This window comes from Scyliorhinus canicula, chromosome 6, assembly GCF_902713615.1.
Source record: "Scyliorhinus canicula chromosome 6, sScyCan1.1, whole genome shotgun sequence".
NCBI classification, from domain to species: Eukaryota; Metazoa; Chordata; class Chondrichthyes; order Carcharhiniformes; family Scyliorhinidae; genus Scyliorhinus; species Scyliorhinus canicula.
In genome coordinates, this window is record NC_052151.1 from 49,550,467 (window position 1) to 49,622,555 (window position 72,089).

General features: G+C 49.0%; 1 long non-coding RNA gene across 1 annotated transcript; it reads left to right on the forward strand.

The window, feature by feature from the left end:
• Positions 1-11,157: 11,157 nt before the first annotated feature.
• Positions 11,158-51,958, forward strand: LOC119966800. Its single transcript, XR_005460835.1, has 4 exons — positions 11,158-11,282; positions 14,385-14,475; positions 19,872-20,037; positions 51,448-51,958. It is a non-coding gene; the product is annotated as an uncharacterized LOC119966800 (long non-coding RNA).
• Positions 51,959-72,089: the final 20,131 nt, after the last annotated feature.

Below are 72,089 nucleotides of genomic sequence, written 5' to 3' on the forward strand. Positions count from 1 at the left end.
TTCATCAGTACGTTTATGGCCGGCATTTCTTCACAATTGTGGATAAGAATACGCTGCTTGGACTCTGTCGTGCAGATAAGGCGGTACCGCCGATTGCCTCAGCCTGGATCCAGAGGTGGGCTTGACTTTTGGCTGTGTACCAACTCATTTGAACATCACCCAGGCATGTTGATAGCGAATGCTGATGGGCTGAGTTATCTCCCTTTGCCTGTGGTTTCGGTGAATCCACTCACAACCGCCAAAATCTTTCCAGTCCTACATTTCATGGACACTCTGCCCATGGCAGCTGCTTGCATCCAAGAATGAACACGGTTGATCCAGTGCTCACTAAAATGCGACATTTGGTTTTGTCCAGTGGGTCACGATGACAGCTTCCAGTGAAGTTAAAGGCCTTTTCCACCAAAATGTCACAGCTGACCGTCGAGGACGGTGTCCTCCTGTGGGGAACAAGGGTCGTCATCCCTGCGAAAGGCCAGCCGTTAGTTCTGAAAGACCTTCATGCTGCTCATCCGGGTGTCTCCAAAAGGACAAAGCTGGTGGCCCGGCATCAGCACGGACATTGAGTTGGTGGCCTAGTGCAGCCCGGTGAGTCTAGCCCATGAGAAGGTTCTAGCAGCAGAGCTTCTTGACCCATGGGAGAGGCCTGGACGTCCCTGGGCCCACATTCACTCGGATTCACTGACCTGACCTGTATCTAAGCTCCATGTTTCTTATCCTGGTTGATGCACACGCAAAGTAACTAGAGGTCCACAAAATGGTGTCCATCACCTCCCGCATAAACATTTTGCGGCAGTGCACCTCCTTTTTTGCCTACAGATTACTGGAGATGCTTGTTACAGACAATGGGGCCTTGTTTACTAGTGAGAAGTTCGCTGTCTTTGCGAAGGCGAATGGCACCCGCCATGTTCACACCATGCCGTATCACCCGGCGCCAAATGGATTGATGAAATGTGCCGTACAGGTGTAAATGGGACCTGAAGAAACAAACTTCCAGTTCAATGGATACCAGGCTGGCATGCTTTACCTTCTCATATAGGGCCACTGCTCATGCTGTAACAGGGGTAGCCCCGACCAAAATGTTAAAAAGTTGCCAACTTCAGACTCGTTGGGTTTGTTGTTCCCCGACATTGATGCAAAAGTGCGCCGCACTCAAGTTTTCCAAGGGTGTTGCCCAAATAGGCGTCACCTTCGACAGCGCTTCACATCTGGTGAGGCGGTCAACATCCGTAAATTAGGGGAAGGTCGACGCTGGCTTCAAGGGTAAACCGTTCATCAAACCGGTCCTGTTTCATGAGCTCCGGCTCAGCTCATCAAGCGTCACCTAGATCACCTTCATGCCCGACAGCCTTCCATTTCGGAGACTTCTCGGGGAAACACCACCCTGGTCTGGCCCACCGCTCGGACGCTCCTTAGGGAAACACCACCCTGATCTGGCCCACCGCTCAGACACTCCTCGGGGAAACACCACCCCGGTCTGGCCCACCGCTCGGACGCTCCTCAGGGAAACACCACCCTGGTCTGGCCCACCGCTCGGACACTCCTTAGGGAAACACCACCCTGGTCTGGCCCACAGCTCGGACACTCCTTAGGGAAATACCACCCTGGTCTGGCCCACCGCTCGGACACTCCTTATGGAAACACCGCCCCAGTCTGGCCCACCGCTCAGACGCTCCTTAGGGAAACACCACCGTGGTCTGGCTCACCGCTCAGACACTCCTTAGGGAAACACCACCCACGTCTGGCCCACCGCTCAGACACTCCTTAGGGAAACACCACCCTGGTCTGGCCCACCGCTCGGACGCTCCTTGGGGAAACACCACCCTGGTCTGGCCCACCGCTCAGACACTCCTTAGGGAAACACCGCCCTGGTCTGGCTCACCGCTCGGACTCTCCTTGGGGAAACACCACCCTGCTCTGGCCCACCGCTCAGAAACTCCTCGGGGTGTTATGAGTCAGGGTTTAGAGAACCCCAAAGTGTATCATGGAGTTCACCTGACCCACAACTTTTAGTAGATTGTGGTATGGAGAGCACACGGCCCACTCTACAGGTGTGGTACAGCAGAAATGGAAAAGTAATTTTTTAAAGCAAAACAATGTTTTTCTATGAACTCAAGTTAACTTTTTTAAAACATACAGTGAACTTCTTAGCAACCATTAATTCAAATACAACCCCCAAAGAATACAACACTAAGTAATGCTTTAAGCTTTCCTTTTAACATCCATACGACTTAAAACACCTTTTACCAGAAGCACATCAGGTTAAAGTCACTACTGTTACTAGTTTAAAATCACCAGGATCGATTTACAGTCTTTAGATTACACCTTCTGGCTGTGACTGCAGCTATCCAGCTCTGAAAACAAAACTAAAACACACCCTGCAGCCTGCTCAAAAATGAAAGTAAAAAGCTAACAGACACCCCAACTCCACCCACTCTCTGACATCACTGCAGCAGCGAACATCCATTTCTTAAAGGTACTCTCACTACAGATATTTATATACATACCCATTTATAAACACCCATTTCTTAAAGGTACTCTCACATGACAGGGGAAACTCAACCACAGTCTGGCCCACCGCTCGGACGCTCCTTGGGGGAGCTCCACTCTGATCTTGCCCACCGCTTGGATGCTCCTTGTCTTGTTATGCTCTTGGTGTAGCATAAGCGGCTTCCTTGATGTTCACTCTGACAAAGGAAGGTTCAGACGTGGAGATAACGTCAATACGTTTATTGAACTATTTATAATTCTCCTACTCGGGTTCGCCACTACTGTTAATCCTTCTGCAGCTACTCAGACTGACAAACCAGTCTGCTACAATCCACGTGGTGGGTGTGATAGTGAATCAACCCTGTGTCTGAACTCACTGAGTGTCTCCACTGGAAAGAGGAAGATCATGTGTGCTGTGTCCTTTATATATGGGTTGGTGTAATGCCCTCCTGTGGTAGTGTCACCTCTGTGTGTATCGTGAATGCCCATTGGTCGTATCCTATCTTACTGACCTATTGGTTGAGTGTCTGTGTGTCATATCAGTGGTGCTCCCTCTAGTGTCTAGCTAGTCTACATGTATTTACATTAACCCCTTGTGTATTTACAGTGATGTATATCACCACACTCCTTGGAGGAACTCCACCCCGGTCTGGTCCACCGCTCGGACGCTCCTCAGGGAACACCATCCCGGTCCTACTGGTTACTCCAGTTCCACAGTCTGTGCACTCAACTACATCATCGCCATCTTGTGATACAGAAACACCTGATGTCTAGTCGTCTGACTCTGATATGGAGACACATACTTCTGGCATCTCTAACTCGGACAGCATGTTCGGCCACCTGTGGTGGGTTCACCGCTGCACGCGTCGTTCTCTGGCTCATTATAATTTGCTGATCTGGTCCCACCACCAGGAAACTGTGTACCGAGGCGCCACCCGCTGTCTGCCCAGGCTGAGCCAATTTCGGCTGTTCCTTCCTCGCCGTCAGTGTTTTAACGTCTTCTTCATCTGCTCCTTCTTTTTATCATCCTTTATCATTCCCTATGGGGGTCTTCAGACTTTGGGGAGGGGGGTTGGTGTGGAATAACTTGCACAGATCACACGGTGCTGGGATACTTGTTTTCCAAATGTAGCTTGAGGAGTATGAACTCCAGGCTAACTACAGGGCAGATACCATGTGTATAGATGCTCGGCCAGATAGGAACCGACCGACAGAGATAGGACCTGGTGAGGTTCTTCTTGTAAGTAGTACGCATTATAAATAAACGCCTTCTTTGTGTTACATGTCTGACTCCCTTTGCCTTTATTAAAAATTGCATGACCTGAGCTCTACAGGTCAAGATGTAACATCAGTTTGTATAGAGCGAAGCAAGTGTAAAAGTAGGAAGTCACTCATGGGAGAGGTTGAGAAGACCTCTATCAGGCCCCCTACCATGCTGTAGGATGGGGCATAGAGGAATAAATAATGTGCATTTATGTGAAAGGTACAGAGATAGTCCTGGGTAATTTAATCTACATGTAGATTGGATGAATCAGATTGGCAAAGGTAGCCTGGACATGGGTTTGTAGACTGTTTTCAGGATGCATCTGCAAGCAGCACGTGCAAGAACCAAACAGGGAGTAAACAATTCTAGATCTGGTAATCTGCAACAAGACCAGATTAATTAATAACCTCATATTAAAGGTGGCTCTTGGCAGCAGTGATCTTAACATGATTGAATTTTGCGTTCAGTTTATGTGAGAGAAGTTTGGCTTTAAGACTTGGCAGCATGGTGGCACAATGGTCAGTACTGCTGCCTCTCAGCACCAGGGACCCAGGTTTGATTCTGATCTTGAGTGACCGTCTGTTTGGAGTTTACACAGAAATCTAATTTTGCCCTGAAAATGTAATTTTCTGTCTTTAGCAATATGGCAAGCAGTGCACTTCTCCTACATAATGAACACACACACCCCTGCCCCCAATATGGAATGCCTAGGTGTTCCTAAAACAAATGTGACACCGTGACATTCTCTTCCACCTGAGTGGAGTGTTTGAGTTCTTCAGTAACGCAAGGCAGTCCATCCCATTACCAAAAACCGAACTGACAAAATAAAGTCTGGTGTGTCAACATATATCAGCGAGACGGTACTCCAAGAATTAAACCATGGTTATTATTAACAAGGGAAACTTTTCCTCCAGCAGGTTATTGTATGTTTAAAATTTTAAAATACTCTGGTCACTTTAGCTCAGGGACACTAAGTCACCAGGAACAGCACATGATGAAATACCTGAAGGCCAAAGTACCAGCTCCTTTATCTCTGTCCTGGTGGGTGTTCCATCTCCTGCTACAGTTTTGGCCTCATGATACTAATTTATCACTGACATGGAAAGTCCAGCAATACATGTATAAGCAACTGATTTATCTCTTCAAAGAAAATCCAAGTTCACCAGCCAAGAAATGGGTTGGTGCTTCACCTGATATCCGATCACTAAACAGGCACCTTAATTTTCCACGGACCCCGGGTTCGAATCCCACCATGGCAGATGGTGGAATTTGCATTCGATAAAAATCTGGAATTAAAGGTTATAATGATGACCGTGAAACCATCGTAGACTGTCGTAAAACCCATTTGGTTCACTCTTGCCCTTTAGTGCAGAAAATCCACCATCCTTACCTGGCCTGGCCCACATGTGACTCCAGACCCAAAGCAATGTGATTGACTCTTAAGTACGCTCTGAAAAGGCCTAGCGAGCCATTCTGTTCAAGGGCAATTAGGGATGGACAATAAATGCTGCCGACATCCCATGAAATAATTCTGAAAAAAAACAAATGATCAACATGTCTGAGATACACATCCATTAGGTCCACACATGGACGCTGCCGCACTGTTGCACCTTGAAAGGGGTGTTGCTCTAGAGGAAGTGCATATAGGTTTCTTGAGCTGACTTGTTTGCAAATCCATCGACATTGCACTAAAATCCATGTAACATGCCTGTAAACTGCATGGAGACTCACGTGCAAGCTTTGACAATGCCGTTCAGCGTGTGCTCACACCATCTTTTACAGATTCACCAGAGAAAGCATCCTATCTGGCTGCATCACAGCCTAGTATGAAACTGCTCGGCCCAAGACCGTAAGAAACTAAAGAGAGTTGTGAACACCACCCAGTCCATCACACGAACACACCTCCCATCCATTGACCTCCCACTGCCTGGGGAAAGCGGGCAGCATAATCAAAGACTCCTCCTGAGGCATTCTCAATTACGACGCAAGAGCGAGGTCGGTAATCAAAAGGCTTTAATATACAGAGAACAGGACAGCATTCGAGAGAAGTCTGCTCGCCACATGGAGCCTTATCCTATATACTGTTTCCTGGGGGAGTAGCCAGAGGTGGAGTCCCCCAGGGTTCCAAGCCTCTTAAAGGGGCAAGGTATTAAAGGTCAGGTACCGTTTACGGCAGTTATTAATACCGTTCATCACATTCACCCCCTATTTAAAAAAAACACATTGTCCGTTGGGGGTGAAGTGTTTTAAATTATAAGTTCAGTCTTTGTGGCGGTCTGATCGTCCGTGCTGACTTTCGCTGCTCCGGTCGTGGCGCCGCGGATGCGGTCGGTTCCGATGGTGGTCTATCCGGGAGCACGGTTGACTGAGCCTTAGCCCGCCTTGGAGGGGGAGGGGGGGTATCAGGGGTGATAAGGGTGGTCGGTGCCGGCGCCGGCTGGGGGGCAGGGGGGCGCTATGGGGGGCGCTGTCGGAGTCGCCGGTCGGTGCGGGGCGGGGAGCGTCGGTAGAAGGGGGGGGGTCGATGGGGAAAACGTCGGGGTCGGTGGGAGAGTCGGTGGGGTCGGTGGGAGAGCCATCGGGTGCCAGGTCTCGCAGGGAGACAGTATCCTGCCTGCCATCGGGGTGCTCGACGTAGGCATATTGAGGGTTTGCGTGCAGCAGGTGGACCCTCTCGACTATTGGATCCATTTTATGGCTCCTAACGTGCCTCCGGAGTAGGACTGGACCCGGAGTCGTCAGCCAGAGTGAAAGCGAGACCCCAGAGGTGGACTTCCTGGGGAAGACAAACAAACGATTGCGAGGCCGTACAGAGGAGCGACCTAATGGAATGTAGGGCATCGGGTAGGACCTCCTGCCAGCGGGTGATGGGGAGACTCCTTGACCGTAGGGCTAGGAGGACAGCCTTCCAAACTGTCGCGTTCTCCCTCTCCACTTGCCTGTTTCCCCGCAGGTTATATCTCGTCGTTCTGCTCGAGGCGATGCCCTTGCTGAGCAGATATCGATGAAGCTCATCGCTCATGAACGATGTACCCCGGTCGCTGTGGATATAAGCGGGGAAACCAGACAGTGTGAAGATGCTGCGCAGTGCCTTGATCATGGAGGCCAAGGTCGTATCGGGGCAGGGGACAGCAAAAGGGAAGTGGGAGAATTTGTCGATGACGGTGAGGAAATAGATGTTGCGGTTGGTGGACGGGAGGGGCCCTTTGAAGTCCACGCTTAGTCGCTCAAAGGGCCCAGAGGCCTTTATCAGGCGGGCCCTGTCTGGTCGATAGAATTGCGGTTTGCATTCCGCACAGATCTGGCATGCCTTAGTCATGGTCTTGACCTCCCCTGTAGAGTAGGGTAGGTTGCAGGACTTGATGAAGTGGGCAAGCCGGGTGACCCCCGGGTGGCAGAGGTCATCGTGGATGGATCTCAGGTGGTCCAATTGCGCGTTGGCGCACGTGCCGCGAGACAGGGCATCTGGGGACTCGTTGAGCTTTCCCGGGCGATATTTAATATCGTACGTATAGGTGGAGTGCTCTATTCTCCACCTCAGAATTTTGTCGTTCTTTATTTTGCCCCGTTGTGCGTTATCGAACATAAAGGCGACCGACTGTTGGTCAGTGACGAGGGTGAACCTCCTACCGGCTAGGTAGTGCCTCCAGTGTTGCACGGCTTCCACAATGGAAATTCCACAGTCCAAAGATGTGCGGGTTAGGTGGATTGGACATGCTAAATTGCCCGTAGTGTCCTAATAAAAGTAAGGTTAGGGGGGGTTGTTGGGTTACGGGTATAGGGTGGATACGTGGGTTTGAGTAGGGTGATCATGGCTCGGCACAATATTGAGGGCCGAAGGGCCTGTTCTGTGCTGTACTGTTCTATGTTCTATGTTCTAATGGCTTGTGCCTCCTTCTCGACTGCAGAGTGCCGAATTTCCGAGGCGTTGAGGGTTTGGGAGAAGAACGCTACTGGTCTGCCTGCCTGGTTGAGGTAACAGCCAGGGCGACGTCTGATGCGTCGCTTTCTACTTGGAAGGGAATGGCTTCGTCCACCGCATGCATGGCGGCCTTGATGATGCCGGCCTTGATATGGTCGAAAGCCGACTGGGCCTCATCCGTCAGGGGAAAAACCGTGGTCTTAATGAGGGGCCGGGCTTTGTCCGCATATCTGGGGACCCACTGGGCGTAATAGGAGAAAAGCCCCAAGCACTGTTTGAGTGCCTTGAGGCTACGGGGGAGGGGGAGTTCCTTAAGGGGACGCATGCGGTCGGGGTCCGGGCCTAGGACCCCGTTTTCCACGACATAGCCGAGGATGGCGAGCCGGGTTGTGTGGAACATGCATTTCTCTTTGTTGTACGTGAGGTTGAGGGCCCAGGCAGTCTGGAGAAACTTCCTCAGGTTTGCGTCGTCGTCCTGCTGGTCATGGCTGCAAATGGTGACGTTGTCCAAGTACGGGAAGGTAGCCTGTAAGCTGGAGTGGTCCACCATTTGATCCATCGCCCTCTGGAAAATGAAGAGTCCATTTGTAACACCAAAGGGGACCCTGAGGAAGTGAAACAGCCGACCGGCTGCTTCAAAGGCCGTGTAGGGGCGGTCCTCTGAGCAGATAGGTAGTTGATGATAGGCCGGTTTTAGGTCAACCGTGGAGAATACCCGATACTGGGCGATGTGAGTGACCATTTCAGCTATGCGGGGAAGTGGGTAAGCATCGAGTTGTGTAAAGCGGTTTATGGTCTGGCTATAATCCACTACCATTCGTTGCTTTTCCCCGGAGTGGACTACCAATACTTGAGCTCTCCAAGGTCTGTTGCTGGCCTCGATGACCCCCTCTTTTAGTAGCCGCTGAACCTCTGATTTGATAAAAGTCATGTCTTGGGTCCTGTACCGGCGACTCTTGGTGGCGACGGGCTTACAGTCGGGAGTGAGGTTCGCAAAGAGGGGGGGTGGCGCAACTTTGAGTGTCGCCAGGCTGCATACCGTGAGTGGGGGCAGGGGTCCGCCGAACTTCAGTGTCAGGCTCCGGTGGCTGCACTGAAAGTCCAGACCGAGCAGCAGGGCGGCGCAGAGTTGAGGAAAGATGTAAAGTTTAAAATGGGAGTATTTATCGCCTTGAAGTGCGAGGTCAGTGACACAATACCCCGTGATTTGAACCAAATGGGACCCTGAGGCGAGAGCGATAGTTTGGGAGGCGGGGTGGGTGCTCAGGGAGTAGCGCCTTACCGTGTCTGGATGGATAAAGCTCTCCGTGCTCCCGGAGTCGAATAGGCAGGGAGTGTCGTGGCCGTTGATTCGCACCCGCATCATTGAGTTTCGCAGGTGTTTCGGCCGCGATTGATCGAGTGTGATCGCTCCTAGTTGCGGGCCATCAGAGTCGAACTCACAAAATGGCCGCCCGGAGTCACAAGATGGCCGCCACCGCCGGTCGAACGTGTCGGGTTTCAAAGATGGCCGCAGCCAAGGTGGGCGCTCCCATGACTCGCACGAGGTCGATGACGTATCGGAAGTGGGCGTGCCTGGCCGCAGCACGGCCGCGTTGCGGGGTCTGTGAGACCGGGAACTTGATTTCTGGGCCTGGTGAGGGTTTTGTTTGTGGCCTTTGGGCCCAGCCAGGCAGACTTTCGCGAAGTGCCCTTTCTTCCCGCAGTCGTTGCAGATCGCGGATCGAGCCGGGCAACGCTGACGTGGGTGCTGGCCTTGCTCACAGAAATAGCATGGGGAACCCCCGGAGTGAGTGGATCGTCGCGTGGCACAGGCCTGTAGCGTGGCCGAGTCTGGAGGGGATCGACAGTGGTTCGCAAAGTCCGCGGAGTACGTACGGAGGTTACAGTGGGCCGTTTCGAGAGAAGAGGCGAGCGTTACCGTGCCCTGGAGATCCTTTGCCCCGTCTTCTAGGAGCCGTTGCCGGATGTATGAGGACCTGATACCAGATAGAAGGGCGTCGCAAATATGTAAGTTCCTGTGGTCTTCTGCCGTCACTGCTTTGTGGTCGCAGTTCCTCGCGAGCGCATTGAGTCTTTCCACGAACTCGTCCAGCGTTTCCCCGGAACGCTGGCTGCAGGTTGAGAGCAAATGTCTGGCGTGTACCTCATTAGTGGGTTTTATGAAGCGTTTCTTCAATATTTCGACCGCCGCCTCATAGGTCGTTTCGATCACGGCAGAGAGTCGGTGGCCCACCCGGCCATGTAGTAAGTGCAGCTTGCGAGTGCTGTCGTCATCAGTCGTTGAGGAGTCCAGATAGTCCTCGAAACACCGGAGCTAATATTTAAAAATCTCCAGAGCTTCCGGCGACCTGGCGTCCAGGTTGAGTTTCTCCTGTTTCAGAGCGCTGTCCATCTTGATGTGTCTGTATATTAAATTGAGGCATTCTCAATTACGACGCGAGAGTGAGGTCGGTAATCAAAGGCTTTAATATGCAGAGAACAGGACAGCATTCGAGAGAAGTGTGCTCGCCACATGGAGCCTTATCCTATATACTGTTTCCTGGTGGCGTAACCAGAGGCGGAGTCCCCCAGGGTTCCAAGCCTCTTAAAGGGGCAAGGTATTAAAGGTCAGGTACCGTTTACGGCAGTTATTAATACCGTTGATCACACCTCCCCTCCGGCTTATTCACTCTTCCAACTTCTTCCACTGGGCAGGAGATACAAAAGTCTGAGAACACACATTAACAGATTTAAAAACAGCTTCTTCCCCGCTGTTACCAGACTCCTGAATAGCCCACTTATGCACTCATCTGATCTCTTCACACATCTTCTCTACTGAGTAGTATGGCACTCCTGTGTGCTTCACTCGATGCCTGTGTTTATGTATTTACATTGTGTATTTTATGTTTGCCCCATGTATTTCCTTTTCATGTATGGAATTATCTGTCTGAGCTGTGCATCAACAATGCTTTCCACTGTACCTCAGTACACGTCACAATAAAGAAATCCAATCCGATCCAATCTTCAGTGGCAGACGGGGGGAATAATCTGACATGAAGCCAGCACGGATATGGTGGGTAGAATGGCCTTCTTCTGTGCTGTAACAGTTCTGCGAATATAACTCAGCTCACTCACATAACAACACCACCGGCATTTTGTAAGCTATTGACTTATTTACCATATGCCGTCATCACCACAATTGTGACTGAGAAGGCTTAGAACGTTGTATCAAGCCGGAGGATAACAGACAGAATTTCAGTCATCCAGGCCTCAAAGCCCTGCTGAAGGCGATTAATAACAGGAAGAAGAACCTTCGGTGAGCTGGAGCCATCATGTGACGTTGGCAGTGGCTATAAAAAGCAGTGTAGCCCGGATTTTGTTGTAATTATAATGACGAGACGATGAGTGATCACTGTTATTGCAGTGTAAATCAGATAGCAAATGCTGGTGAACGCACATGCGCAATTCAATGTTGAAAGCCAAACGTCCCTGACAGAGATAATCTGCACTGTTGTGGCCTTGCAGATAGACTCGGCACTGAAATGACTGGAGCAGCATGAACATTTACTGACTGACTCGGTCCACGTTAGAGACATCTGAAAGAGTCAGGTCGAGTGTTTTCAGGGAGTGAGTATTTTTGAACATGTAATAGGTGATAATTTTGGCGAATAGACTATCAGGCACTGAGAATTCCATTTTACATGTATGAAGTTTATTTCCTCAGAACAAGCTTAATGCTGCAGCATTTTGTTTATAAAGTAAAGAATTAAAATAACTTCTTTACGTTATTTTGTTCCTTTTTTTCCCCTCCCTCCTCGAACCCCGTCTCTATTTCCCAATCTTTATTTTGTTTCCTTAAAATGATGGAACTCTAATTTATCTTTTCTGCTTCATGCTTCCTGGTTTGGTCATGGTGGGTGACAGTGAGAATTCTTCAACCTGATTGGTTGAAGAACCTCTCTGTTCCATGGCCTGCCCGCAGATGCCCGCAGATCTCCTGTAGAGAGCGCACAAGCAAATTACTGAGGATGCTGGAATCTGAAACAAAAACAGGTAATACGAGACGATGTCAGCAGGCCTGACAGCATCTGTGGAGAGACAAGGGAGCGCCCATTTTGAGTCTGGATGACTCTTTGTCAAGGCTTTGACACACTTGAAATGTTAGCCCCCCCTTTTCTCACCACAGATCCTGTAGAGAGTGCTTGGCCTGGTGCCCTGAAGCCCCTGCTCAAAAGCCAGTCAAACCGTTGTGGGCAGCTGTCAGCAAGGTGACCGATGAGTGCTATTCCTTTGAGGCCTACTACAAGATCCAAGCCATTGACTTTTAGTTTTGGTGTCGAGGTCCGAGTGGTACCCACCAGCTTTCTGTTCGCTGAAGCGGTTCCTCAAAGTATGGATTTATTGATTAAACTGTGCACGCAATGCTTTGATGGTCTTCTGTCCTGAACTTCCACTTTCTGATATATTCTTTGCATTTGTGCTCAGCTTTCTCTTCTGCATCCTCATTTACTTAATACATGAATACATGTCTGTGGAAGCTACTTGATATTGTGCCAGACAATTTATCAAACTAGCTAGGTGAAGTGATTTGTTTCCCTCCATGTATTATTCATTGCTGCTCCTTTAAGTATATGACAAGATATATTAAAACATTGCATCTAAATTGATTATATGACAAAGTTGTTTTGATTTTCACACTTATTTCCCCATGGCGTGCTCACATTTACTTTTTCACTGAAATCTAACACAGAATCTTTACAGTGCAGAAGGAGGCCATTCGGCCCTCTGACTCCAAACTGGTTCTCTGAGAAGGCATTCTGCCTAATCCCACTGCCTGGCCCTATCTCCATAACCTTGAATAGTCTTTCTTTTCAAATAGCAATCCAATGTCCTCTTGAATATTTTGAGAACGCCTACCTCCATTACGCTGTAAGGAAGTTAATTCCAGATTCCATCCACGCTCTGGGTGAAAAATCCTTTGCTCCTTTTGCCAATTAGTTTTGAATCTGTACCCTGTAGTTCTTGATGTTCTTTTGCGTAGGAACAGTTTCTCAATATTTACCCCCTTCAGACCGCTCAGGATGCTGAATACCTCCATCAGGTCACCTCTCAGCCTTATTTTCTCCCTCGAAAACAGTCCTAGCCTCTCCAATCTATCCTCATAGCTACAGTTCTTCATCACTGAAATCATTCTTGCAAATCTCCTCAGTACTCTCTCCAAAACCTTTACATCCTTCCTCAAGTATGATGCTCAGAACTGGACAGAATGTTCCAAATGAGGTCGAACTAGTGTCTTATACAATCTAAAGCATAGATCTGTCCCATTTCCGGATGCTATTTCCTAGTTTTGGTGGCAGGTAACAACAGGAAATGAGAGAGAGATCCTTCCACCCTGACAACTGCAGCCACTTGCTGGAATCAGGTCGGTGTTGATGCAGTGAGACCAATGATATCGGGCCGGATTCTCTGCTTCAGAGACTCTGGACCAGATTCTCCGATTCTGAGGCTAAGTGCGGAGCATCCGTGACGTTTTACGTGGAGAAAATTGGCGCTGGCCCCTCACCGATGCTGCAACAGGTGACGAGCTGGAACTGCGCCATGTAAAACTCGTGGCCTCCACAAAATAAACAGCCGGGTCCGTGGCCGGGCATGCGCACGGCGACGACCTGCAGCGACCGCGCCGTACAACATGTCCCCGGCCGTGCGCGGACCTGACCTGCCAGATAGTACCCGCCTGGACACTCCCTCGCCACCCACTGGACACCCTCCACCATTCCCCTCAGCCCTAGCGGAACCCCCCAGCCAGCAGAACAGCTCCTGCCCGACTGTGGCGGCGCTGGACACAGTCACACCAGGTCCCACACGGCTGGCACCACACATCCGCCGCACTGTCATGAACTCAGCCATCGGGGGCTGTAGCATCGGGGGAGGGCCTTCAGGTCACGTTCTGAGGCTGTCCCAACAGCATGCGGCACACGCCGCCATGACGTAGTTTCACAGGGAACAGAGCACGCGACATCTACATCAAACAGCCGCCGGCCCCGATTTTGGCGTAAAAAGGGATTCTCCGCCCGATCACAGATTACAAAATTGACGTCTGGGAATGGAGAATCCAGCCCTAAGTGCTGACGCTAGGACTGAATTGGTGGTGGTCTACAACAATGGAAGTGGCGCTAGACCCGGAGCAATTCAGGATCCATTAATGGGCTAGCACTGGCGCCATGTGGAACTAGAGCAATTCCAATGGAAAACGTTGTCCGATTCGCCTGGGTCGGGATTGGCACTTAAGAGGCTGACAAGCTGCAGCCACATATAAGTACCCCACTCCCCGTACATACTCATTCCAGCCAACTAGAGGGCATCCCGAAGAGTGGCAGCCTGGTTCACAGATGCGGAGCTCAAGACTCTGCTAAACGTGGTGGAAGAGAGGCGGGGTACCCTGTACCCCGGAGTGGGAAGGAGGCTGCCAACCACTGGGCAGCCAGGGTGAGTTGCCACCACCATGCTCCTTGCACCAATCCCCGTTCCACACACCCCTAGCCACCACCCCCAGCCAGAGGGCTACCAAACTCCACACACCGGCAGTCTGTTTGCATCCCACCCTGTGCCCATGCCAGTACCCATGCTACCCACCATGGCCGGGTAGCATGTTCACAAAGACAACCCTGTGCTGCCGATGTCCGACTGCCTAACATTGCATTTTCTGTCTCCCCCACCACCCCCTCCCAGGAGAAGGCAGCTCAGACCCGCAGGGAGAGAGAGAAGACTGGAGGAGCACCAGAACTGCAGCTGGTGGATCGACGGGCACTGGACTTGGACGGTAGGCACAGGGAGAGGGCAGTCACCAAAGCAGAGGTTGGCATCAAGGAACCAAATGGGCTCCCGCTAAGTTTCAGTGTCCTTATGGCACGCATGACACAACCCTCATGCCACACCACCAATCCACCTCCCCGACACCACCCCACAACCCCCACACCACCACTTTCCCGCCAATCCACCTTCCTCACACTCCACAACCCCCACACTACCTCAGCCCCAGCACCACATCGCCCCACACCACACCACCTCCCCTATACCATCACGCCAACCGCAATCCAAACATGTGTCACCTGGGACACCTGGGAAACTGCTGGGCCCATCCAGGACCGGTCACCCCAGAGGACGGCCACCAAAGGGGATACGTTCCCCAACGTTCAACATTGGGAACATGAATTAATTTCTAGATCATTATTCGGCCTCTATGCCTGAATCATCTCCCCCATCGTAAAATACATCCATGTTAGCATGAGGGCAGGACAACATAAAGCCCAAGGCGAGCAGACCACCTCAGAAAGCTCAGCTGAGTGCTTTGCTCAGGGGGGAGAGGATCATGCCTGGGGACTGGCAGTCACTGAATACATTCAAGGCTGGAATAGATGGATATTTCATCTCTTGGGAATTAAAGGATAGGGGAAGTGGGCAGGAAAGTAAAGTTGAAGTCATGTGGGCAGCACGGTAGCACAGTGGTTAGCACAGTTGCTTCACAGCTCCAGGGTCCAGGGTTAGATTTTTGGCTTGGGTCACTGTCTGTGCGGAGTCTGCACGTTCCCCCATGTCTGAGTGGGTTTCCTCCGAGTGCTCCGGTTTACTGAGGTAAATTGTCCTTCGTGTGCAAAAAAAAAGTTAGGTGGAGTTACTTGATGGGATGGGGTGCTCTTTCCAAGGGCTGGTGCAGACTCGATGGGCCAAATGGCCTCCTTCTGTGATTCCAATGTCAGCCATGATTGTATTGAGAAGTTTCAACAGGCCAGATGGTCTACTGTTGCTCCTATTTCTAATGTTCTTGTGTTTTTTCACACAGACATCTCCATGCTCGGCCTGCCGCACTGTTTCAGTGAAGCTCACCGCAAGTTCAATAAACAGCAATTCACCTTTTGTTTCGGCACATATGGGCCGGGATTCTCCAATCCCGCGGCGGATTGGAAAACCGGCGGGCGGCGCGAGAATCGTGCCACGCTGCCCCGATGCCGGCTCGCCAATTCTCCGGCACCGATTTCCGGGTGCCTGCGGGATCGCCGCCCCGCCGGTCGGGTGCCATTGAAAGCAGCCCCGTCCCCTCAGCGATTCTCTGGGCCTTGATGGGCCGAGTGCCCACCGAGTTCAGCCAAGTCCCACCAGCGTGGCGCGCATGCGCGGACCCGCGACGGCCATGGCGCGCCGGCTTTCAGGCGCCAGAGCTGCAGAGGCCACTCTGGCGCCATACTAGCCCCCCAGGAAGGGGTTGGTAGCTGCCAGGTGAGGCCTGTTGACGCCGGAGTGGCTTGCTCCACCTTTCACGCCGGAGTCAGAACTTGGCCGCAGGATTGTAGAATCCGGGCCATGATCTCTTCTGCACTCGCTGAGCATCTTAACGACAATTCCCTCTGCATGTACTGCTTTTCGAGGATTTTCGGTCAGCAGCATGGCCCACATCAACTTTGATCACGACCAGGCCAACATGGTGGAGTGGTGGTGCGAGGAATGATGGTACAGGATGGCAAATGACCACACAAGGAACCCCTGCCTTATATTGGCCATCCCCTGGCAGGTCTGGTGTTCCAAGAACATGGGCAGGTATATGTGACATTTTGAAAAGTAAAATTAATTCACCTGGCCTTGTCTGCCTCTCCCTCCAACTGCAGACCAACCATCCCACCTCGACAGGTGGGGCTGCCGAGCACTCCTCCCCTTGGCCTTCTTGCATTGGGAGCATGTCAGCATCCCTGACTGGATGGCGAGGAAGCACATGGTCTTTAATTACCACCTGTTAGGTGGTTAGCCCTCAACAAAGTTTAAGGTCGTGAATCAGACGTGTAACGGTTTAAGAAAGTGCCGAAAATGCAGATTTGTTCCAGGAATTATAATATAAGAAATTGGGCATTGTTATTTTATAAACAAAATATTATGAAAACAAAAGAAAAGAAAACAATATTTAAACTTTCAAACTTCACAGTTCTAACACTAACATATAATATGCAGTTTCTTAACTTCAACACACAAAATCTCATTAAACGACACTTGCCATTTAAATACAACTCGCGTTCCACTTACACTTCCACGCAAAGACAGCACTATAATTCAGGAAGCAATCTTTCCTCTGTGTGGACATCTCTTTCAGAATCCTATTTTCAAGTTTTTTCTCCCTGCAGCAGCTTCCATGACCGTTGAGCTAGCAGGCTTCATGGCCTAACTGGCTGCTCTCCACAGTCTTCCACTTCCAGTTTTTTTTTGTTCATGGGACATGAGCATTGTAGGCTGTGCCAGTATTTATTGCCCATCCCCAATTGCCCTTGAGGGTGCAGTTAAGAGTCAACCACATTGCTGTGGGTCTGGAGTCAGATATAGGCCAGAAGAGGTAAGGATGGCAGATTTCTACGGCAGCACGGTGGCGTAGTGGTTAGCACTGTTGCCTCACGGCACCAAGGTCCCAGTTCTGATCCAGGCTCTGGGTCACTGTCCGTGTGAAGTTTGCACATTCTCCTCGTGTTTGCGTGGGGTTCGCCCCCACAACCCAAAGAAGTGCAAGATAGGTGGATTGGCCACGCTAACGTGTTCATTAATTGAAAAAATTAATTGGGCATTCTAAATTTATAAATCAAAAAGGATGGCAGATTTCCTTTCCTAAAAGGCATTTGTGAACCAGATGGGTTTTTATGACAATCGACAATGGTTTCATGGTCATCATTAGACTTTTAATTCCAGATTGTGGGCAGCACGGTAGTATGGTGGTTAGCCTAAATGCTTCACAGCTCCAGGGTCCCAGGTTCGGTTCCCGGCTGGGTCACTGTCTGTGCGGAGTCTGCACGTCCTCCCCGTGTGTGCGTGGGTTTCCTCCGGGTGCTCCGGTTTCCTCCCACAGTCCAAAGATGTGCGGGTTAGGTGGATTGGCCATGCTAAATTGCCCGTAGTGTCCTAAAAAAGTAAGGTTGGGGGGGGGGGGGGGGTTGTTGGGTTACGGGTATAGGGTGGATACGTGGGTTTGAGTAGGGTGATCATTGCTCGGCACAACATCGAGGGCTGAAGGGCCTGTTCTGTGCTGTACTGTTCTATGTTCTATCTATGTTCTATTTTTTTTTATTGAATTCAAATTTCACCATCTGCAGTGGTGGGATTTGAACCTGGGTCCCCAGAACATTATTCTGGGTCTCTGGCTAAGTAGCTAAGTGGCTACTATTACGCCACTGCCTCCCATGATCTGCCTTCTTGGCTGCCCACCTGCTTCTGCCTTTCTTCCCAAAAGGATTTCTCTCTCTCTCTCTCTCTGAGCTCCGCCCAGTCCTTCAAATAAAGCTTCTCCCCTGAGTTGGTCAAACTTGAATCTATTTTCATTATTTGGCTGATAACCCATTCCCGTTTACACAAAAGGCCAGAGCTATGCCATTCATATGCAAATATCTTCCATTGATAGAGCATTGGTCATAAAACTCTGTCAATGGGATAATGGCTAGGCATGCAAGAATGTCCCGAATGACAATGGGTCTTTGGTAAATCACATTATGCATTCACTATAAAGTTGAAGTCTGAATAGGAGCATGTGACACAGCAATGTATGGGCTTAACCCTTTGAGTTTGGGCTAACAGCATTTTAATCCAATCTGTTTGAACCTTCGAACTGTCTGCTTCATTATTGGACCCCATTTCTGAACCCACATTTCTAATATCTTCCTATCATGAAACTCCATATATTGTTGTGAGGGACTGACCCCTGGCACAAAGGATATTTTGGATACAGTGTGTGAGTAATTGGAGATATGGCAAGTGGCAAATGCAGTGTGTTTGGGATGAACAGATGGCATTGGGCTTTTGAATCCCATTGTGAGTGCTTGCCTCGCCTCGCAGTGGTATTGTCGCTGGACTAGTAATGACCTGGGGACGTGAGTTCAAATCCTATCAGGGCAGGTGGTGGAATTTGAAATCAATAGAAATCTGGAATTAAAAAGATGACCATGAAACCAATGTCGATTGTCATAAAAACCCATCCAGTTGAATGTTTTTTAGGGAAGGAAATCTGCCGTCCTTATCGGGTCTGGCCTAGAAGTGACTCCAGATCCACAGCAATGTCGTTGAGACTTAAATGCCCTCAGGGATGAGTAGAAAATGTTGGCCCAGCCAGCGACGCCCACATCCGATGAACAAATAAAAAAAAACACCTGGATCTGTTCTGGACAATACAAATTCATAGCATCATAGTATCGTTGAATTCACAGTGCAGAAGGAGGCCATTTGGCCCATTGAGTCTATACCAGCCCCTGAAAGAGCGGCCTACCTCAGCCCACACCTCCACCCTATCCCCATAAACCAGCAACCCACCTAACGTTTGGTCACTTCAGGACAATTTAGCGTGAACAATCCACCTAACGTGCACATTTTTGGACTGTGGGAGGAAACCGGAGCGCCTGGAGAAAACCCACGCAGACACGGGGAGAACGTGAGACTCCGCACAGACAGTCACCCAAGCCGGGAATCAAACCCGGGTCCCCGTCGCTGTGAAGAAACCGCGCTAACCATAGTTTTGCCGTGCCGCCTCGGTGAGGCAGTGATTTTGTTATTGTTCATGCAACTACCAGATTGGTAGAAGGGGAATTGGATGACCTTGCTTTCCCTTTCAGTACTGCAAGCCCTTAGTTCCTATGCTTTGAATAGAACTCGCCATCAGTGTAACTCCATATATAAGGTAGTTGCCATCAATTGTTACAGATACAGATCAGTTGTAGATACTTTTCTGCCTTTTTACGCTTCGCTTACTTCTGTAAGTTGTCTGGGCATCTTAGAAGAGTGGATTCGCATGAACCAAATCCACTTACACAGCATAAGCTGAGGGTCTAATAATATTATCCCCTTGTGACCTGAACCGCATATTTGTGTCTTTCATCAATTTTCCTGTAGGCAGTCCAAGCAAACATTTAGTAGACTGAGCTGTGTTATAAATCCTTAAGCTGTTTACTTCACAAAGAGCACCAGTTATGATCAATATCACTAAGTAGTTGTCGTCATGTAATAATATAAAATGGTGAACATACAATCAACAGGTTCATTGGAATGATTTTATGTGAAATTATTTTTGAATAATTGTTTTTCCTGAATTCCAGTTTTCTCACAGCCTTTGCAGCCTGACTGCTTTGCAACATTCTGTTTGAAAAACCTGTTTGACCATTAATGCCTGTGCTTATATATTTTATCTTTATTGATCATATCCAGAAAGGGAAGGTGTGCCAGATCCCTTGCTCAAGTCCAAGACTTTATTGTGAATACAAGGGTAAGAAATTGGACTCTGAAAATCCTGTTTTTAGGCTAAAGGTGGACTCCAAACACGCAAAAGGTTGAGTTCAAGATGTGTGCAGAAAGTGCGGTGAATGCTTTCCAGGTAAAAGGATATTCAAGCATGCACCTAATAACTGAATGCAGAACAGGCAACTTAAGTTGTCAATTAGTGTGCAACGTTGATTTGATGCCAGCATTGCCATTTTCAAACTCCATGCTCCAATATACATATTTGTTTAACTTTACACAACGGAACATACATTCAATGGCATGAAGGAATAACCCCCGCTCATAGAAACATAGAAAATAGGAGCAGGAGGAGACCATTCAGCCCTTCAAACCTACTCCACTATTCATTATGTCATGGTTGATCATCAAACTCTATAACCTGTTCCCGCTTTCCCCCATATGAGTTGATCCCTTTCACTCAACGTGCTCAATGGGGGGGGGGGGGGGGGGGGGGTGCTGTTGGGTTACTTACTGGTTTAGGGTGGATACGTTGACTTGAATAGGGTGATCATTGCTCGGCACAACATCGAGGGCCGAAGGGCCTGTTCTGTGCTGTACTGTTCTATGTTCTATGTGAGGCGCCCAGAATCATAACCGGGTGAAGTAATTATTTTACTTAATATACTATGCGGCCCTTTAAAATTTTGAATTTCTGAATGTGGCCCTTGCACGGAAAAGTTTGCCCACCCCTGATCTAACTGATTCTTGATAACGTACAATGTATTAGCCTTAACCCAATGTCCCCCTGCTCCCCCCTCCCCTGCTCCACCCCCACACCCCCACACACACACACAAACACACAATGACTTAAACATCTAACTATAATTGACAGGTCCTCACCACATTAGTTAAATTCTTTCTGCTGAGAAAAAGAGGAAGTGAAATTACTTATCTCCTAGATGTTTGTAAACATTGTGGTTAGCTTCACAGCAGGGTGCTTGAGATGTATTCAAGCAGGAAGGGAAATGGAAATAAACAACCCAGACACTGCGCTGCTTGCATCATATTACCCTGTCAGTTACAGCATACTAAAACCTATTTATCTTTGAAAGTGAATATAAGCCTTGCAGATTAAAGGAACTGAGGTGGGCTTGAAGCCGTGTGATGTGTTTTGGCTTTCTGTGAATTAACAACTGCAGCTTTCAAAACTTCTGTCTGAGGCAGCCGGTGTATGGGGCTGACAAAGCAGTGAATTTTCACTGTTTTTGCCTGGACTGCTCTTTATTTTCCAGGCAGGGGTGATTGATGGGGAAGTCTCTGATATGGGGGTCTCTGATGCGGCGGGGGGGGGGGGTCACTCTGATATGAAAAGGCACTGCTATGGGGGTCTCTGTTATGGGACAGTCTCTATTATGGGGGTCTCTGATATGGGGGTCTCTGCTATAGGGGTCTCTGATATGGGTGATCAGTGCTATGCCCTGCTCATGCATGTGTTTATGGAGGGGTGACCCTGTAATCCTGTGGTGGTAAGGGGGAGGATGCCCTTACTTGTCAATGCGAGTGGCAGGATTTGCATTGTTGGGGGGAGAAGGGCCTGCTCAAAATAGAGGCCTTATATTAGGATTCGGAACAGAATCCCAGGAGCTCCATGCCATGCATATACTTGCTTGGCAGGGGAGAATGAATCTACCTGGGTGCCGGTCCTCGCACCAGCGCAGACCAAGAGTGATTCTACTCTGGTGGGAGAACTTAGTCTCCCAAAGGGAGAATCATTCCCCATACCTGATGACCATACTGGGGGTTCTGAGGACATTATAGCCCCTGGGTGGTCGAGGACATGACAGGGCAGTGCCCTGGCTATCTGACAGTGCCAACCTGACACTGACAGGCTCTCCGGGGTAAGGGGCGGGCTTGAAATGGGAAAGGGTATTAAAAGGACCATGAAAGGGGTAACCAAGATGGGGGAGGCATAACCAAGAAGGGGGAGGCACCATAAAGGGGGGGGGGGTCAATGAGGGGGGGGGGGGGGCATGAACAGAGGGCCCAAATGAAAAGAGCATCAAATGGGAGTGGGCAGCTGGTGACCCTATAGTGGGTGTTTCTCAAAGAACAAAGAACAGTACAGCACAGGACCCTCCATGCCTGTACCAGTCATGATACCAACCTTTGCCAAAACCCCCAGCATTTACTTGTGCCGTATCCCTCTGTACCCATTCTATCCATGTGTTTGTCAAGATGCACTTTGAATGCCGGGGAGGGGGTGGGAGGCACTCATACAAGCAATTGGGGAGGTGGGTAGCCTGATGCTTGCGAGAAGGGGGCCTGCAGGGAGATCAATTGTGAGGCCCCAATGCCAGCGATCCTTGGCAGAGGGGATGGGAGTTGATGCCAGCATGGGTGGTAGCAATTACTGCCAATTTGAGATCGAGTGCCCTGACTCTGATCTTTGTTAAGCCAGGCTTGCCGGTCTGTTATGTAGTGTTTAGAGCCTCTCAGTTCTGGTGAAAAACTCACCCCTTGCTCCAAAAGAATTTCTAAATGTGGGTAGATTTTGGTCACAGTGCCTGCTGGAGACCATACTTAAAGATTTTTTGGGAGAATTGTGTCCAATGTTTCTCTTTGCACTCTGACAGTTGAATGAAAGGGCAGCCTTAAAATATTAACTCCTCAGGCGGGATTCTCCCTAATCGGCGTGTTGGCCCGACGCTAGCGTAAGAAAGGCGCAAACCACTCCGGCATCGGGCCGACCGGACGTTGCGGAATTCTATGCACTTCCAGGGGCTAGGCCAGCAGCTGAGGGGTTGGTGCGCGCCAGCCGACGCCAAAGGGACTGCGCGAATTAGCGCATGCGCAAAACCGCCGGCGTGGTTCAGCGCATGCTCAGACAGGCCGGCTTATTCTGCCGCATGTGCAGGGGGGTGTCTTTTCCGCGCCTGCCATGGCGGAGTCCTACAGGGACCGACGCGGAAGGAAGGAGTGCCCCCATGGCACAGGCCCGCCCTCAGAGCGGTGGGTCCCAATCATAGGCAAGGCCACCGTGCCCCGCCCCCCAGGGTCAGATCCCCCCCCCCCCCCCCCCCCCCCCCCCCCCCGAGGACCACACCAGCCAACCTACCTGCCAGAAACCAATGGCAGCTCGACCCATCGGGGCCCGGATAATTGCCGGGGGGTGGAGGGTCGGTGCCAACGGCCCCTGACCGGCGTGGCGTGATCCCCGCCCCCACCCAAAAACCGGCGCTGGAGAATATGGCAGCCGGTGTCGGAGCGGCGGGGCGGGATTCATGCCACCCTCCTGGGATTCTCTGACCCGGCGGGGGGGTGGAGAATCCCACCCCTCATCTCTGTGCACACTGGCTTATTAAGAATTTATCTAAATCAAGATATTATCCAAAGATGTGCACGTTAGGTGGATTGGCCACGCCAAAGTGGCCCCATGGTGTCCAAAGATGTGTAGGTTAGGTGGATTGGCCACGCCAAAGTGGCCCCATGGTGTCCAAAGATGTGTAGGTTAGGTGGGGTTATAGGGATATGGCGGGGGTGTGGGCCCAGGTAGGGTGCTCTTTCAGAGGGTCGATGAGGACTCGATACGCTGAACAACCTCTTTCTGCACTGCAGGGATTCTACAGATTAAGTTCCTATCAGATTTTTGATGCAGTTTAGCATTCACCAATTTGAAAATACATGTCCGAATGAAGGGCTACCATAAGCACACACCAGGTGGCAATGTTGTGCAGATCACAGCAATCCAAATTGGACAATCCAATTGGTGTGTTGTAGCACACTTCAAAATGATCAAGTTGCCTGAAATCTATTAGCATTCCTAACACCCTCCAGTTGAACAGTATGTTTGGCTTACAGTTTGCTGTTGCAGTGTGTGAGGATTTAGAATGGTAATCATAAGCCATTTCTCCTGGCTGTAGCCACTGTTCCCCACAGAAAGAAAATTAGGACGAGTGCTTAGCCAAACTACTGCAACCGTTAAATCCAAAAGAAATACAAGGCTGCAGAGTGGAACAAAAAATTGTATCCAGACGCACATAGGCAAGCTCCAGACATTCAAATCTCTGTCAAGCCTCTTGTGGACAGAGGATTGATATGGAAAGAATGAGTTGTAAGAGAATCCTTGTTAATTGGGGGAAATAGGCATGATCACATTCTGGCATCAAAACCACCAGTATTTACCGAGCACAACCTGATGAACATCGGTATGGTTCAACATATACAGTTAATAATATCTACAATCCAAGGAGATTCAGTTATATTCTTGATTTGCTGTGGTGCATTCAAGGTTAAGTAATTCTTGAATAGTATTAGAAGTATTAATACTGTTAAGCGAGCCTTCTCAGAGTTGAAAGTGAAATTTTACAAGTAATGTCTAATTACTTCAGACTTGAGTTATTGTTGGAGATTTTAAAAACGTTAAACCATTAAAATAATTCTCTTCATTTCACTTTCAGCATTTGATTTTACATTGAATTACATAATCTAATTTATACCTCCTGGTTTAACCTCTGTGGGAGCAAAATAGGAATTGTTAGCTCTTTACCTTGGGACCAAACTAGCATCCGACGTGTAAAAGCACCCAACGGTATAATCCCACCAGATACCATCTTCGTAATGAAGAGAAAAAGGGGGTTGAAGCAGACACTAGACTATTGACTGAAGCAAATAGGGGGCCAAAAGCCTCTTTTGCCCCCTGTTATAATTTTCAGTTGCCTGAAGCAACAAGGATTGATCCGGGTGAACGGAAACTAAACACCATCAAACTAAAAAATTAAGTATTTACCATAATCATGGTCACTCCTGGTCCCGAGATATCCATCACAGACCTCCTGATTATAACTTCCAAGATCCCTCCTATATCTCCCCCAGTCTGGCTGTAGCACCCCCCCCCCCACCTCCCCCGCACCTCACCACACTCCCCCCCCACACACACACACCCACTCACCCGCCTTTAACAGCACTCCTGACCCTATAACAAGGTCTCCCAAGATCTTCAATTTTTATTCTAGACCACTACCTACCATACCTATCCCCACCCACCGCTACCCCCCCCCCCCCCCCCCCCCCCCCACTACTTCCAGTCTACACTCCTCACATCCCGCCAACGATACTCCCAAGTCCTGTGGTCTTTCTACCTGACATCTTTATTATTCTTTCATGGAATGTGGATGTGGGCATCACTGACAGCTCCAGTATTTATTGCCCATCCCTAATTGCCCTTGTATGGAGTGCCAAGTTAGGCAATTTGGTGGGCTGTTAAGAATCAATCACCCTGCTGTGAATCTGGAGTCACATGTAGGCCAGAGCAGGTGGAATGGAGCTTGAAATCCAATCCAGCACTGAACTGGAAATGGAGGTACTAACCTGCATGGTCACTCATTGCAATGCCACCCACATTGTGATGAGGTCTGAGACCCAATATCAGGGGTATTGGAACTCCTGATTTGAGCACAGGTTCGCACTGGTGCTTCACAGTGCCAGGGATCCAGGTTCGATTCCTAGCTTGGGTCACTGCCTGTGCGAAGTCTGCACGTTCTCTTCGTGTCTGCGTAGGTTTCCTCCAGGCACTCCGGTTTCCTCCCAAAGGTCCCAAAAGACGTGCTTGTTGGTTGAATTCGACATTCTGAATTCTTCCTCTGTGTACCCAAGCAGGTGCCGGAGTGTGGCAGCTAGGGGGGTTTTCACAGTAACTTCATTACAGTGTTAATGTAAGCCTACTTGTGACACTAATGAAGATTATTATTAATACAATGCGGTAAGGCACCCACCAGGACTGGGTTTCTTGGGCTGCTTGGCAAGCATTCATCAATCGGATTAGTTGACGAGCTTTGTTGTTGCTTGCTCTGAACATACTCGCATTAGCTCCCTTGGAGAGGTAGTACTGATAGAACATATCCTCAAAGCCACAGCAGGAACTGTACACATTTGATGCGAAATCACACTACTCGTGACAGGTACTTTGATATTTGAACTAATGTTGAACAAAAAACACTTTTCCCTCAGTCAGAGCTCAGTGCCTTCTCTTTTTCACTCCTTAAACAACTGTTTAATCATTTTCTTAACCGTCACTACTGTTTGTGTCACTTACAGAACATAGAACTGTACAGCACAGTACAGGCCCTTCGGCCCACGATATTGTGCCGAACTAGTCTGAAACTAAAATCAAATCAACCCACTCCCAATCATTCTAGTGCCCTCCATATGCCTATCCAATAACCGCTTGAAGTTCCTAAAGTGTCTGACTCCATTACCATAGCTGGGAGTTTGTTCCATGCCCCAACCACTCTCTGAGTAAAGAACCTACCTCTGGCATCCCTCCTATATCTTGTGAGCAGCTACATCCATCCGAGGAAAAAGTCACTGAACGTCCACTCTAGCTATCCCTCTCATCATGGGGCAGCACGGTAGCATTGTGGATAGCACAATTGCTTCACAGCTCCAGGGTCCTAGGTTCGATTCTGGCTTGGGTCACTGACTGTGCGGAGTCTGCACATCCTCCCCGTGTGTGCGGGGGTTTCCTCCGGGTGCTCCAGTTTCCTCCCACAGTCCAAAGATGTGCGGGTTAGGTGGATTGGACATGCTAAATTGCCCTTAGTGTCCAAAATTTCCCTTAGTGTTGGGTGGGGTTACTGGGTTATGGGAATAGGGTGGAGGTGTTGACCTCGGGTAGGGTTCTCTTTCCAAGAGCCAGTGCAGACTCGATGGGCCGAGTGGCCTCCTTCTGCACTGTAAATTCTATGATAATCATCTTATACACCTTAATGAAGTCACCTCCCATCCGCCTTCGCTCCAATGAGAAAAGCCCTAGCTCCCTCAACTTTTCTTCATGAGACCTACCCTCCAATCCAGGCAGCATCCTGGTGAATCTCCTTTGCACCCTTTCCAATGCTTCCACCTCTGTACCTTCATTTCTGTACTTAGTTACCTCCTCAAAGAATACAAACAAACTTGTGAGGCAAGACTTACCCCTCGTGCTGACTATCCTGGATTAAGCTGTATCTTTCCAAATGATCATAAATCCTACCCCTCAGGACCCTTTCCAATAATTTACCTGTGACCGAAGTGAGACTAACCGGCCTATAATTCCCAGGGTTATACCTATTCCCTTTCTTGAACACAGGGACAACATTTGCCTCTTTCCAGTCTTCTGGCACTATTCCTGTAGACAGTAAGGACATAAAGATCAAAGCCCAAGGCTCTGCAATCTCATCCCTCGCCTCCCAAAGAATCCTAGGATATATCCCATCAGTCCCAGGGGACTTATCTATCCTCAGGCTTCTCACACATGTTCCTTCCAAATATCTACCTCCTCCAGCCTACCAGCCTGTATTGCACTATCCTCCTCAACAACATGGCCCCTCTCCTTTGTGAACACTGAAGAAAAGTATTCATTTAGGGCCTTTCTTATATCTTCAGACTCCATGCACACGTTCCCACTACTGTCCTTGACCAGCCCTAACTTCACCTTGGTCATTCTTTTATTCCTCACGTAAGTGTAAAAAGCCTTGGGGTTTTCCCTGTTCTTACCCGCCAAGGACTTCTCATGCCTCCTCCTAAGCTCTCCTAAGCCCTTTCTTGAGCTTCTTCCTCGCTATCTTGTATCACTCAAGTGCCCTAACTGAAACTTGCTTTCTCATCCTTACATAAGCCCTTTCTTCCTCTTGACAAGACATTCAACCTCTTTTGTAAACCATGGTTCCCTCACTCGACTATTTCTTCCCTGCCTGACAGGGACATACATATCAAGGACACACAGTATTTGCTCCTTAAACAAGCTCCACATCGCAATTGTGCCTATCCCTGACACTTCCTGTTTCCATCTTATACTCCCCAATTCTTGCCTAATCGCATTGTAATAACCCGTTCCCCAGTTATAAACCTTGCCCTGCGTATGTTCCTATCCCTCTCTATTGCTATAGTGAACGTCACCGAATTGTGGTCACTATCTCCAAAGTGCTCTCCCATAACCAAATCTAACACTTGGCCCAATTCATTATCCAGTACCAAATCCAATGTGGCCCCATCTCTTGTTGGTCTATCCACATATTATGTGAGGAAACCCTCCTGCACACACTGGATAAAAACAGCCCCATTCAAACTATTCGAATTATAGTGGTTCCAATCAATATTTGGAAAGTTAAAGTCATCCATGACAACTACCCTGTGACTACCGCACCTATCTAAAATCTGCATTGCAATCTTTTCCTCCACATCTCTGTTACTGTTTGGGGACCTATAGAAAACTCCTAACAAAGTGACCGCTCCTTTCCTATTTTTAACTTCAGCCCACACTAATTCAGTAGACAGATCCTCCTCAAACTGCCTTTCTGCAGCCATTATACTATCCTTGATTAATAATGCTACTCCTCCACCTCTTTTACCATCTTCCCTAATCTTACTGAAATATCTAAACCCCGGAACCTCCAACAACCATTCCTGCCCCTGTTCTATCCGCGTCTCTGTAATGGCCACAACATCATAGTCCCAGGTACCAATCCATGCTTCAAGCTCACCAACCTTATTCCTGATGCTCCTCGCATTGAAGTAGACACACTTCAAACCACCTTCATGCCTGCGTGTCCACTCGTGTGACCTTGGGAGCTTCCTCAGTACTGCACTACCCTCAACTTCATGAACTCCAGCAATGCTATCTCCTGGACTACAAATCAGTTTTCCATCCCCCTGCCAAATTAGTTTAAACCCTCCCAAAGAGCTGAAGAAGATTTCCCTCCAATGTTATTGGTGCCTCTCTGGTTCAGGTGTAACCTGTCCTTTTTGCACAGGTCCCACCTTCCCCAGAATGTGCTCCAATTATCCAAGTAACTGAAACCCTCCCTCCTACACCATCCGTGTAGCCCCGTGTTTAACTGCACTCTCTCCCTGTCCCTCATCTCGTTAGGACGTAGCACCGGCAGCAAACCACAGATGACAACATGGTGTGTCCTGGCTCCCAGCTTCCACCCTAGCTCCCTAAACCCCTGCTTTACACCCCGTCCCTTTTCATACCGATGTCATTGGTACTGATGTGTACCACAACTTGCGGCTGCTCCCCCTCCCCCTTAAGGATCCTGAAAACACGATCAGAGACGTCACGGACCTTGGCTCCCTGGAGACAACACACCAACCGTGAGCCTCTATCGTTGCCACAGAACCGCCGATCTCTATCTCTAACTATAGAGTCTCCAATAACTAATGCTCTCCTGCTCTCCCCCCTTCCCATCTGAGCCACAGGGACAGACACAGTGCCAGAGACCTGGGGCGGGATTCTCCGACACCCCGGCAGGTCGGAGAATCGCTGGGGGGGGGCGCGTAAATCCAGCCCGGCAGCCCCGCAATATTCTCCAGCCCCCCAAAAATCCCATCGGCATGAATCGGGCCACGCGCCTCAGAGAATGTCGAGGACCAGCGCGACGTAATGGGCCCGGGGCCGCTCCAATTCTCCGGGCTGGATGGGCCGAAGTCACGGGTCGAGCCGGCATAAATCAAACCACCTATTTAATGGTGTCAACCAATCGTGCCGGTTGACGCTGGCCAGCATGGAGTTAGGGGTCGGCGTGGGACGGCCGCCGGTGCAGTGACGGCACGGCTGCAGGTGGTGGGAGGTGGTCGCAGGAGCCGTTGGAGTGTACATGCCGGGGGGCGGAGGGGCTTGGGGGGGCGGGACTGGGATGGTGAGTGGCTGGGGTGGAGGGGGGGGTTGGGGAGGGTGCGTGATGGAGAGGGTGTATGCCGGGGAGGAGAGGGGGGGTGGCCGGGGAGGGCGAGTGATGGAGAGGGTGCATGCCGGGGAGGAGGGGGGGGGGGGGTTTGGGAGGGCCCGTGCTGGGGAGGAGAGGGGTGGGTTTGGGAGGGTGCATGCCGGGGAGGAGATGGGGGCGGGGGCGGTTGGGGAGGATGAATGTCGGGGAGGAGAGGGGTGGGGTTGGGAAGGGTGCGTGATGGAGAGAGTGCATGCTGGGGAGAAGAGTGGGGGGGGGGGGGGGTTGGGGAGGGGCCGTGCCAGGGTGGAGAATGGTGAGTTTGGGAGGGTGCATGCTGGGGAGGAGAGTGGGTGGGGGTTGGGAAGGGTGCGTGATGGAGAGAGTGCGTACCAGGGAGGAGTGGGCGGGGGAGGGGGGGGGGGGGCGTTGGGGACGGTGCATGCGGGGAGGGGGGGAGAGGTCGCGACCATACAGCCCATGGCACCTGGCTGCAGGGGGGGGGGGTGGGGAGGTATGGGCAATGGTGACATGTCGTCTATCCCCCCCACCCCCTGCAGGCCGTTATGTTTGGTCATCACCCAGCGATGTTGGCCGCGGTGGCGGGAGCCGCCCTTCTGCATGTTGCCCTGGGGGAGCAGGAGCAGGAACGTGCCAGGGAGGCGGTGGAGGCTGTCACAGAGGAGCGTGCTGCAGGGAGGCAGGTGGCAGGCCCCCAGGCTGGAGGGCTGCCCGCACGACAGGATGAGGAGGAGGAGGTGGTGGTGGTGGTGCCACGGCGACGGAGACGCCTGATGAGGCCCCGTGTGTACCGGCCCTGCTCGTCGTACCAGGACCTCAGCGACCGGGCATGCAGGAGGAGACTCTGGATGAGCCGGGAAACCGTGGCACACATCTGCACCGTGTGGCACTGGGGGAGGACACCTTCTCTCCCGTGGCCATTAAGGTTACTGTGGCCCTGAATGTCTATGCCATGGGGTCATTCCAGGCACCGAGTAGGGACCTGACGGCATCTCGCAGGCATCGGTGCACCGGTGCATCCGGGCAGTGACAGAAGCCCTATACGCCATTGCAGACCGCTACATCTAGTTACCTGTGCACCGGGCTAGCAGGCTTTGCTGCCGTGGCCAGGGGCCGATCGATGGGATGCACGTCGCTGTGCGGCCGCCTGTGGATAACAGGGACATGTTCACAAATAGGAAGGTGAAAATGCAGGTGGTCTGTGCGAAAGTGCATTCCATGAAAGTGCAGGTGGTCTGTGACACCGCATGAGGATCCTGCACGTCTCCGCCCAGTACCCGGGCAGTGTACATGACTCATTCGTATTAGTGCAATATTTCATCCCCACCATGTTCGAGGGATGCCCCTCCCTCCCCCACACCCCGGCTGAGGGGCTGGTTGCTGGGCGACAGGGGTTACCCGTTGCGGTCGTGGCTGATGACGCCTATACAGAGGCCACAGACTGACACGGAGAACCGCTACAACGATGCCCATGCAGCGACCAGGGTGTGAGAGAGAGAAGCTTTGGGCTGCTAAAGATGCGCTTCAGGTGCCTGCATGCTCTGGAGGGGCCCTACAGTACCCGTCAGATAGGGCCGGCCGCATCATTGTGGTCTGCTGCATCCTGCACAACATAGCCCAGCAGAGGGGCGATGTGCTGCAGGCAGAGGAGGGGGAAAGGGATAAACAGCAAGACGAGGCGCAGAGCTCCCCTGATGAGGACGATGGGGGCAATGGTCAGGACAGACGGGGTGAAGATGGACAGGAGGCTGCCCACCGTTACCGGCTGGGCCAGCAGACACGGGACAGGCTGATAGCCGCCCGGCTCACTGACTAGGGGTGGCGTGGGAATCGCTGAGTATGGGCACAGATTGCACACCACGGCACCAGCCTACCACCCTCACCCCACACACCCAACATCAACCACTCTCACTCCACCCACCCAACACCAACCACCCGTCCCCCACCCACATGCACACCACCCCTCCATTGCACATCCACCTGCGGCACAACAGGCCGGGCTCACACGGTCGCCAGTGGAAGCGTGTCTATTGCAGGCCATGGAGGATGATGACAACACGCACTGCGATGAGCTCTGGGGTAGGATTCTCCGACCCCCCCCCCCCCCTTGCCGGGTGGGAGAATCTCCGGGGGTCGGCGTGAATCTCACCCCCGCCGTCCTAATTCTCCCGCCCCCCAAAATTTGCCACGGCATGAGTCACGATGGGCCGCCCGTTCTTTGCTGGTTCCACCGATGTAAATTAGAGTAGGACCCTTACCGGCAGGACCAGGCGGCGCGGGCGGGCTCCAGGGTTCTTTCGGGGGGTCGCGGGGGGATCTGACCCCGGGAGGTGCCCCCACTGTGGCCTGGCCCGCGGTCAGGGCCCACCGATATGCAGGTGGGCCTGTGCCGTGGGGGCACTCTATTGTTTCGCACCGGAGACCGTGGTCCTATGCCATTCCCGGTGCGGAAGTGATTCCCTCTGCGCATGCACAGGATGACTCCCGCACGCGCTGGCGCACCCGCGCATGCGCCGGCTGGTGGAGGCCCTTCGGCGCCGATTGGCGTGGCGCCAAGCTCATTTCCCACCAGTTGGCGGGGCACCAACCACTCCGGGGCAGGCCTAGAGCCTCATCCGCACCTTTGAGGCAACCCGACTCCAGAGTGGTTAACGCCACTCCGTCCTGCCGGGACCCCCCGCCCCGCCGGGTAGGGTGAATCCTGCCCCAGGACTCTACATCGTTGGACAATATCTGACCCGTGGCCACAGTACCACTCTCCGCCTGGACCGTCCCTGTATGCGGCCGAGACACTGCAGCGCACCGTCCTGTCGTCTGCCCGGGGGGCGCGGTGGGTGGGGGGGTGGGGGGGCAACACACTCACCTGAGGCCGATGTTCTATCACCCCTCACACACCCACTGGCGCTCACCTCACACCACGCCCCCGCACACATCGCACAGAGCACAAAGGCAGCTTCTGTCGGTGTGAAAGGTGATTTTAATAACAAACACTTGCCTAGCCCCAGAACTAATCTATGCTCTGCACCCGTGCCAACTTATGAGTGTCCAATATTTTGGCCTTACGGGCCCTTTGACTACGTCTAGGTGTCCCCAGATGGCACAGCAGAACTGGAGGTGGACTCCTGTGATTCCTGCCCTGTGACTAAGGACCCTTTTGGCGGCCGTTTCCTGGGGTGGTCCGGCCTGGATGGGCCAGGCTGCGCTCAGGTGACTGGGATGGAAGCCTGTCCTGCCCGTTGTCCACCAGATACATCTGAGACGGAATGGAAGGTGGGGGGGGGGGGGGGGGGTCCGAGGTGTCGCAGTGTTCCGGGACCTCCCCAAAAGGGGACCCGGAACAGGCCTCAGCAGTACCTCCTCCCTCCGGGTGCCTGATGGCCCCCGGGCCTCTACATGGGTCGGGGATGCGAACGGACCGAGCACCCGGTGCCCTCTGACACCTGGCGCTGCCAATCCTGGAGGCCCACCCTGGTATCAACAAGGGTCCGCAAGTTTGCAGCCATGGAGCTCAGGGAGCTGGCCATCCCTGTCTGTGTCTGGGCTACGTCGGCCAGCACCTGGGCTATGGTGCCGATGCCCTCAGCGATGGCCTGCTGTGACTGCGCCATTGCGTTGAGTGCCTCTGCGATCTGCTGCTGGATCTGGCTCATGGCTTCCTGTGAGAGGGCAGCCATGCCCTGGGCCACGGACGCCGCCTGCACAGAAAGACCCACACCTTTCATACTGCGACCCCACCCATTGCCTCCACCACGGATGCCACCCGTGTGGTGTCAGCCTGGGTGGCACGCATGACCGTCACCACTTCCTGCTCCTGCACACGGGTGGATTCCTCCACCTACGTCTGCAGCTGCCGCAAGACGGCTGGCACCCCCTTTGGTCGTCCCTTGGTCTGTGACTGCATCGGGTCTATGGGTGGGTGTGGTAACTCCAGGAACCCGGGACCCGTCTGGGCAGCAGATGGTTGCTGGGGCTGGGCTGCCCTCCGACCGCACTGCCACCCAGCTGCTCCTACCTCCACCTGTTGTACCGGACGGGTGTGTTGTGCGCATCAGTTAGTGTACCAGATGCCTCATCACTAAAGTGCCCAACCGAGGTGAGTGTCTGTGTGATGATGGAGGGTGTTGGAGACAGCAGTGGCTTAATGGCGTGCTCGTCACCTGGCCCGAAGCCAGGGTCCCCTGGAGTGGTGATTCCTGTCCATCCGACTGCTCTGCGTCAGTGTCCTGTGTGTTAGGGTCCTGTGTGTTAGGGTCCTGTATGTCGGTGTCCCGTGTGTCAGTGTCCTGTGTGTCGGTGTTCCGTGTGTCAGTGTCCCGCGTGTCAGTGTCCTGGGGGCTGCTGTTGCTGTGGCTTCCCTCCTCATCACTAGGTGTGGCTCGCCAGCGTCACCGCACTCGCACTAGATTGGGCAGCGTCCGCCTGGTGCTCCGGGTCTGTCCCTGGCTCATGGCCGCCCAGGAACGTCCTGGGGGCGTCATGTGCCTCATGTGCCGGGCCTGTCCCCCCTTCCCCCATATCCCCCCTCCTACCAAATCCCCCCCCACCCCCCATATCCTCCTTCCCCATATCCCCCCTTCCCCAGGGAGGGACATGGGGGAATGGTGTGTATGGGGGGATATGGTGGAAGGGGGGATATGGGGGAAGGGGGGATATTGGGGAAGGGGGTATGGGGGAAGGGGGGATAAGGGGAAGGGGATATGGGGCAAGGGGAGGTATGGGGAAGCGGGGTTATGGAGGCAGGTGGGTTATGGGGAAAGGGGATATGGGGATATGGGGATATGGGGGAAGGGGGATATGGGGGAAGGGGAATATGGGGAAGGGGGGATATGGGAGAAGTGGATACGGGGAAGGGAAATATAGGGAAGGGGATATAGGGAGACAGCGGGATATGGGGAAGAGGGGATGTGGGGACGGGGGGATATGGGGAAGGGGATATGGGGGAAGGGGGGATATGGGGGAATAGGGGAATGGGGGATAGGGGGAAGGTGGGATATAGGGAAGGGAGATTTGGGGGAAGGGGATATCTGGGATATGGGGGGATATGGGGAAGGGAAATTTGGGGGAAGGGGATATGGGGAAGGGAAATTTGGGGGAAGGGGATATGGGGAAGGGGGATGGGAGAACAGGGATATGGGGGAAGGGGGGATATGGGGGAAGGGGGGATATGGGGGAAGGTGATATGGGGAAGGGGTGATATGGGGGAAGTGGCGATATGGGGAAGGGGGATGGGAAGGGGGAAGGGGGCAGGCAGTGGGGGGTCTCACTTGGCGCTGTGCGGCGGGCGGCCATTTTGCCAGGTCTCCGGGCCGCACGGCGTCACTGACAGCATACATGTCCGTGATGGATGACGCCATCGTGAATGGTGACATGCCGCTCCTAGCCCATTCCCGGATGGAGAATTTGTGATGTTTCAGGGGGCCCGACGCCGGAGTGATTGGTGCCATTTTTGGCGCCCAGGTTCGGGCCATTGGGCCGATTCACGGAGAATCCGGCCCCCTGATCACCATGGCTTATCTCTGGTCTGCCCCCCCCCCAATAGTATCCAAAACTGTATACCTGTTATTGAGGGGAACAACCGCCGGGGATCCCTGCACTGACTGCTTCTTCCCCCTCCTTTTAAACGTCACCCAGCTATCTCATTCTTAGGTGTAACTACATCCATGTAGCTTCTATCTATAACTGATTCTGCCTCCCGAATAATCCTGTTCATCCATCTCAAGCTCCAGTTCCCTAACACGGTCTTTGAGCAGCTGGAGTAGGGTGCACTTCCCGCAGGTGAACTCAACAGGGCCACTGACGGTGTCCCTCACCTCGAACATCCTGCAGGAGGAACATTGCACTGCCCCCTCTGCCATCCCTTCTATTTATCCACTGGATAATTACAGAGAGAAAAAAAAGCGTACCTGATTTTCACACTCCCCGCAGGTTAGAGGTGGTGGAAGGGTGGAGAGAGGAAAAGGAAAGACAAGCTTACCTCACCAACTCACCACACAGTCTTTTTTTTGGTTAGAGGAGGAGGATGGGTGGGAGACGCTACCTGTGTAGTGTCTCGGGTTTAGCCACTGCCTGAAATATATTAGTTCCAGAAAGTCACCTGACAGCAGCTTTCCACAATTCACTCCCCGCAACAGCCAATCAGCGTCGCTGCTCTGCCGCCCTCTGCAGGAGTATATTGTTCTAGTATAGAGTTATCAACACATGAGTATTCATTTCAATAACAGCCTGAATTTGCATTTGCTTTTTCAGGGGAAATTTATTCATGTAGTACAATTAAAGCCATCATACCCCATAATTGTAATTGAGAACTCAATTACTATTACAAAGCCTGGCTGCCAGATTTCATATTGCTACAAAGTCTTGTGTGAAAACATCAGTCTCGCTGCAGTCCCGCAACACCTCTCCACATTGGCATTGATGGGCATTGTCTTGGTGCTGAGAGTCTTGCTAGGAGGTTGCCGCGCATTCATAGAGTTATAGAGTCATGCAGGTCTACGCACAGAAAAGGCCATTCGGCCCATCAAATCTGCACCGGTCAAAAACAACCAGCTAATTCTTTTTTTTTAAATTTAATTTAAAGGGCAATTTAGCGTAGCCGACACACCTACCCTGTATATCTTTGGATTGTGGGGGGTGAGACCCCCACGCAGACACAGGGAGAATGTGAAAACTCTACACAGACGTAATCTGGGTCTGGGATCGCACCCAAGTCCTCATACCACCGAACTATTCCACTCCCATTTTTCAGCTCTTGGCCCATACCCTTGTATACCTTGGCATCACAAGTGTACACCTGAGCACTTCTTTAATGTTATGAGGATCTCTGTATACACCACCTTTTCAGCCAGTGGGTTTCAGACTCACACTACCCTTTGGATGAAAAAGCCTTTCCTCGCATCCCCTCCAAACCTCCTGCCCCTTACAAAGAACAAAGAAAGTACAGTGCAAGAACAACCCTTTGGCTCTCCAAGCCTGTGCCGATCATGATGCTCCAACTACAAACAACCCTTCTGCCCTGATTCGGTCCGTATTCCTCTATTTCCTCCCTATTTATGTACCCTTCCAGACAACTCTTAAATGTTGCTAATGTGTTCCAGACACCTCTTAAATGTTGCTAATGTGCCTGCTTCTACCACATCCTTTGGCAGCGCATTCAGGTACCCACCACTCTGCGAGAAAAGCCAACATCATACATCTCTCTCAAACTTTCCCCCTCTCACCTTGAACCTGTGCCCCTTTGTAATTGACACTTACACCCTTGGAAAAAGCCTCTGACTATCCACCCTGTCTGTGCCTCTCATAATTTTGTGGACCTCTATCAGGCCTCCCCTCCTCCCCCATCTTGTCAGTGAAAACAATCCTAATTTATCAACCTGTCCTCATAGCCAACACCCTCGAGACCTGGACACATTCTGCTGGATCATCTTTGCCCTCTTACCAAAGCTTCCACGTCCGTCTGACAATGTGGTGACCAGAACTGCACGCAATACTCCAAATGTGGCCTAACCAAGGTTTTATATAGTTGCAATATAGAACATAGAACAGTACAGCACAGAACAGGCCCTTCGGCCGTCGATGTTGTGCCGAGCAATGATCACCCTACTCAAACCCACATATCCACCCTATACCGGTAACCCAACAACCCCCCCTTAACCTTACTTTTTAGGACACTACGGGCAATTTAGCATGGCCAATCCACCTAACCCGCACATCTTTGGACTGTGGGAGGAAACCGGAGCACCCGGAGGAAACCCACGCACACACGGGGAGGACGTGCAGACTCCACACAGACAGTGACCCAGCCAGGAATCGAACCTGGGACCCTGGAGCTGTGAAGCATTTATGCTAACCACCATGCTACCGTGCTGTGAATATGATTTCACAACTCCTGTACTCAATGTCCCTGCTGATGAAGGCAAGCATGCCATATGCCTTCTCAATCACCTGTGTTGACACTTTTAGGGAACTGTTGACCTGCATGCCCAGATCCCTCTAAATGTTAATGTTTCTCAGGGTTTTGTCATTTACAGTATAATTCATACCTAGATTTAATCCTCCAAAATGCATCACCTCACATTTGTCCAGATTAAACTGCATCAGCCATTTCTGTGCCCACGTCTCCAATCTATCTATATCCTGTTGTATCTTCTGACAATCCTCGGCACTATCAGCAACCTCGACAATCTTTATGTCATCCGCAAACTTACTAATCAGATCACACACATTTTCCTCCAGATCATTTCTATATACCATAAATCTATGCCCCCTGGTCATTGACCCCTTCACCAAGGGAAAATGTTTTGTCCTGTCTACTGTATACTGTTAAACCCCAGGTCAGGAAAGTTGGCTGGGATTACGGTGAGATCTTTGGCTAAGATAAAGCGTCAGATCAAGCCCAAGATGAGGTGCAACGCCTTTTCTTGTCAGCTTGTATGCGTTCATGAATTGGATTCAATTTTAATTTTAATTGGCTTTTGGAGAAAGCAATGAGGTGGATTGAAGGCATGCCCTGTCCACTCTGCGCATTGGCTTTGTAACTTTGAGAATGGAATAAAATATGTTTTACGAGAATTACAGGGAGGTCAAAATGATGGGCAGAGATCCCAACGGCTGCTACTCCACTGGTAAGAGAAAATCCACACCAGCCTGCTTCTATCTATGTAGCATTTGATGACCAAATATTCTAGTGATGTTGCTCCAAAACATGTAACATATGCTTTAGGCACAGATAGAAAGCCCTGCATTTTAGCTGCATTTGAAATCTTTATTCAATGCTGCCAACATTGCTGAATCCTCTACATATCATTGTTTTCAGTTTGTTTGGGCTGCAAGCCAATGTTGATTAGCCTCCCTCACTATGTTAGTGAAAAGTCAACCTGGATTACGTGCTCGAAACTCTGAAGTGGGCCTTGGGATATTCTGACTCAGAATTAAGAATGTTACGGAGTAGGAAATGCTGGTATTGAAATGAATTTAATCTTAAATTTCTGCCAAGCATTAATAAAAACTAGGCCTGAATTTTACACTCCCCCAGGTTTATAGGTGGAAGGTCAGTGAAATGTCACGGATGGGCATCCTGTTGGGTTCCCGGGGATGGCAGAAAATAACCGGGTTTAGGCCTCAGGAAGGAAGGGGGGTCCATCGGAAGCCCCGTTTTAAATTTGAGCATAAGGTCCATAACCGTTGGACCTCCCTCTAACACTCCCCCCAACCAACCCCCTCTTCACCCCCAATTGGGCACAATCCCAACACCCCAAACCCCTCTGTCCACTAGCCCCCCCACCCGCATTACACGCCCTCCCCACTGTGAAAGACCCAACAACTTCCATTTTCCTGCAATCCCAGGACCTATGCTTCAGAAATGACATGAAGTTCCACTTCTCTCAATTGCAGTGCCGGGCATTGCAGGGGCTAGAGAGCTGCCAGCCAATCAGTGCAGCCAATTAATGTTCATTGGAGTGTGAAATGAAGGAGGGGCAGGCAGCGTCAGCGGGGATGTGTTCCGTCGACCCTGGATGGCGGGACAGGAAACCCCACCATCCTAAAAAACCCTGACCCTCACCTCTCAGCAAAACTCAAAACTATAATGCTGTAATGTCACAGCAGAAATAACAGGAAATGTACATTTCTAACAATAATAATAATCTTTATTGTCATAAGTAGGCATACATTAACCCTGCAATAAAGTTACTGTGAAAATCCCCTCGTCGCCACACTACGACAACTGTTAATAATAATCTTTATTGTCGTCGCAATGGATGGGAGGCCTTTTTGTGTGATGGACTGGGCGGTGTTCCTGACTCTATAATTTCTTACGGTCCTGGGCCGAGCAGTTGCCGTACCAGGCTGTGATGCAGCCAGATAGGATGCTTTCTATGGTGCATCAATGTGGACGTGCTGAATTTCTTTAGTTTCCTAAGGAAGTAAAGGCACTGTTGTGCTTTCTTGGTCATAACATGGGTGGACCAGATTGTTGAGATGCGCTCACCTCGGAATTTTAAGCTGTCAACCATCACCATGGTGGCACCATTGATGCAGACAGGGGTGTGTATGATACTTTGCTTCCTGAAGTCAATGACCAGCTCTTTAGTTTTACTGACATTAAGAGAGAGATTGTAGTCATTACACTAAGCCACTAGTTTCTCTATCTCCCTCCTGTACTCTGACTCATCGTTGTTCGAGATCTGACCCAGTACGGTTGTGCTCGAAACAAACTTGTAGATGAAATGAAAAAATGAAAATCGCTTATTGTCACGAGTAGGCTTCAAATGAAGTTACTGTGAAAAGCCCCTAGTTGCCACATTCCGGCGCCTGTTCGGGGAGGCTGTTACGGGAATCGAACCGTGCTGCTGGCCTGCTTGGTCTGCTTTCAAAGCCAGCGATTTAGCCCTGTGCTAAAAAGCCCCTGGAGTTGGAGTCAAATTTTGCCACACAGTCGTGTGCATACAGGGAGTGTAGTAGGGGGCTAAGTACGCAGCCTTGCAGGGCCCCTGTATTGAGGACTATAGTGGAGGAGGTGTTGTTGTTTTTCCTTGCTACTTGTGGTCTGTGGGTCAGGAAGTCGAGGATCCAGTTTCAGAGGTAAGTGCTAAGTCCTAGGTTTTGGAGTTTTGACATGAGCTTGGCTGGGAATATGATGTTGAAGGCGGAACTGTAGTCAATGAATAGGTGTCTGACGTAGGAGTCCTTGTTGTCGAGATGCTCCAGGGACGAGTGCAGGGCCAGGGAGATGGTGTCTGTTGTGAACTGGTTGTGGTGGTCTGCAGATTGCAGTGGATCAAGGCATTCTGGGAGTATAGAGTTTTCATGACCGATCTCTCAATGCACTTCATAATGATAGATGTCAAGGCCAACGGACAATAGTCATTGAGGCACGTTGCCTGGTTCTTCTTTGGCACTGGTGCGATGCCCATATGATGGTGGCCTTCATGAAGCAGGTGGGAACCATGGAAAGGAGTGGGGAAAGTTTGAAGAGTTCCGCAAACACACCTGCCAGTTAGTCTGTGCAGGATCTGAGTGTACTACTAGGGATTCTGTCAGCACCCATTGCTTTCCAAGGGTTCACTTTCAAGAAGGCCGGTCTGACTTTGGAAGATGTGACAGTGGGTGTGGATGTGTCCAAGACTGCTGAGGCAATTGACAGCGGGTTGATAGTTTGCTGCTCAAACAAGCATAAAATGCATTGAGTTCATTGGGGAGGCATGCGCTGCTGCCAGAGATTATATTTGGCTCTGCTTCGTAGCCCTGTTTAAGCCTTGCTAGTCTGTGACTCTAGCTTAGTCTGGTATTGTCTCTTGGCATCCCTCCGCTTTACGGAAGTCATATCTTCTTGTATAGGTCAGGGTCACCTCTCTTGAACGCCTCAGAACTAGCCTTCAGTAGGGAGTGAATCTCCTGATTAAACCATGGTTTCCAGTTGGGGAACGTACGTACTCTCTTTTTTGGCATGCGATCTTTGACACACTTGCTGATGAAGTCTGTGTCAGTGGTGGCATACTCGTTTTGGTTCACCGCTGAGTTCCTGAAAATGGACGAGCTCTACTGTTGCCTCGGACCAGCATTTCATGACCTACTTAACCGGATTCTCCCGCTTAAGTTTCTGCTTGTATGCCGGGAAAAGGAGCACTGTCTTATGGTCAGATTTTCTGAAGTGGGGTCAGGTGATGGATCGCTAGGCGCCCTTGATGTATGTGTAGCAGTGGTCAAGGACGTTGGCGCCCCTGATAGGACAGGAGATGTGTTAGTGGAATTTTGGCAGTACACTCTTGAGGTTGGCCTGGTTGAAGCCCCCGGCCAAGATAAACAAGGCCTCCAGGTATTCTGTATCACTTTTATTTATAGTAGTGTAGGCTATTTGGCCAAGGGAATGCCAGGATAGTTGCTGCGAGATAGATGTGATGATGGAGAATGGTGGAGAAATGTTGGTGTCTCAGTGGACATGCTCTCTGTATTCACCATTCCTGGTCACGTGGGAGACAGGTAGACATTGTCATCATAGCCCACATACCTGGATCAGGTATTCCTCTTACCGTGCTGACGAAGCACCAATTGATTAAAAAAAACGAGCACAATCCTTCCACAAACTCAGCCAAAGAAAAAGAAAGACAAAAACATCTAACCTGCTGACTGGCCTTTCAAATGGCGCTGGTGCAGTCTCTATAATGCAGCTGAACTCTTGATCTTCGTAGAGTGGCAAACAAATTTGTCCAATGGTCTGCTGAGTCTCAATTAGCTAGGCGGTCAGCAGATCAGCCGTGGGGCTGTGTGGCAGCAGGATGGCACCAAATGAGGGTATACCAGCATAAGCAAGCTTCTCAATATGGCATGTTTGCAAGGGTGGTGCAAAAAAGGGTAGTAAAAAATGGTCATAGTGGAAGGGTGTGAAGCACTTTGGGCTGGAATCATGAAAAATGTTAGATAGGTGAAAGTCTTTTCTTTCCCTCTAATTCAGCAATCTCCACTATTTAAATTGACATTTTAGAAGGGAAGAACCAATAAGTTAATTACCGAACTAAATTTTGATTCTAACTCCAGCCAAGTAATAGTAACTGTGGTTTTTTAACAAGGTCATTATATTAGTATTTAAGTAGCATCATAAAATAAAACAAAGGTTCAAAACTGTTTTCCACCCTCTTTTTCAACATTAGAAAAAATCCTGATAAATATAAACCTGGGAGCAAAGCTCACAGAACGATAAAAGTAGAGCACAAGATAAACTAAATCAAACGTAAGTGATATGAAGTTTAGATTTCCAAAGACTGGTGTAGGAAGGAAGGTCTGGGGAAGCTTTGGATTGTACTCAAATTGAAGCCAAACTTGCAGAGACTCGCACTTAGCAGGTTGAGTAAACTAAATGCGCATTGATTTCATCTCTGGCCAATGTATCAAAAGCACTACTTTGTTTCAGTAAAGCAAATATATGGACAGATCACTTCACAGACTTGTTCAGCAATGACAGTACACAATTTATTTAATACTACTGAAATAGGTCTCTTCTCATTGACAAGTTTGGTTGGAGATTAATATCGTGGCCCATAGATATATCATAGAATTTACAGTGCAGACTGAAGTATAGGTGGATGCAAGACCACCAATTGATGATTGGATTTGTTTGACAGATATTTGGTACCAATGGATATTTGTTCCAATATCCCTTACAGTTACAGGAAGCAACAATCACATTACAGCAATGCCCTAGTGTTTGGAGAGCGAGGCCTTGAAGAATTAATTCAGAGTGAAGATGCAAGACAATCAATTCTGCAACATGGACTGTATCCCTGCCTAGAACTCCACTAAGAAAGTCACAAATTCTGGTGACCGCTGACCTGAACAGAATGACGGTGCTGCTGATCTTATGTATTATCATATTAATCCCAAATCATGTTTGAGGTGAACTGCATACTAACACCTTAATATACATGCCTCACTCATACACAGAGAGGATAAATAAATCCAGTTGTTAGGTTTGTACTCAAATTCCCAGATGCTCGGGAGAGGGCATCCCTGTGCGACCTATCCCATTCACCAGTCACGGGGTAGCAGAATGGGCCTGAAGACAAAATAGTACAGGACACGGTGACGATACACAGGATATGTTTGATTGGAGATCAGCTGGATACGATATGAATAGGTTTGAGGGATGGTGGTGGCCTAGGTTTAATGGTAACATGCCAGCCACCCTGTTTTCTGGATGTCTAGTGGCCCTGTCATTTTTTTTTCATGCACCAGGCTATGCACATGGGTTTCCTCCAGGTACTCCAGTTTCTTCCCACAGTCCAAAGACGTGCAGGTTAGGTGGATTGGCCATGCTAAATTGCCCTTAGTGTCCAAAAAGGTTCGGAGGGGTTATTGGATCACGGGGATAGGGTGGAAGTGAGGGTTTAAGTGGGTCGGTGTGGACTCAATGGGCCGAATGGCCTCCTTCTGCACTGTATGTTCTATTTGTTTATTCTGAGGTCATTGGTTGCCAGGCTTTGGCATGTATGGTAGTTTTTAAAATAGACTGAAATAATCCCCAATGCCAATGGGTAGCACAGTGGCTTCACAGTGCCAGGGACAATAACAATAAATCATAGCAGCCACAATCTCTGAGAATATTCCCAGGCAGGTCCATGTCTTGTCTTCATATTTAATAATTTTCAGGTACAGGATCTTATACCTTATCCCGAGTTTGCAGTTTGACCCTGACTCAATTTAGCCCTCCACTTAACACCTTTTCTGAAGTTTATATAGGAGGGAAGGGAAGAAAGAATTAGAGTTTTTGGCCACAGAAGGAGGGAGGAGAGGTGGGAAAAAGAGAACCCAAGTGAAAAAGATTCTGGATCTGGAAACAAGGAGAGAGAGTAGTATAGAGAAAGAGAGTGTGGCTTCTATTTCCACTAGTATCCTCCTCATCAGCTGTAACTTTGACAGGAGGGGAGGAAGAACCCCAGAGAATGTTAATAATAATAATAATAATCTTTATTATTGTCACAAGTAGACTTACATTAACATTGCAATGAAGTTACTGTGAAAATCCCCCAGTCGCCACATTCCAGCACCTTTTCTGGTACACAGAGGGAGAATTCAGAATGTCTAATTCACCTAACCTGCACATCTTCCTGGACTTGTGGAAGGAAACCGGAGCACCTGGAGGAAACCCATGCAGACACGGGGAAAACGTGCAGACTCCATACAGACATTGACCCAAGCGGGAATCGTACCCGGATCCCTAGCGCTGTGAAGCCACAGTGCTAACCACTGTGCTACCACGCCATTAGCATTGAGGATGGTTTCAGCCTACTTCAATAACTTGTCTGGTAATTCTTTTGGCCTCTCACAAACAATCCGGCATACAAATGGGACAAACCTAACCTCAGGCTGGAATTCTCTGGCTGTTGAGATTCTCTTTTCCTGCTGACAGCGCACTCCCACCTGTGGGTTTCCCAGCGGGGTGGGGTGGCTTCAATGGGAAATCCTATTGACAAGCGGAGGGAAGAGAGAATCCCGCCACCAGTGAACAACGGCCGTCGAGAAATACGCAGCTGGGAACCGGAGAATCCCACGCTTTGAGCAAGTATTTCTTTTTCATCTTGTCATGTCACCTCAGCTTAAAAAGCACAAAAGCTGAAGTCAACTTATTATCTTACCTTTGATTATTGACAGTAAATGCCAATGGTAATTGAGGCAGAGGGTGCGATCTACCGGCCGCATCCTGTCGGAATATGAGTGGGATGTGGATGGTAGATGCCGGGTGAGGCCTCTCCTGGGCTTCCCGACACCTGCTGCGCCTCACGAGATCTAGCCATTGTGGGCAGGACCCAGTCTCACACGGTTCAGTGCCCATTCAGCCCACGTAGGGGGTGAAGGACCACCACTACCTGGGCAGACTAGCGGATGAGACTTTGCAAGCCAGAAGCAGGCTCTGTTTGGGGAGGCCTTTCTTTTGGGTACTCCATGTTGCAGCAGCAACCCTCCCACCAGCCCCTCCCCGACTCCCTCGGCGGCAATGGCCACAGCAGTGACAACAGTGCCTGTGCCCCTATGACTGGCAGAGCCTGTCTACCTGCCCCCTGCATTCCCTAGCCTTATTTACCTTTCTTTGAGAGAGTGCAGCAATTGAAACGCCCTTCCTTTACAGCTGCAGCTCCAGCAATTGCCATACCCAGCAGTGGCTGTGAGTTGACAGGCCTCTGATTGGGCAGTTAATTGGGCACCATCGTGAATATGCGGCCTGCACAAAATCTAGCTCAACGGCTTAAAATGACACACTGAGAAAACAAAGAATGTATTGACCAATATATATTCTTTTAAAGTACTGACTGAATAAGCTTGACTGCAGGAAAATTGACACATTGTAAACGGTGGATGTGATTTATGATTGCATGTGTTTGTGTTGGAGAAAGAGAAATAAAAATGATAGTGTGCTAATTACACATCTGTCGCACCTTTCCTTTATGTTCGATATGTTCGAGAAACAGTTTTGTCAAAACTCCTACCCGAAAGGCAGGTTGCATTTGTGCGCATTGTCCAGTTCATGAATAATTTTGACATAATGAAATTCAGTTCTTCTGCAGCGACACTCAAAATAAATCAGGGAGCTATTATAGCTGTTGTTAAAAGGACACTCATCATAGTAATTAATTTCAATGCTTTACTATATTTACTGAACTAGAAAACATGACAAAGAAACAAGGGGCACTTCAATATTTGTTTCAATGAGTCAAGTGGCAATCGTACTTTTCAGCACTATATATGATCCTGTCAAACTAAAGTGTTTGCTTCTTCATACTGCCATTCGACTTTTTTGATAGTTGCCACTCCATTATCAGAAATTAAGTTAGGAAGCCCCAATCAATTAATTTAAATTGCAACAACCCACATCATCTCACAAATCTGTAAACTTAGCAAAGAGGCTGAATGAATTTCATCAAGCAACCTGAGAATATTAATCAGAAGCCACCATCTTGAGAGGGTGATGTTAATTGGGGTAAATTATGATGTAAAAACATTTGAAATGGAAGCATGGGGATTTAACCCAAAGCTCAGTGGAGTAACAGAATGAGTTAGGTGGCTTTGTCTGATGTTCATTTTCTTTGCAAATACTTCTCCATTATAGTGTAATACTACATCATTTAAAAAAAAACAATTTGGAGTACCCAATTAATTATTTCCAATTAAGGGGCAATTTAGCGTGGCCAATCCACCTACCCTGCACATCTTTGGATTGTGGGGGCGAAACCCATGCAAACGCGGGGAGAATGTGCAAACTCCACACGGGCAGTGACCCAGAGCCGGGATCGAACCTGGGACCTCAGCGCCGTGAGGCAGCAATGCTAACCACTGCGCCACCGTACTGCCCAAATACTGCATCATTGGCTGCTGCTCTCAATCCATGGAGTGGCAAATGTGTCTTGTTTCTTGAAATATCCACATATTTTACACAATCAACTTTCCTTATTTGCTTTTCATCGAAGGAGATACTAGAAAATTGATTCCAATAGACTTGAAAAGTTAATTGCAAAATTTCAGCAACAAGATTATTTAGCAAAGTCGATGTCATATATAATTCATGGGGTAATTTCCATTTTTCAGAGAGACAACGGAGGGTGTTGTGCATAGCACAGTGGTCACACCGCAGGCTCAGACTCCACAGGCATGGAGGGAATAGGTGACTACCTGACAGAGCAAGAGAGCGAGGCAGTGCAGGAATCTCCTGTAGCCATTCCCCTGCAAAACAGATATACAGTTTTGGATATTATTGAGGGAAATAACCTCTCTGGGGAAAGCAGCAACAGCCAAATTCAGAGCAGAGGAATCAAGAACAAATGAAAAAGACAGTAAGGTGATTAAGAAAAGTGATAGGTAGAGAAATCAAGGGCCTGTATCAAATAATGATACTGTAAAGGATAGTAGGGATGGGGCAGGGTACGTTAAAAGGACTAGTCTTAAGACTTTGTACCTGAACAGGTGGAGCATGCAAAATAAATTGGATGAATTAGTTGCACAGATAGATGTAAAGGGGAATGATGTCATTGGGATTTTAGAGGCATGGTTCCAAGGTGACCAAGGATGAGAACTAAACATTGAGAGCTATTCAGTTTTTTGGAAGGACAGACCAAAAAGAAAAGGTGGTGGAGTTGCATTTTTAATTAAAGAAGATATTGATACAATATTGAGGAAAGATATTAGCACTGATGATGTGGCATCTGTCTGGGTCGAGTTAACAAACATCAAAGGTCAGAAAACATTTGAAGGGGTGGTATACAGACCACAAAACTGCACGAGTAACTTTGACAATCATATTAGACAGGAAATCAGAGGTGCATGTGATAAAGGAACATCTGTAATTATGGGTGACTTTAATCTGCACATAGATTTGGTGTCTCAGATTAATCACAGTACAATAGAGGAGAAATTTCTGGAGTTTATACGGTTGAGGAGCTAACAAGGGAACAGGCCATCTTGAACTGAATGTTGGGCAATGAGAAAGGATCAGTTGGGAATCTAGTTGTGAGAGAACCCTTGGGGTTGAGTGACCATAATATGAGAGAATTCTTTATCAAGGTGGTTAGTGAGGTAGTTGATGCTGAGACGAGGATTCTGAACCTCAATAAAGGTAACTATGATAGCATGAGGCATGAGCTGGCTATGATGGACTGGAAAATATTACTGAAAGGAAGGACTATGAATACACAATGGCAGGCATTGAAGGAATGAATAGGTGAACTCCAAACGTTGTTTATTCCTATTTGGCAGCAAAGTAGAAAGGGAACTATGGCCAAACCATGGCCTACGAGGGAAATTAGAGATAGTATTAGAATCAAAGAAAAGGCAAACAAATTAACAAGTAAAAGCAACAGTCCTGAGGATTGGGAACAGTTTAAGATTCAGCAAATGCAGACCAAGGAATTGATTAAGAACGGGAAAATAAAATACGAAAGTGAGCTATCGGGGAACATAACAACTGACTGCAAAAGTTTCTATAGTTATGTAAAGAGAAAAAGGTTGATAAAAAAGAATGTAGACCCCTTACAGTCAGAAACAGGGGAATTCATAACTGTTCACATTATATATTAATTTGCAGATGGTACAAAGTTGTGTGGGAGGATGCGCTGTGAGGAGGTGCAGAGATGCTTCAGCGAGATTCAGACAGGCTGAGTGAGTGGGCAAATGCATGGCAGATGCAGTATAATGTGGATAAATGTGAGGTTGTCCGTTTTGGTAGCAAAAATCGGAAGGCAGGTTATTATTTGAATGGGTGTAAATTGAGACAGGCGGATGCTCACTGAGACCTTGGTGTCCTCATGCATCAGTGGCCGAAAGAAAGCACACAGGCACAGCAGGCAGTAAAGAAGGCAAATGGTATGTTGACCTTCATAACAAGACGAATTGAGTATAAGAGTAATGACATTTTACTGCAATTCTATAGGGCATTGGTGAGGTCGCACCTGGAGTCTTATGTGCAGTTCTGGTGTCCTTATCTGAGGATGAAAGTTCTTTCTATGGTGGGAGTGCAGCAAAGCTTTACTAGGCTGATTCCTGGGTTGGTGGGACTGTCATATGGATTAGATTCATTGGAGTTTAGAAGAGTGAGAGGGGATCTAGAAACATATAAAGGTGTAACAGGGTAGATTAAGAAAGAATGTTCTCAAAGGTGGGGCGTCCAATACTAGGGATCATACTTTGAGGATAAGGGTTAGGGTTTTAGGACTAAGATGAGGAGAAACTTCTTCACCCAGAGAGTGGTGAATCTGTGGAATTCACTATCACAGAAAGTAGTTGAGGCCAAAATTTTGTGTAATTTCAAGAAGGAATTAGATAAACTCTTGGGGCTAAAGGGATCAAGGGATATGGGGGGGGGGGGGGGGGGATTGGGAATAGGGTATTGAACTTGATGATCAGCCATGATCATAATAAGCGGTGAAGCAGGCTCAAAGAATCGAATGGCCTCCTCCTGCTTCTATTTTCAATGTATATTTCTATGTAGGTGTGTTAAACCTACAGGAGGGTCAGGGATCTGCAACCTCAGTGTCCCTTTGGCCTCACCTGAGTACGATTTACCAGATTTGGGGGGGGGGGGGGGGGGGGGGGGGGGAAGGGCTATCCATTTTTCTATGTTGGTTGGGACATAAATATCCCGGACCGGGTGTGGGCCGAACGCGAGAGACTGTTCAGGGTGTAGGACGTGTAAATAGTAAGGAGAATAAATCAAAACTTTCCTACCGTCATCACTTCCTGAGTGGTCACTCTCCTGAGACCCTGAGCATTCAGTATGACTGCTGGACTGCACATTCAGTATGCAACATAAATGCACCGCTTGCCATGTTGAAGACAGAAGTAGAGGAATTACATCCTTTATATGCCAACTGCCGTTCCTTATTCTTGTCCTTCCTCACTCTGGGTAAACTTGGACAACCTTGTGAAATCATGGCCTTTCTGAGGCCGAACTAATTTTCTCAATACTTAGCTTTATGTGAGTGTTCCTCACGGTTCCAGAGCCGCAAACTGTTGCTGGCCCATAATTGGGCCCTTCCTTCCTCCCAGTCATTTCCGAAGAAATCTGTTCATTGTACAATAACAGCATGATAGTCCGCATGTTGCCCGAGGATCAGGAGCACCACAGCTTATTGGTCCCTAATGTCAGGGGACTTCTCAGTACTCAATGATAGTTCTACCATTCACTCTACCCTAATTATTTATGCATTGAGTAAAAATAAGTTAATTTTGGCATGCCCTGTTACACCTGGCTTCCTCTTTTAAAACTTGTTCTTGGGGTGTGGCCGTTGCTGATTGGGCCAACATTTGTTGCCCATCCCTATTTGCCCTTGAACTGGAGTGGCTTGCTGGGCCATTTCAGCAGCAGGTGGGAGAAGAGGTGTAGTTAAGAGTCAACAGCATAGCTGTGTGGGGTTTGGAGTCACATGTATGCCAGACCAGGTAAGATTTCCTTCCCTGAAGAACATTAGTGAATCAGATGGGTTTTTAACCACAAGCGGCTCTGGTTTCATGGTCATCATTAGGCTTTTCATTCCATATTTTTATTGAATTCAAATTTCACCATCTGCCATGGTGGGATTTGAACCCGGGGCCCCAGCCATTACCCTGCGTCTCTAGATTACAAGTCCAGAGACAATACCACTACACCACCGCCTTCCCCTATTGTTTAAAGCAAGGTGAATTAAACCCACCATGGTTTTACAGACTGAAGCTGTGCTTTGACTAAGAGTCATCCAGACACAAAATGATAGCTCCCTTCTCTCTCCACAGATATTGTCAAACCCGCTGAGATTGTCCAGTATTTTCTCCTTTTGTTCCAATGTTTCCTTCTTTTTCCTCAACTGAGGATTCCCCCTCCATCATGATTGACACGATCCAGATATGTATCCATTCTATTTCCCACAATACTACTCTCAGCCCTTTCTCTCCCTCTCAGAATCACAATAGATTTTTTTCCTTACCCTCACCAAAGTCCACTTACGATGAGTATCCATTGTCACATCTGCCATCTCAGTAAAAGACCACCACCAAACACATCCTTTCATCATTCTGAAGGGACCACAGTCTCTGTGACCATATGACCAACTCCTGATTGCTCCCATCAATCCTTCCTCTTCCTGTGCAAGTTCAGGTGGGTCAAAACCTGCCTTCATCTCTTCCCACAGTCCAGAATCCCAAGTGAACCTCCAACTTGCTTTTACTTATTTCAACTTTTCATTCTGTGTTTGCTGCTCATAATGCAGTCTCCTATACATCAGGGATGTCCCTGCCTTGTGGAACTCTGTGTGACCCTGGGCATGGCCCCAGAGCATGCCATGTTAATTCTCTATCGCACTCACTCTCTCCTCAGCCTCCTATACTGTTCCAGTGCAGCTCAAAAATTAAACTTCTTTTAATTAGGCATTTGGCAGTTAAATGGACTCAACATTGAATTTGACAATTTCAAATCATGACTTTGAGACACATTTTTTCAGTCAGGCTGTTGGACGTTATTCCCGTTTACAGCTTCTCCAGACCCATCTTTTGTCTCTTTCCATGACCTATTATCATCTCCTTTTGCTTTGCATCATCATTCCATTCCCCTGCCTTCTACCCTACTCTTGACCTTCCTAAACATCTTTTTTCACTAACCTCCCCCACCTCATTCCCTTCTTTCTAACTTGCTAAAAACTGGTTCTACCTCTAATGTCTTCCCATTCTGCCGTAGGTCCATTGACTTGAAACCTTAATGCTGCTGCTTTTTCCTCTCCACTACCCAACCTACTGAGTATTTCCAGCATTCACTGTTTAAATTCACACTTTGACTGTATACTAATAAAATTGGCCAGAATTCTCTGACCATTATGATTCAATTTTCTGACCTGCAGTGCACCTCCACCCACCTGTTTCCCTGTGGCGTGGGGTGGTTTCAATGGAACAAACCATCGACAAGCGGCAGGAGTATCGAATCCGGCCATCAGCAATCAGGACGCCATCGAGAAACACGCGGCTGTGGGGCCGGAGAATCCTATGTTGATATTTGCAAATGTTAATCTAGATGAATACATCAAATTCAATGTCTCATATTTCCTGCAATGAGGCACTTTAAAATGTATTTGGGTATTGACATTTTAAGAAGAATAAACAACCATAGATGGATGCTCATTTTACATCACCCCTTATCTGCAACAATTGTTAATAAATGGATTACTGCTGCAAAATTAAACACCCGACAACTGGGATTGTACAGATTCATGTATGGCTGATACATAGCCTTTTCTATTGCTTGTGTATGCCCCATTTAGCTGTATTGATTACGGCAAAAGCCAGTTCTTCTATCATTCATCCATCCATTGCTATGGAATCTTTTTTTCCACAGATACACAGCTACAGCAAGTGAACAATTTGACGGCAGCACAAATAAACAATGTACATTTGACTTGCAGATTAATGGTCCCATCTTTGCAAATGCTAATTTGGCTGAATGAAGCAAATTCAAATTCTCATCGGTTAGTAAACATTGGGGTATATCCAATTTCACAGCTCTCAGCCCCTGCATTATCCATTTACTGAGAAAAAAACCAGCTGATAAATAAGACACATTTCCTAATTATAGTGCAAGTATGGATAGTCTCTCGCCAACTGATTCATTAGACCATATTTTTCCAAAGGCATTCCTGTTAATGTTCAAAGTGCATTCCGAAAAATAAACAGGGAACAGGAATTTTAATCAGGAATTTATTGCAGCTCAACTGAGCATATGGATGTTGCAATGAAACAATTTGCATTTATTATAGCATGTTTAAGGTTGAAAGATATTCTAAAATCATTTACAAAGATAATGGTCCAGATTTTGTAGTCAGCTGTGACACAACAGTACTTGCTTGCTGCTGACCTTGAATACAGCTTTCCACAAAGACCCACTAAACATTGTGGCATGCATTTCAACTTTCTCAGCATTCATTTCAATCTGATACCAAGTCAATGGGATCCCAGGCATGCAGCCACAGTGATGGTGTGAAGGAGCCAATCACATTGAAGTATTCTCAGAGACAGCAAACCAAGAAGTGAGACGCACTGATTATCATTCACCCTTGGGCATATTATTTCCTTTGTTGCTGTTGTATACGAGTCAAAATAGACCATTTTCTGCCATTGACACTCGGACATATTCATCTCTGCTGCTGAGATGTACCTTCAGGCAATTTATGGAGGGTTTGTACGGCACAGTGGCACAGCGGTTAGCACTGCTGCCTCACAGCTCCAGGGTCCATAAGGCCAGAAGACCAGAAGACATAGGAGCAGAATTAGGCCACTCGGCCCATCGGGTCTGCTCCGCCATTCAATCATGGCTGATATTTTCTCATCCCCATTCTCCTGCCTTCTCCCATAACCCCTGATCCCTTTATTAATCAAGAACCCATCTATCTCTGGCTTAAAGACACTCAGTGATTTGGCCCCCACAGCTTTCTGCGGCAGAGCTCCACGGCTTCGCCACACTCTGGCTGAAGAAATTCCTTCTCACTCTGTTTTAAAGAATCGCCCCTTTTGTCTGAGGTGGTGTCCTCTGGTTCTAGTTTTTCCTACAAGTGGAAACATCTTCTCCAGTCCACACTATCCAGGCCATGCGGTATCCTGTAAGTTTCAGTAAGATCCCCCTCATCCTTCTCAACTGCAATGAGTACAGACCCAGAGTCCTCAACCGTTCCTCACGTGACAAGTTTTTCATTCCAGGGATCATTCTTGTGAACCTCCTCTGGACCTTTTCCAAGGCCAGCACATCCTTCCTTAGATACACTTTTATTACACTCCTGTATCATCTTTTATTACACTTCTTTGTATGTTTTGATATACTACGGAGTGTAATATGTGTTACTCAAACCTTGGTTGCTGATGAGGTTTTCTGAACCTCGATGAAGAAGACTCGAACTCGTCCAGCAGTAACAAAAGGTTACTAAAACAATAATTGCATGAGTTCTTTACTTTAACATTAATACTAGCGATAAGGTCAACAAGATGTAACTACAGTAATTATGCTTAACTACACTAACCATCTGAGCTAATCCTATACTCCTGTCCTGGTCACAGTACACCCAAAAGAGAGAGAGAGAGGCACAACGCGGTTGCTTTTATACCCCTCTTGGTCCGGCCCTCTAATGATCATCTGGCGCTACTGATTACACACTGACCCCTTATGTACATGCACATCGATTTCACTACAGATACGGGGCCCAAAACAGGTCACAATATGCCAATTGGGGTCTGACCAGAGCCTTATACAGCCTCAGAAGTATATCCCTGGTTTTGTATTCTAGCCTTCTTGACATGGATGCTAACATTGCATTTGCCTTATTAACTACTGACTGAATCTGCACATTAACCTTAAGAGAATCGTGCACAAGGACTCCCAAGTCCCTTTGTGCTTCTGATTTCCTAAGCATTTCCCCATTTAGAAAATAGTCTATGCCTAAATTCCTCCTTCCAAAGTGCATAACCTCACACTTTTCCACATTGTATTTCATTTGCCACTTCATTGCCCACTCTCCTAACTTGTCCAAATCCTTCTGCAGCCCCCTTGCTTCCTCAATACTACCTGTCCCTCTACAAATCTTTGTATCTTCTGCAAACTTAGCAACAGTGCCTTCAGTTCCTTCTTCCAGATCATTAATGTATATTGTGAAAAGTTGTGGTCCCAGCACCAACCCCTGAGGTACACCACTAGTCACCAGCTGTCATCCTGAAAAAGACCCCTTTGTCCCCACTCTCTGCCTTCTGCCAGTCAGCCAATCCTCTATCCATGCCAGGACCTTACCCTTAACACCATGGACTTTTAACTAACAGTTTCTTATGCGGCACATTGTCAAACGAAATCGAAATAAATCATGTCCACTGGTTCTCCTTTGTCGAACTTCCTTGTTACCTCCTCAAAGAATAGATTTGTCAGACACGATCTCCCTATGACCCGGGTTCAATTCCGGCCTCGGGTGACGATCTGGGTAGAGTTTGCACTTTCTCCACGTGTCTGCGTGAGTTTCTTCCGGGTGCTCCGGTTTCCTCCCACAGTCCAAAGATGTGCAGGTTAGGTGGATTGGCCATGTTAAATTGCCCCTTCATGTCCAAAACTGGGAAAACTGATGGGATTGAAGGTGGATAAATCCCCAGGGCCTAAGAATCTGCAACCCAGATTGCTTAAGGAGGTGGCTCTGAAAATTGTGGATGCATTGGTGGTCACCTTCCAGGATTCTATAGACTCTGGAACTGTCCCTGCAGATTGGAGGGTAGCTCACATCACTCAAATATTCAAAAAGGGAGGTAGAGAGAAAGCAGGGAATTATAGACCAGTAAGCCTAACATCAGTCGTGAGGAAAATGCTTGAATCCATTATCAAGGACTTTATAGCGGAACATTTAGAAAGCAGTGGCAGGATCAGTCAGAGTCAGCATGGATTTATGAAGGGAAAATCATGCTTGACAAATCTGCTGGAATTCTTTGAAAAGGTAACAAGTACAGTCGACAAGGGGGAGCCAGTCGATGTGGTTGATTTGGACTTTCAGAAGGCGTTTGACAAAGTTCCGCATAAGAGATTATTGTGCAAAATTAAAGCACATGGGTTTGGGGGAAATGTATTGATGTGGATAGAAAACTGGTTGGCAGAGAGGAAACAAAGAGTAGAGATTAATGGTCCTTTTCAAATTGATAGGCATTAACCAGTGGGGTACCACAGGGATCGTTGCTGGGACCCCAGCTATTCACAATATATATTAATGATTTGGATGAGGGATCAAAATTTAACATCTCAAAGTTTGCAAATTATACCAAATTAGGTGCGAGGGTGAATTGTAATGAGGATGCAGGGATCCTACAGCAAGATCTGGACAGGTTGGGCGAGTGGGCAAATCAATGGCAGATGCAGTATAATTTGGATCAGTGTGAGGTTATCCATTTTGGAAGCAAAAACAGGATGGCAGATTACTACCTGAATGGTTGTAAATTGGAAGAGGAGAGTGTGCAGCAGGACCTGGGTGACCTTATGCGCCATTCGCTGAAGGTAAGCATGCAGGTGCAGTAGGCGGTAAAGAAGGCTAATGGTATGTTGGCCTTCATTGCAAGAGGTTACGAGTATAGAAGCAGGGATGTGTTGCTACAATTGTACAGGGCCTTGGTGAGGCCACACTTGGGAGTATTGTGTGCAGTTTTGCTCTCCTTCTCTGAGGGAGAAGTTCTTGCTCTCGAGGGAGTGTAGCGAAGGATAACCAGACTGATTCCAGGGATGGCAGGACTGTCATATGAGGAGAGATTGACTAGGTTAGGATTGTTCTCACTGGAATTCAGAAGAATGAGGGGGGATCTCATAGAGACTTATAAAATTCTAACAGGACTAGACAGGGTAGATGCAGGGAAGATGGTACCAATGAAGGGTGTGTACAGAGCCAGGGGTCACAGCCTGAGGATTCAGGGTAAACCATTTTGGACAGAGATAAGGAGACACTTCTTCACACAAAGAGTGGTGAGCCTGTGGAATTCATTACCACAGGAAGTAGTTGATGCTACAACTTTGAATATATTCAAGAGGCGGCTGGATATAGCACTTGGGGAGAATAAGATCAAAGGCTATGGGGAGAAAGCAGGATTAGGCTATTGAGTTGGATGATCAGCCATGATCGTGATGAATGGCGGAGCAGGCTCGAAGGGCCAAAAGTCCTCCTTCTGCTCCTACCTTCTATGTATCTCTGTATCTATGTAAAAGGTTAGGTGGGGTTACTGGGAGAAAGTGGAGTCGGGGGCTTAAATAGGGTACTCTTTCCAAAGGCCAGTGTAGACTTGATGGGCCAAATGGCCTCCTTCTGCACTGTAAATTTTATGATCAATAAACTGATGGAAAGCTGATTGAACTTGTTTGCCTTAGATCCAAGACAATACTAAGTCCTCATCAAAGAGTTGCTCCACACTGATTACGCTGCACTCGCATTCCATACTGAGGAAGACCTTCGCCTTAAAAAGGACAGGCTCCTTCACACCTGTAAAGTGTTTGGTTTGACCATCAGTGTCAGGAAGACAAATGTACCCTTCAGGATGTTGCCATACCACCATCCATCAGCATTCACAATGCAACACTGGAAGTTTTTGATATATATATATCTGTAGAATTGGAATATAAGGACACAGTGGTTGATAGAATATCATATTATGCTGCAAAATCTGTAAAAATCTCTGGTTAGACCCCATTTGGAGTACTGTGAGCAGTTCTGACGACCACACCTTAGGAAGGATATTTTGGCCTTGGAGGGAGTGCAATGTAGTTTTACAAAAATTATACCTGGATTACGGGGGTTGAGGTACGAGGAGAGATTGATAGAGAACAGCTGTTCCCCTTAGTTGAAGAATCAGTTATGAGGGGACACAAGTTCAAGGTGAAGGGTGGGAGGTTTAGGGGGGATTTGAGGAAAAACCCTTTCACCCAGAGGGTGGTGACAGTCTGGAATGCACTGTCTGGGAGGATGGTAGAGGCGGGTCACCTCATATCCTTCAAAATGTACCTGGATGAGCACTCGGCACGTCTTCACATTTGAGGCTATGGGCCAAGTTCTGGCAAGTGGGATTAGGATTGGCAGATCAGGTGCCTTTCATGTGGCGGTGCAGACTCGATGGGCCGAAGGGCCTTTGCTACGCTGCATTTTCCTGCGATTCTGTGATTCTGTGAAATTAGACCTGTCTTCACTAGAATTTAGAAGGCTAAGGGGTGATCTGATCGAAGTATTCGATATATTAACAGGGAAAGACAGGGTAGATAAAGATAAACTATTTCCACTGGTTGAACATTCCAAAGCTAGGGTGCATATCTAAAAATTAGGGCTAGGCCATTCAGGAGAGATGTTGGGAAGAACGTCTCCACTCAAAGCATGGTGGAGATTTGGAATTCTCTCCCACAAACAGCAGTTATAGAACATACAGTGCAGAAGGAGGCCATTTGGCCCATCGAGTGTGCACCAACCCACCTGAGCCCTCACTTCCACCCTATCCCCGTAACCCAGTAACCTCTCCTAACCTTTTTTGGTCACGAAGGGCAATTTACCATGGCCATTCCACCTAACCTGCACATCTTTGGACTGTGGGAGGAAACCGGAGAACCCGGAGGAAACCCACGCAGACACGGGGAGAACAGGCAGACTCCGCACAGACAGTGACCCAGCGGGGATTCGAACCTGGGACCCTGGCGCTGTGAAGCCACAGTGTTAACTACTGTGCTACATGATGCCCAAAATAGATTTGTATTAAGCAAAGATATGAAAGGATATGGGCCAAAGGCAGATTTAGGCCACAAATCAGCCATGATTTCATTGAATGGCAGAGACAGGCCCGATGGGCTGAATGGCCTACTTCTGTACCTATGTTCCAATAGTAGTACATATCTACGCTCCCCAATCACCAGCAACCTGTCATCTGATGTTGAAATTTACACACATTGGCTGCTGATATGTTCAAGTGTGGAAGAGAATGTGGAACAGTGGCAACCTTATCGAGAACATCAAACTGTGGCCGGGGTTCACCATAAACGCGGCGAAATGTTGAGGCCGGCATAAACGCCGGAGTGTTTCACGCCGGCATCAACGGGCCTCTTAGCCCAGCAATTCCGTGGACCACAAGGGGCCAGCATGGCGCTGGAGTGCTCCGCGCTACTCCGGCTGCCTAAACACGGCCCTGCACTCCCAGCTGCGGGTTTGTGCATGCGCGCAGCGGCCGGCTGCAGCGCCAGGTCCCGCAACATGGAGGAGCCACACAGCGGTGCGGCGCAGAAGAAGGTAGCCCCCCCCCCCCCCCCCCCCCCCCGCGGATCGCGCGCACCTGCCGATCGGTGGCCCCCGATCAGAGGCCTAGCTGTCGTGGAGGCCCCCCCGGAGACTGTTCCCCCCCCCCCCCCCCGCCCCGCCCCGCCCCCTACCAGGACGGCCACTGCAGCTGCGACGCACAGCTCCCACTGACTGGAGGCTTGGAGAATCCTGGCCACAAGTCTGCAAATCCTGCATATCAGTGCACCCCTACAGTGGTGAAACCTGAACAACACAAGGGTCGGGATTCTCCCACATTTGGTGTGTCAGACCGTGCCGGCTCCAAGAGTGGCGCGAACCACTCCAGCGTCGGGCCGCCCGGAATTTGCGGAATCCTCCACACTTTCAGGGTCCAGACCAGCACTGGAGGGGTTGGCGTTGCGCCAACCGGCGGCGAAGGGCCACCGAGGGCTGGCGCGAGTTGGGGAATGCGCAGCACTGCCGGCATGTTTCCTGTGCATGCACAGGGTTTTTCTTTCTCCGCGCCGGCCACGGTGGAACCTTACAGAGGCTGGTGCAGAGGGAAAGAGTGCCCCACGGCACAGACCCGCCAGCAGATTGGTTGGCCCTGATAGCGGGTCAGGCCACCGTTGGGGTCCCCCATGAGGCTGGATCACACCTCCCCCCCCCCCCCCCCGAGGACCCCGCTAGACGGCCGACAAGCCAGGTCCCACCATGATGGACCATGTCCATTTCACGCCGACGGGACTGACCGAATAGGGGCAGCCGTTCGGCCTATCGGGGTCCGGAGAATTGCTGCGGGAATTGCCAACGGCCTACGACCGGCGCAGCGTGATTTCCTCCCCCGCATGAAAATTGCCGCCAGAGAATTCGGCAGCCGGCGTTGGAGTGGGGTGGGGCGGGATTCACGCCGCCCCCCGGCGATTCTCCGACCCGGCGTGGGTTCGGAGAATCCCCCCCAAGGCCTGCAAGAGAAAAGGCTGCAGGAGAAAAGGACCTTGGAAAGAGTACCCTCTTTAAGACCACACCTCCACCTTATCCCTGTACCCCAGTAACCTCACCTAACCTTTCTTGGACACTAAGGGCAATTTAGCATGGCCAATCCACGTTACCTGCACATCTTTGGGCAGTGGGAGGAAACTGGATCACCCGGAGGAAACCCATACAGACGGGGAGAACGCGCAGACTGTGCACAGACTGTGACCCAAGCCGGTAATCGAACCTGGGACTCTGGAGCTGTGAAGCAACAGTGCTAACCACTTTGCTACTGTGCTGCCCATGTTTTTGAATATTAGAGAGAACGAAATAAAGATTTGACATATACAGTTGAAACTGAAATATAGGGCGGGATTCTCCGCGAACTGGCGGGGCGGGACACTCTGGCTCCGTGGAGTGGCGTGAACAACTCTGGTGTCGTGCCGCCCCGAAGGTACAGAATGCTCCGCACCTTCAGAGGTTAGGCCAGTGCCAGAGTGTTCAGTGCTGTGCCAGCCGGTGCCGAAGGGCTTGGCACCAGGCCAACCAGCGCCAAAGGGCCTCCGCCGGCCTGCGCGTGTTGGTGCATGCGCTGGAGAGCCAGCGTATACTGGCGTCATCCCAGCGCATGCGCAGGGGGTTCTTTTCCGCACCGGCCATGGCGGAGGTTGACAGCGGTAAGTGCGGCGGGAAAGAGTGCCCTCACGGCACAGGCTGGGACTCCTGCTGCCATTATTGTCCATGGAGTAGCTGTGAAATTCAATGCACATAGCCATTGGAGACAGAGCGTGCGATATTGAACCCACACTAGCTGTGTGCAGGCTCGGTGACGGGGGCTCAAAATCTGGTGGGAATTGGAAAGCGTGAATCCCTCCGGAGAGATGGTGAATTCCAATTGGTGCTGAGTTTCTGTAGGAAGTCTGTCGTGTCGCGACAGAAGCTGGGTCTACCTTGTATGATGGGTTGCAAGATGCCCTCGATGTGGCCAGAGAGGTTCTCACACAGGGTCCCATTGCCTGAAACGATAGGACGGCCTGGTGTGTTGGCCTTGTGTATTTTTGGGAGGCAGTAGAGATCTCCAATGCGGGGATTACGTGGGATGAGAGCACGTAGGGTGCTCTGAAGGTCTGGATCCAAGGTCTTGATCAGTCTGTTGAGTTGGCAGATGTGTTCCTTGGTTGGGTCTGCGGGTAACTGTCTGTAGTGTTCCTGGTTATCGAGTTGTCGGTATACATCTTTGCAGTAGTCCGTTCTGTTCAGTATGACGGTGGCCCCTCCTTTGTCTGCTGGTTTGATGACAATGTTGCGGTTGTTCTTGAGAGCATGGATGGCGTTGCTTTGTGCTTGGGTGACGTTTGGGGCTGCCTTGTGAATTCGACTGATGAATCTGGCATTGACATGACTTCTGACGGCTTGAGCATACATGTCCAGTCCAGGGCAGCGGCCTTCCGGAGGGGTCCAATTCGACTCTTTCCTCTTCGGTCGCTGCACCGCAGATCTCGCGGTCTGCTGTTCCAGTTCATTGGTCGTCTCCTCGGGTTCGCTGTTGGCCTCTTGGGGTCTGTGGAAGAATTCCCAGAGCCTCATTCGCCTGATGAATTCCTCCGTGTCTGCCGCGAGACTGATGGGATCCATTTTGGTGGTGGTGCAGAAATTGAGCCCTCTGCTGAGGACTTCGATTTCAGCTGGTTGAAGGGTGTAGTCTGACATTGATTTTCCCTCTTTCTGGATCTGTAATGATTTGATTACCTGCAAATGCTCGCATTCCAAGCATTGTCCGACATCTCTGACTTTGTCGATATAAATGTTTCTGGAACATACCTCTCCATTCACCTGAGGAAGGATCAGTGCTCCGAAAGCTAGTGTTTGAAACAAACCTTTTGGACTTTAACCTGGTGTTGTAAGAGTTCTTACTGGAATCTATGTGGATAGAGCTAAAAAAATAGCAAAGGACAACAGACTGGACTGGAGTTGTTTATAGGCCACCAAATAACTGCCCTTGAAATATCCTAGTAAGCCATTCAGTTGTATGAAAAAAGCATTAAATAATCAATTAAAGGAAATAAGACCGGACGGAACATCCACTATCAACTGAGGCACCGAAAACCAGAACTGCAAACTCAGCCCTGTCAACATTGCAAACTCCTCCGATGGTGGCTTGTGCCAAAATTGGGAAATGTCTGATAGACAAGTCAAATAACAGCCTGATAGAGGCTGACACAGAATCAAACCTTAAAAATAATGGCCCAGCACCAACATTACCATGCCGGTGGGATGTTAAGAGCTCCACTGATGTTAAACGTGAGGTATCCCAAAACCCAGAAGGATAACTTAGCACATTGGTTCTTAGTGGTGTGTATTTTCAATTTGGTATAATGTCAGAAAAGTTATACAAACCAGGGAGAAATAGTCCAGTCATTGTGTGATCAATTCGCCAACAACTGGTCACTATTCAAAGAGTGCATTAGGATAAGCGCGAGTCACCAAAATGTTCTGCAGCCTCTTTTTTGAGAACACCTCTGAGGTTCTTCAACACCTGAAAACACCACCAAAAATTGTTCCCGATACTGGGGCACTTTGAAGCTTTGATGAAAGTTGAGGGTGCGGCCTCCATCTTGGCTTGAGTGGTGTCCACTTCAGACAAGTTGGTGGACTAGCCGCACTGAGGTTTTAAAGGGGTTACCAGACCTTGGGCCAGGGCGCAGTCAATTCCTGTCCCACTTGTCCTGGAGTCACAGCACAAGTGAATTAACCAATAATTCTTCAAAAAATACCCAAAGTCTTTGGCCCTTAGATGCCCAATAATTACAGTCACCAGGTTTAAATACAATTGTTGTGTATTTATTACAAGATCTGTAGTGAAATGTGCATCAATTACAAATGGTTAACTATTTTCTAATTCCTAATTTGCCATTTTAATTTGTTCCCTACCTTCATCACACACATACTCAATAACAAGAAAAGAGGGATAGAAAGAGGAGAAAAACATAAGTAAAAGAAAAAAAGAGTCTTTGTATCAGATGGGTATTTCCAGCACTTTACTTCTGTTTGAACTTTGCTTTCAGTTCATGATTTTATTGTAGGTTCATTCCAGTCGCTGTAGTTTCAGCATCCACAGCCTTAAGGGAGAGAGAGAGAGAGATCTTGCCTTTGTCTGCAGCCTGCAATGGTTTTCCTCATTCAGGTTCTCTGCAGCTAGGAATACAGCCTCTCTGGAGAACCACGGAGGGAAGAGAGTGGGATCCTGCCTCTGAGCTGCTAGGAGTCAAACTGAAACTCTTTGGGACTCTGAAAAAATTCCGCTGGGATAGGATCCAATCACCAGCTGTTACCAGACAGAGTACGGCACTTTGGGCCCATTCATGGTCACCTGCCAATCAATCAAACTGAGTCCAACCCCAACTCTCTCACAAGTGCCAACAATTCTGTAGCCTCCTGTTCAAGCTCTGGTAACTTCTGGATTATGCTGCTTGACTGAAAGATACATGTCCATTAGCCCTGCTTGACTTAAGGATACATGTCCATTAATCATCCATGAATCAAAAATATTGACAGCAAAATAAAAGAAAGGGGAAAAAAGCCAATAAACAGGAAGGACCCTTACAGAGGAACTAACTACTCATCTGCTGTGGTCTGTTCTCCCAGTCCCAGGTAAGTCCCAGTCACATAGGAGTGTCAGTGGCACAATGCAATTGCCTTTATTCAGATATCAGCATGTCTGCTCCTTCACTGCTCCTTCAACCAATTCCCACCTTGGTGCCAGCAAGGATTAATTATTGACATTGTCATTTGCTTGTGTGGTAATTAAAAGGCAGTCTTGAGTCTACTATTTTAGCAGAGTCATTAATCTATTTTAAAATTCAGAAGCTAATGAATTCCTGCATTAAAATAGCTGACGACAATAATGCATATGCATGTTATGTATTCGTAGTAACAGCATGGTCACCTTTGGGTTTATATTATCTTGAATTTGCAGTTCTCTCATTTAATGCAGAATTCAATTCTTCAGTTATCCAGACAGGAGCTGAGAGTTATCAATGCATCAGCAATCTTTGCAAAGGTATTTAACGCTTTTTGTGTAGTCACAAGAGGGCTTTATACACAGGGTACTGACCTCTATTCTCTGACCATTGATTTGTGCCAATCATAGAGCCAGATTCCAAGGTTGAGAGCAGATGGTAGTGATATTATACAGAGATTAGGTACTTTCTGTTCCCAGCTCAAACACAGAACCATGGACATGCACTATCAGCGTGAGTAGAAAATAAATTGCCACAGTCTTTCTAACCAACCACTGCAAGCATGTAACAGTAGAATGTTACTGCTTTGGGAGCATTGTGTAGTTTACCCTGCAGCTGCCTTCCCCACAATGAGCTGCTCCATTTTGACAAAATTATACTTTCCTTTATTTGTGTGCAATGATCCGGAAAGAAGAGGAATAAATGCTGTGGTGCTTCACTCATTGCAATGCGGTGCTTCTTGCTTTGTAAAATACACAACATTACACTAAACTCTCCGTAGAGGCTGAATATCATTATCAATCTCGACTTTTGCCGGTCAGTTGGACCATCACCTGCCTGGGATCGCCATGTGCAATTATTAAAAATGCACAAAGTCAGTCCAGACCCAGTGAGTTGCCGACAATTTTGACCCCATGCACGCCCTGGGCACGGGGCGATGGAGATTAGGTTTGGAGTCCCTGATGATAAGATTTTGGTAATTCCCCAACAACTGGTGTTTCCGGCCCCCCAGGACTGTCCTGTAGTCTCGAGGATTTAAGCCTTAATAATAAGTCCACTGCTGAAAGGAGCCAGGGAGAACAATTTTTATTTATTGCGTGTTTATTTGTTTTGAATTTATTTGTTTGTTAGTGACAACAACATCAGAGAGTTGGAAATGTTGCTGTGGTATCTGGGCTCCAACTCTGGGGTTTCAAGCTCAGAGTTCTCCTTTCCTGTTCCTGCAATGGTGGTTTCTGGGTTGTCGCTGCCAGTGTTCTGTTCACATGTATATTTATACCCTATTTCTCAACAAGGCGTTTGACCTGGTACCTTCATGTAACAAGCCACCAAAGCCTTTCATTTCAGCAGATATACCAGTTGATCAGGTTATCTCCTGGTGTTTGTCTCATCAGACAGGATCTCTTTACTTCAGTCATCAGGTTATCTTTTGATGCTGCAATTATATATTCGCCGAAATTCTCAGTGTCCCGCCGGCAGCGCATCCCCGCACGTCGGTTTCCCAATGACATGAGGTGGTTCCAATGGGAAATCCCATTGACAAGCTGCGAGAGGATAGAATCCTGCTGCCAGCAAACGGCGCATGGCCCAGGAACATACAGCTGGGGAACCGGAACGTCCCGCTCATTGTCTGTTGATGGACCATCAATTCACACGAGTCGAGTTGTAGAAGAGAACAGTGGTTTTAATAAGCTAAGAAGTATGCCAGCCTGCTGCTGCTCCCGCACTGAGAGCTGGCCACAGGTCTGCCAATTATATACCTCCCCCGAGGGGCGGAGCCACAGGCGGAGCCAACAGAAGCATCAACACAATAACAGTAACAGTGAATAAGAACAACAGTGAACATATATACAGTGTGGATAACAGTAGGACGAATAACGAATAACGGTAAATATGTATAGTAGCAATACGTGGTTCACCACATTCACCCCCAGTTAAAAAGAAAGTCCAGCGGGGGTGAAGTGGACTCACAGATTGAGTCTGACGGGAGCCTTGGTCTTCTGCCGTGATCGCCTCAGCCCTGACTGCGGTGTGGGCACAGGCGTCGGGACCTTCGACTCTGGGAGCGTGTCGCCTGTAGCTTCATCACGATGTGTTGATGGAGAGGGAGGTAGTGTAGGGACGGGGTCGGTGGTAACGGCCCCGGAGAGGGATGCCGGTGCCAAGTCCTGCCACATTCGAGTGGTGGTGATAGGCGGTGTAAGGGTGAGTGCATTGGTGATGGTTGCTGGGGAACCTGTGGGTGCCAAATCCCGGAGGGAGACTGTGTCCTGCCGTACATCATGGTGTGCCACGTATGAATACTGAGGGTCTACATGGAGGAGCTGAACCCTCTCAACCAGGGGTCGGACTTATGGCTCCTCGCATGCTTCCTGAGGAAGACAGGCCCTGGTGTTGTCAGCCAGGACGGAAGCGAGACGCCGGAGATGGACTTCCTGGGAAGACAAACGAACGTTCGTGAGGGGTCTCGTTAGTGGCTGTGCAGAGAAGCCACCGGATGGAGTGGAGCGCATCGGAAAGGACCTCCTGCCAGCGGGAGACTGGGAGACTTCTAGACCGTAGGGCAAGAAGGACGGCCTTCCAGACCGTCGCATTCTCCCTCTCCACCTGCCCATTTCCCCGGGGGTTGTAGCTGGTAGTCCTGCTTGAGGCGAGGCCCTTACGAAGCAGGAACTGACGCAGCTCATCGCTCATAAAAGAGGAGCCCCGATCACTGTGGATGTAGGTGGAGAGCCGAACAAGGTGAAGATGCTGTGTAGGGCCTTGATGACAGTGGCCGAAGTCATGTCGGGGCATGGGATGGCAAAGGGAAAACGGGAGTACTCATTAACGATGTTGAGGAAGTACACATTATGGTCAGTGAGGGAAGGGGCCCTTTGAAATCGATGCTGAGGCGTTCAAAGGGGCAGGAGGCCTTCACCAGGTGAGCCCTGTCTGGCTTACATAAGTGCGGCTTGCACTCCGCGCAGACTTGGCAGTCCCTGGTCATGGTCCTGACCTCCTCAGTGGAGTAGGGCAGGTTGCGGGCCTTGATGAAATGGAGAAGCCGGGTGACTCCCCGGGTGACAGAGGTCATTGTGGATGGCCCAAAGTCGGTCTTCATGTGCGCTGGCGCATGTACCATGACATCTGGGGGCTCATTGAGCTTTCCAGGACGATACAAGATATAGGTGGAGAGTTCGATCCTCCACCTCAAGATCTTGTCGTTCTTGATCTTGCCCCGCTGTGTGTTATTGAACATGAAGGCAACCGACCTTTGGTCAATGAGGGGTATGAATCACCTTTCGGCCAGGTAATGCCTCCAATGTTGCACAGCTTTCGCAATGGCTTGAGCTTCCCTCTCGACAAAGCAGTGTCGAATCTCGGAGGCATGGAGGGTACGGTAAAAGAAAGCCACGGGCCTTCCTGCCTGGTTGAGGATAGCAGCCAGGGCAAAGTCTGACGCATCGCTCTCCACCTGATACTTGATGCCCTGTATCACAAGGTTTGCGACACAGTACCCCCGGATCTGCACGGAATGTGATCCGGAAGCAAGGGAGATTGTTTGGGACACGGGGAAAATCCGGAGGGAGCAGCGCCTTACCGTATCCGGATGGACAAAGCTATCCGTGCTCCCAGAGTTGAAGAGGCAGGATGTCTCATGCCCATTGACCCGGACAGCCATCATAGAGCTCTTGAGGTGATAGGGCCAGGACTGGTCGAGTGTAACAGAACCTAGCTGTGGATGACTGGTCCCGCAGGGCACCCCTTTCGAGCAGTCGTTGCTGGATATAACTGGACCGGACTCCAGTTATAGGTGTCCCGGATCATGAGTTCCGTGTGTTGCACTGCCATAACTGCAGTTACAATTCCTGGCAAGTACCCTCAGGTCACGCAGGAATTCTGCCAGCGATTCACCAGGGCGCTGATGCCGCGTGGTAAGAAGATGTTGAGCGAACACCTCATTCACCGGCCTCACGAACTGTCCTTTCAACAGTGCAACCGGCTTTTCGTATGAGGCCGCGTCTCTGATTAATAGGAAAATTTTGTAGATCACCCGAGCGTTGAGGAGATGCAGCTTGTGCGCCCTGAAGACGTCGTCGGTCGAGGAGTCGAGGCAGGCCTCAAAACAACTTAGCCAATGCTCAAAGAATGCAGTGGCTTCAGCTGCCTGCGGGTCAAGTTCAAGTCGGTCAGGCTTAAGAGCGGCGTCCATTGTGATATCTTAGCTTATTAAATTGATGGACCATCAATTCACACGAGTCGAGTTGTAGAAGAGAACAGTGGTTTTAATAAGCTAAGAAGTATGCCAGCCTGCTGCTGCTCCCGCACTGAGAGCTGGCCACAGGTCTACCAATTATATACCTCCCCCGAGGGGCAGAGCCGCAGGCGGAGCCAACAGAAGCATCAACACAACAACAGTAAGTAACAGTGAACAAGAACAACAGTGAACAGTGGGGCAGCAGGGTAGCATGGTGGTTAGCATAAATGCTTTACAGCTCCAGGGTCCCAGGTTCGATTCCTGGCTGGGTCACTGTCTGTGTGGAGTCTGCACGTCCTCCCCCTGTGTGCGTGGGTTTCCTCCGGGTGCTCCGGTTTCCTCCCACCGTCCAAAGATGTGTGGGTTAGGTGGATTGGCCATGCTAAATTGCCCGTAGTGTCCTAATAAAAGTAAGGTTAAGGGGGGGTTGTTGGGTTACGGGTATAGGGTGGATACGTGGGTTTGAGTAGGGTGATCATGGCTCGGCACAACATTGAGGGCCGAAGGGCCTGTTCTGTGCTGTACTGTACTGTTCTATGAACATATATAAAGTGGTGGATAACAGTAGGACGAATAACGAGTAACGGTAAATATATATATAGTAGCAATACGTGGTTCACCACATCTGTTATGCCCATATTTGGTTAGAACCACCCGGCTCCTCAGAGTTGGCCACTTTTTACCAGCATGCAATTCGGTATGGCTACATAATGATCCATAATAACACATCGGTTTGCTGGAATAATGTCAGGCTTTAAGCATAATATTTACATGGTTGGAATGGGCAGGCAGTTGTGTCGGGGTAGGTTCATTAAATTAGCTGGAATGGGCAGGGATATGGGGCAATGGCAGGGGACTGGCACTAAGGCACAATAGGCCAAATGACCTCCTTCTGCGCCATAATAATTACGTGATTCGGTGAATGCTGGGGAGCACTGTGCCCATTACCTACTATCCTCGACTGGAATTTTACCAGGGACAGGGGAGATGTCAGGCAGCCCGTACACCTTGGGGCCCTTTGAGGCCCTTAATTGGCCAAGTAAGTATTTTATCAGTGGCAGGAGTAGGTCCAGGGTTGAGACTGCCATGTATGCCTTGGCAGCCTGTCTGTTGCTTGGGGTCATCCAACTGTTCAGGCAGCATGTGTCCACAGAATCCATGGAATTCCTCTTGTTCAAGGAGAGGCCATTCGGCTCATCGAATCTGCACTAACCCTCTGAAAGAGCTCACTACCTGGGCCACACACCCACTCTATCCTCGTAACCCCACCTAACCTGTACATTTTTGGGCGCGAAGGGGCAACTTTAGCCTGGCCAGTCCACCCAACCTGCTGGTTTAGCACAGTGGGCTAAACAGCTGGCTTTGTAATGCAGAACAAGGCAAGCAGCGCAGGTTCAATTTCCGTTCCGGCCTCCCCGAACAGGCGCTGTAATGTGGCGACTAAGGGCTTTTCACAGTAACTTCATTGAAGCCTACTTGTGGCAATAAGCAATTATTATTATTATTATTATCTTTGGAGTGTGTCTCTCACAAGTCCTCCAAACACAAATGTTGACCCCACTTAAGCACACACCCAGCCTCTTGATTGTGGCCCCCCTCTCCCTGCTCCTCCCCTCCTTCACCTGACTGACACCAGAGAGCCCACCCCACTTATCAGCTTCTTTATCGCTGCTCCTGATCGGGGACTGGCTGCAGTCCCAGCAGTGGCCACCACTCAGTGGCGTTGCTGCAGCTGAAGAGCTGTCAGCTATTGGATTGGTGGCAGCTTTTGGAGGTGGGACATCCAGCTTTGGGGGCCAGAAACCATGGCCTCGGGCAACCGTTTCCTCACACTGTAAAGTTTGGTCGCGGATTCCAGGATCAGTGGAGGCCAGCTCATCCCCAAATTTCCAGTGGGTGGACGGTGCAACCCTCTCTGCATTAAATTCCAGCCAATGTGATTGAGGATGTTGCTTTAAGTGTCAGGGGAAGCCAGAGTCACTTGCATGCACAACCTGTTTGGAACATGTTAAAGTACCATTAGTCACTCAGGTTATGGCTTGGTAAGAGAACTTTAAAATATCTGTGAAAAAGATCAGGAAGGAAATATCTTATATCCTTTTCGTCCTGCCAGTTAGTGATTGGCAGAGACACAAACAGTCAAAGTCTAGCTTCCAGCTAACAGCATAGATGAAATAGTTGTTGCTCTCCAAATTGATTCTGACATAAACTAAACATACCTTAGGGCGAGATTCATGCCAAGATAAGCATTACGATGTAAGCTGGCAAAGGATTAATCACCAAATTAATTGCTCCCACTTCATCATAACACTTTGTCAGCATACATCTGATGGGCCTGTGCAAATGAGAAAGCAGCACCATGCCTGAGCGGATGTTACACGGAGAGTTCAAAATGGGACGTTTCTGCAGAACTCAGCTTTGTTACTTCAAATACTGAGGAGGGATTTATATGCCAGCTGTCAGCAAACCTTATACACTACAAGCATTGGGTCATCGTTCTTTCTTGTAATGCTTCTGTGCGTGCGCGTCTTCTTTTGCTAGCAAACACTTTTTCTTTCTTTTTTTTTAAATTTAGAGTACCCAATTCATTTTTTCCAATTAAGGGGCAATGTAGCTTGGCCAATCCACCTATCCTGCACATCTTTGGGTTGTAGGGGTGAAACCCACGCAAACACGGGGAGAATGTGCAAACTTCACACAGCCAGTGACCCAGAGCCAGGATTGAACCTGGGACCTTGGCGCCGTGAGGCAGCAGTGCTACTCACTGCGCCACCGTGCTGCCCCTGCAAGTAAAACTTTTAAGGTTGATATTCCCACTTACTTTGTTGCTGGTTTCAGCACAGATTGGTCAGGGAAAAGTAATTGTGGGCCTGTGTCTAGGATTCTAAGCATGCCCAACTTGTTCATCAGCAGAAATTTGGGCCTGATCGCTGTTAAGCAGAATGTACAATATAAAGCCGAGAAATTATGAAAAAGAACTCAAATAATTTGAAGGATCTGTCTCGCTGGGAATATCATGTTTTCTTTATGAGGTCCTGAAATAGGTGATGCCCGGGGGAGTTGAATAGGTGTAGGGAGGGGGGGAAGGTGGGAGTGGGTTGGGTGGGGAAGGTAGGAGGAGAGGGTGCGGGGGTGGGGGGGTGCGTTGGGGGAAATCATATTCTCCTTTTTGGCTGTTGAACTGCTGCAGTTTACCTTGTTGCGCACCTGAGGGGCTGGTTTAGCACACTGGGCTAAATTGTTGGCTTTTAAAGCAGACCAAGGCAGGCCAGCAGCACGGTTCAATTCCCATACCAGCCTCCCCGAACAGGTGCCGGAATGTGGCAACTAGGGGCTTTTTACAGTAACTTCATTGAAGCCTTGTGACAATAAGCGATTTTCAATTCATTTCATTTTCTGCATCGCTTTGACTGTGTTTTTCTCGCATTTGATTTTTGTTGTAGTTTTCTAAATTGTTGCCACCACTGTGAAATATCCCCATTATTCCTGTCTGGGTGTTCAAATCTTAGGAGCAGTAATTGAAACTCAAGAGATTGGAAATCCATTGGCAGTTATTCTATCGTGCACAGACACTTACGAAAGGATATAGTGAGAGACCAGAAGCCCTCACACAAGGACCACAAGGGACACAAACTGCACTGACGCAAGGAACTACATCAATAGACCAATGCATCGGTGTGACAAAAAAAACCCACTTTCATTTCCAGGCAGACAATTCTGCAGTTATGTCACCTCTTGCAAAGTCACTGCCAGGCACTGCAGGGTGCTTTTCGTACTCTAAAATTACTGCATCAAACATTTGCGCGCAACTATCCATTTTCTTCAGTAGGTGGGACTGCGATCTCCAAACCCTGGCCTTGACAGTTGAATATTTAAAGAACAAGGACCCAGTGTCAGCAGTGGAATTCTAATTTTATACAAGCAGCAAAAAAATAAGGCGCCAGACTTCATTTTTCATTATTTTATGCAAAATATACCATAAAATTGACTGTGTAATACGTTCAAAAGTTGCAAACAAATGAAAGCGAAATATGCAAGATATTTATTAAGAAGTTAAAAAAAAACGTTTCTGAGAACACATCGAATAAAATTGCGAATGAATTTTCCCCCACTGTGGAGAAAAGTCCGATCCTTCCAACAGCTTGGGTGGTCATCAACTGCCTATTACAATATATATTATTCTGATCTGACTCCGATGAGTCGTAAAACTGATATGTCAAGCACAGATATTTCTTCTTTCATGGGATGTGGGCGTCCCAGGCAAGGCCGGCATTTATTTCCCATCATTAATTGCCCTTGAGAAGGTGGTGGTGAACTGCCTTGTAGAAATGCTGCAGGCCATGTCGTCTTGGTACACCTGCAGTGCTAATAGGGAGTTCCAGGATTTTGACCCGGTAACAGTGAAGGAACGGCAATATCGTTCCAAATAAGGATGATTTGGAGGTGAACTTGCAGGTGGTGGGACTCCCATGCATCTGCTCTCTTTGTCCTTCTAGAGTGTAAAGGTCACAGGTTTGGACGGTGCTACTGAAGTAGCCATTTTGAGTGTTTGCAGTACAATTTGTAGGTGATACAGTTAATGGTAGGGTGTTGGGGTGAGTAATAGATCAAAGAGATATAGGAGTACAGGTTCAGAGCTCCTTGAAAGTGGAGTCACAGGTGGACAGGATGGTGAAGAAGGCAGTTGGCATGCTTGGTTTGATTGGTCAGAACATTTAATACAGGAGTTGAGACGTCTTGTTGAAGTTGTACAAGACATTAGTGAGGACACGCTTGGAATGCTGCGC